This window comes from Peromyscus maniculatus, chromosome 18, assembly GCF_049852395.1.
Source record: "Peromyscus maniculatus bairdii isolate BWxNUB_F1_BW_parent chromosome 18, HU_Pman_BW_mat_3.1, whole genome shotgun sequence".
NCBI classification, from domain to species: domain Eukaryota; kingdom Metazoa; phylum Chordata; class Mammalia; order Rodentia; family Cricetidae; genus Peromyscus; species Peromyscus maniculatus.
Genome location: NC_134869.1, coordinates 5,657,027 through 5,727,896, shown reverse-complemented (window position 1 = coordinate 5,727,896; position 70,870 = coordinate 5,657,027). Strand labels below are relative to the sequence as shown.

The following is a 70,870-nucleotide window of genomic DNA, read 5'->3' as shown; positions in this document are numbered from 1 at the left end:
TACCAAGCTGTTTTTATTTCTATAGCTCTATAGTAGAGTTTGAGGTCAGGGATGGTGATGCCTCCAAAGGTTGCTTTATCGTATAGGATTCTTTTAGCTATCCTAGGTCTTTTGTTTTTCCATATGAAGTTGAGTATTTTTCTTTCCAAGTCTCTGAAGAATTGTGTTGGGATTTTGATGGGGATTGCATTGAATCTGTAGATTGCTTTTGGTAAGATTGCCATTTTTACTATGTTAAACGTACCTATCCATGCGATATCCTTCCATTTTCTGATATCTTCTTCAATTTCTTTCTTTAGAGATTTAAAGTTCTTGTCAAAAAGGTCCTTCACTTGTTTAGTTAGTGTTATCCCCAGGTATTTTATATTATTTGTGGCTATTGTAAAGAGTGATGTTTTTCTGACTTTTTTCTCAGCCCTTTTATCATTTGTGTATAGGAGGGCTACTGACTTTTTTGAGTTGATCTTGTATCCTGCCACTTTACTGAAGGAGTTGATCAGCTGTAGGAGTTCCCTGGTAGAGTTTTTGGGGTCACTTATGTGTACTATCATATCATCTGCAAATAGTGAAAGTTTGATTTCTTCCTTGCCAATTTGTATCCCTTTGATGTCTTTTTGTTGTCTTATTGCTCTAGCTAGAACTTCTAGTACTATATTGAATAAATATGGGGAGAGTGGACAGCCTTGTCTTGTTTCTGAATTTAGTGGTATCGCTTTGAGTTTCTCTCCATTTAATTTGATGTTTGCTGTTGGCTTGCTATAAATTACTTTTATTATGTTTAGAAATGTTCCTTGTATTCCTGATCTTTCTAAGACCTTCATCATGAAGGGGTGTTGGATTTTGTCAAAGGCTTTTTCAGCATCTAAGGAGATGATCATGTGTTTTTTTTTCTTTCAGTTTGTTTATATGGTGTATTACATTGACTGATTTTCATATGTTGAACCATCCTTGCATCCCTGGGATGAATCCTACTTGGTCGTGATGGATAATTGTTTTGATGTATTCTTGGATTCGGTTTGCCAATATTTTGTTGAGTATTTTTGCATCAATATTCATGAGGGAGATTGGTCTGTAGTTCTCTTTCTTTGTTGCATCTGTGTGAGGTTTGGGTATCAGGGTAATTTTAGCCTCATAAAAAGAGTTTGGTAGTGTTCCTTCTGTTTCTATTGTGTGGAACACTTTGAAGAATGTTGGTATTAGTTCTTCTTTGAAAGTCTGGTAGAATTCTGCACTGAAACCATCTGGTCCTGGGCTTTTTTTGGTTGGGAGACTTTTGATAACTGTTTCTATTTTTAAGGGGTTATTGGTCTATTTAAATGGTTTATCTGGTCTTGATTTAATTTTGGTATGTGGTATTTATCCAGAAAATTCTCCATTTCTTCCTGTTTTCCATTTTTGTGGAGTACATGTTTTTGAAGTATGATCTGATGATTCTCTGGATTTCCTCATTGTCTGTTGTTATGTCTCCCTTCATTTCTGATTTTGTTAATTTGGGTGTTCTCTCTTTGCCTTTTGGTTAATTTGGCTAGGGGTTTGTCCATTTTGTTGATTTTTTCAAAGAACCAACTCTTTGTTTCATTGATTTTTGTATTCTCTTGTTTTCTATTTCGTTGATTTCAGCCCTCAATTTGATTGTTTCCTGGCGTCTATTTCCTCTTTAAGGGAAGTTTTTATTTCTTCTTTAAGGGAATGTTTTATTTCTTCTTTAAGGGCCTCTATCATCTTCTTAAAGTCGTTTTTAGGGTTGATTTTTTCTGTTTGTTCTGTCTTGGTATGTTCAGGTCTTTCAGGTGTAGAATCACTAGGTTCTGATGTTGCCATATAAGTCTTTATGTTGTTGCCTGTATTTTTGCACTGGCGTCTACTTATCTCTTCCTCTGCTCGGTGCAGGTGGTGTCTGTGTCTGAGAGTGCCTCCCTTGTTGTAATTTTTAGTCTTGGTTCAGTAGGAGTTCTTGGTTAAATTGGTGCTATTGGGCTGTTTCTTCAGGGGCAGCTGATCTCAGTAGGTGAAGTATATACTTATGATTCTGGTGATCTGGTTTGGTCACTGGGCAGCACCTTCTTCTATGTTCCCAGGTCATGTTTTGTTCATTCGTCAACTCCTCAGCTGCTCTTGTTTCTTCGGACTTCAAACTGTAGGGATGTGAATCCTCTCCTGGATGGATTTCAGCTGAGTGGGGTACTCCAAGTTGTTGGGTTTTGCAGGATCAGCAGCTGAGCCCTGGGTTGTCCTCAGATGGAGTGTTCAGATTTGTTCTGGTTCCATCCCACGGAGATAGCTTCTTCCCCAGGTTTTGGGGTTAGAGGTGTCCCTACCTCTGCTTGTCGATGCTGCTGGGCTCGTCTACCTCTGCAGGCCACCGCTGGGCCTTTATGTCCCTGTTGGCCACCACTGCTGCCACCTGGCCTGTCTACCTCTGTGGGCTGCCACTGGGCCTGTATGTCTCTCCCGGCAGCTGCCAGGCCCATCTGAAAGACACTCTTAATAAAAGCTCACTGTTGTGGGAAGAATTCTTGATGGGAGGAGGGATGCTGTGTGTGTAGTTTGAAGACACTGCTTGTCCAGAGTAATTCATGGGAAAAGGCAAAAGTGAAGTTACTCTGCCATGCAGGTGAGTGAGTTCACTGGAAATAACCAGTGAAAAAGCACCAAGGAAGGTTCCAGGGTGAGTCACTGAAATGACATGTTTCTTCTTGGCATTGTGCCTTTGAGAGTCTGTCCTATGTGCCCCGTGCACTTCTCAGGTCTAAGGCTATTAGTCATTAGTGCTCTGAGACCACTGTGGACAGTTCAGGTTTTAGCATTTAACCAGTTACAGCAATCATCACATACTTATCCCAATATAATATTCTTACAAGGATCAAAATTTCAAAGGCACTTCAGAAGTTAAATAGCCTTTGTGGTTATTGAATGTTTTAGAATACTAATGTCTCAGCCGGGCGGTAGTGGCGTACACCTTTAATCCCAGCACTCTGGAGGCAGAGCCAGGCGGATCTCTGTGAGTTTGAGGCCAGCGTGGACTATCAAGTAAGTTCCAGGAAAGGGGCAATGGTACACAGAGAAACCCTCTCTCAAAAAACAAAACAAAACAAAACAAAAAAAAGGAAAGAAAGAAAATCTTAGACTCACAGACTTCATCTATAGATGTAAGTTGACCTCCTGAGTACCAACTGTGTGGATCACATACATTTCATTTACAACACAAACTATGCTCAATACATGCATGCCAGGATGTGCCACTCACCATATGATCCAAGCTCTCATCTGAGTAACCAATGAATATGGACATAGCATAATATAAATGGCATTATAATGCATATTGTTGTGGCCTGATATAACTTCAAATCTTGACTTGGGCTGATATTTTTAGGAAAAAAAAACAAGTCTCAAAAATAATATAGGAGTAACCCTTCCTACCAAGAAGCTTGGACTAACCCAAAATCTGCTTCAGAAATTCTTTTCTAATTCATTTAACATAAACATGGTCCATAATGTTTGTTTTTCTTACAAGATTTCAGAGAGTTGAATGTAATAGAAAATATTTCATCAAGTGTGGAAATGATTTCTCAAAGAAGGATCCCATTGTATTATATTTTTAATTTCAAGGATGATGTGTAATGCCAATCACTCAAGCATTAACAAATAAAGTCACACATTGTCAGACCTCCTCCTATATTTAATTTTCCTTATTCTGACTTTTCTTGATTAACATTCTAGAATGAACCATCTCATTCTGACCTTTCAACTGCAGGCACTTCTATATTTCATTTCATCAACTTGCTGCATCTCCACTTTACTTAAAAGATTCCAGACTAGTTGTTTAATAGGGTGTCCTTGTGCTGCTGAGCTCAATGCTCTAGATTCTTCACCCAGATCTAGTTCTTTGACCAATATAGAAAAAAGGACAAATGTTCTGGGTCCATTCTCTCTTTGGTGGACTCAGTAACTACTGTACTGTATAGACTGAAAAACTGTATATACTCCTGTCTATGTATGTATGTAGGTACATGTGTATGCATCTATCTATCTATCTATCTATCTATCTATCTATCTATCTATCTATCTATCTCACTCTATCTATCTATCTATCTATCTATCTATCTATCTATCTATCTATCTATCTATCTATCTATCTAACTATCTAACTTTCCATCACCTATCTCTATCTATCAATCCATCCATCTGTCTACCCCTATCCATCCATCCAACCTTGGATCCATCTTCTAGAACTACTACTCTTCCTCTTCTATTTCTCCTTCTTCTTGGTCTTCCCTTATTCATCCAGGATATTATAACCACTTTTGCCTCCCTGAGTTTGTACAGTGCCTTAGTACATATTCATTACATCATAACATATAAAAACTTTTCTCTGTGGGTTTCATTCTCCATATTTCTCCACCCCAAGTCTTTGTAATCCCTGTCTTCCACAACACTTGCTAAAATGTGACGTTCCTTAGATCTCTGATGCTGTGACACTAAAAATCTTGTGTAAAAGAATGTTTGTTTAAAAATGCGAGTTGTGCTTAAAACAAGCACAAAACCAACATCTTAACAACTTTATACTTTAGTAACTTGCAAACACACGATCTAAGTTTGTTTCTTTATGACAAATGCAATTTATATATAATGAATTCAATGAGTTGAGATATTCAATGTATATTAGTTCTCTGCCATGAACTTCACAAAAAGGTTTTGTAACTAAATAAATTTTTGTTAAGAGGTAAAATCCATAGAATTTTCTAAATGGAAGTGGAAAGATGTAAAAAAAAAAGCTAGAAAATAGAGTTAATCATAAGTTAGAATTTTCATGGAAGATAAAAAATCAAGATCATATATGAAACTGCTACATTCATTAAAATTGCTTAGGCCAAAATTCAGTACACTTGTATACAATTAGAGTGTAATTCTCTGTTGGGAATAACGGTGACAGAAGATGCCACTTAGATTCAACCCTTTATACAGACAAAAAGAAAATCCATACTAGAACTTTCTTTTGAGAGCCTTAAAATGGCCTGCAAAAAGAGCTTGTCTTAGGGAGTATTCTTTCTCTCAACTACTTGAATTAGAAAAGACTTTCAAAAGATCAATGAAACCTCCTGTCAAAGCTTGGCTCATGGGATTGTAGGCTATGAGAAAAGACGAGATCAATCTGAGTGCAACAGAAGTGGGAAAGTAGGTGAGGCACTTACTTAAACCTCCTTGAAATACAGACTATGTAATCTAATGAAATCTGAGAGAAATTATATCATGATGGACTGGCTCACAGGAAGCATTGGGGATGCTTGGTTATCACAAGCGGAGGTCTCAAACACACTTGAAGATGATGAAGGAAGGATGGGGCTTTCTTCATAAAATATATGAGAGAAGCAGTGCTTTACGGCCAATTCACTGGGCATGATAGAGCACTGAGGTGTGCTTACAGAAGAGGTCAAACAAAAAATGAACTTCAGGTCTGGTGTTTGCCTTCAGTGCCTTTGCAGAGCTCTAAGGGAGAATGTGAACTTGTAGAAACAACTAACATTTTTAAGGAAAGGGTGAAATGTTGTCTAACAATTTTCCTTTTTATGAAATACTTTTCTATTATTTTTGAGATTATAATTGCATCATTTTCTCTTCTTTTTCATCCTTCCAAGCCCTCACTACACTACTCCTTGGTGTGCTTCTAATTTATGACCTCTATTTTCATTAATGGTTGCTACATGCATATACATATATGTGCATTAAGATATATATATATATATTCCCTAACTGTAAACCAATCATTCTGTATAGCTAGCATGTTTTCAGGACTGACCATTTGATATTGAGTATCCAACTGGTGTGTTCTTCCCTGGGTAGGGCTATTTCTTTAAGTCTCAGAAAATTCTATGGAAAGAGACAGGAGGTTCATAATACTCAGCAATTAAACTATGGATGGAAAAGCTGAAACTTACAGGATTAACAATGTCCTTCCGCTCCCAAGGTTAAATAGGTGGTAACTAAGGAGAACTGAAGAAATGAGACCCTCTGTCTCATTCAGCTGCAAACAAGTCATACAGACACATTCAGAGTTCCAGTCTTCATGAGCCACCTATTCTAATGTAAGCCTTTGTGATGCCACACATAGTTATTCATATTCCCATAAGTAATCCCATACCTATACTCCTGTATTAACCTCAATACACTCATTAATTTGAGGGAAAAGGAATTCCACAGTCTTCCCTGAGAGGCAGATACATAAAGGGGAACTGATAAGTAATACAAATGGCCAACTTCTGTCTTCCTTTTTATTTTCTGTACTGAGACAAAGGCTTAGTAGGCTTTGTCTTGCACCAACAGGCTGCCTCTTCCAGCTATCTGGTTCAGGACAGATAGATATGTTCACAGTCAGTCCTGAACATGGTCACTTGAAGCTGCAGGTGATCACCCAAAGTCAGATATTGGGGCAAAAACTGAAAAATCAGAAATTCAGAGTAGGAAGCCAATAGTTCTACCTTTCTTCCTTCCTCTTTCTCTCTCTCTTTCTTTGTTTCTTTCTTTGTTTCTTTCTTTGTTTCTTTGTTTCTTTCTTTCTCTCTCTCTCCTTCCTTCCTTCCTTCCTTCCTTCCTTCCTTCCTTCCTTCCTTCCTTCCTTCCTTCCTTTCTTCCTTCTTTCCTTCTTTCTTTCTTTTTTTCTTTCTTTTTTTCTTTCTTTCTTTCTTTCTTTCTTTCTTTCTTTCTTTCTTTCTTTCTTTCTTTCTTCTTCTTTTTTCGTTTTTTGAGACAGTGTTTCTGTGTACAGCTTTGTGCCCTTTCTGGAACTCGCTTTGGAGACCAGGCTGTCCTTGAACTCACAGAGATCTGTCTGCCTCTGCCTCCTGGGTTCTGGGATTAAAGACATGCACCATCACCGCCCAGCTCTTTCTTTCTATTTATTTTATGTACATTGGTGTTTTGCCTGTGTGTGTCTGTGCAAAGGCCCCCTGGAACTAGAATTATAGACAGTTGTGAGCTGCCATGTGCGTGCTGGGAATTGAACCTGGGTCCTCTGGAAGAGCAGTCACTGTTCTTCACTCCTGAGTCATCTCTCCAGCCCCAGCCAATACTTCTTAACAATATGAAATACTCCACCAAAAGACAGTAAGTACCTCTCTCACCCCACCTTATCACACTCTCTTTTCGCCCAGCTCTATCACTTCCTTTCTGTCTGTACAGACCTCTATGGTTAACTAATGGCTTGCTCCTCCTTCTGATTTTCAGGCAAGCTTTGTTAGAGCACAATAAAATATCACCACATTTCCCCTTTTTTGTCTAAAGTAAAAAAGTGTTATAACTAATATAAGAAAAACTACATATAATAAGTTCAATAACTATATATAATATATAAGGCAATAAATACACTAAGTACAATAACTATATACAATATATACAGGCAATAAATAATTCATCAATGTCTAGTCCATTTGGATGTGACAAAATCAGATAAAAACTCCATTATCTATCCTATCTTTGTGAATCCAAAGGACTGTGTCTAATTCTTCTTCTATCCTAATTTGTATTACCAACCAAAAACTATCTTTTGATGTCTTTCAAACTTATACACTTTACACCTCTTTAGTGAGTTTCTTTTCTTCAACAAGGAAAACTATAACTATCCAATGTTCAACTCCTTCAGAGACCTGAGAAGGAAATAATATTAACTGAGTAAACAGTAACTATAATTAAGTGACTTCCACAAAATGTGAGAAATAACAGAAACAGCTGGTTGCCTGGATAGTCACTCAAGATTTCTCTGCATCATTGGGACATCCATCTTTGGCCTATAGGCCTAGCATATCTGTCAGACTCATTGCAAAGCAGGATTTTCTGAAGGGCCTTTCTACTTTGTCTTTGCAAGGTGCATCAGTCCTTTTTTTGTGTCCTGCTTGTCCATTTTGGACAGCATACTGTCAGCATTGATGTAAGGTCACTTTCTTACCCAGTGGCTAACATTGCCACAAATAAAGTAAACACTATATTGACTTTCTTCAATGTCCATTGTCTTCTTGAAGAAGATTGATACTGTGAGGAGCAGACATGTCTCTTAGTCATAAAAAAAGAAGAAAAATCTGTTATTATTTTCAATGCCATATTCTGAAGATCTCTGAAGTGCTTTAAGATGACCTGTCTATCTAAAATATATTTCTGCTTGACCTTGAGAACACACCTAATATGACTACAGGTTTGATTGTAATGACTAACTACTAAACTGCATTTCTTTATTATCCTAAATAGTTGGCAATAATTTTCAAGGACTGAAAACTGCATTGCACTGTGAAATGAACTGTATAGGAATGATACATTGCACAAGACTAGAAATATATGTAGAAGTATTTTCTAACAAAATCAATCTCAAATTTGTATCACTATACATAATTTATATACAATATACAAAAATCCAATCCAATATGAAAATTTAAAACTAGTAGTTCCATTCTAAAAGTAGATTCAAAAATCTAACTTTTTATATTACCATATCTATATCCTCTCTTTTTTCTTTTCAGAGTAGATTCAATAATCTACCCTTTGTCCTACCTTTTCTATATCACTTTCAACACATGAAAGTCTGTAAATGGTATTTACCATATATATAACTAAAAGAAAAAATACCCACATGATCATCTCATTAAGTACTGAAAAGTCCTTTGACAAAATTCAACATCCCTTCACGATAAAAGTCTTGGAGTGATCAGAGATACAAGAAACATACCTAATTGAAATAAAGGCAACATACAGCAAGCCTGCAGCCAACATCAAACTAAATGAAGAGAAACTCAAAGGGATTCTACTAAAATCAGAAATAACACAAGGCTGCTCACTCTCTATATATCTATCAACATTGGACTTGAAGTTCTAGCTAGAGCAATAAGACAACAAAAGGTGAACAAGGTGGTACAAATTGGAAAGGAATAAGTCAAACATTCACTGTTTTCAGATGATATGACAGTATACATAAGTGACCCCAAAAATTCCACCCGGGAACTCCTTCAGCTGATAAACACTTTCAGTAATGTGGCAGGATACATGATTAACACACTCAAAAAAATCAGTAGCCCTCCTATATACAAATGATAAAATGGGCTGAGAATGAAATCAGAGAAACATCCACCTTTACAATAGCCAAAGACAACAAAAATTCATTGGGGCAACCTATCTGATAAAAACTTTAAGTTTTTAAAAAAGAAATTGAGGTAGATATTAGAAAATGGAAAGCTCTCATATGCTCTTGGATAGGTAGAATCAACATAGTAAAAATGGCGATCTTACCAAAGGCAATCTTCAGATTCAATTTAATCCCCATCAAAATCCCAACAAAAGTCTTCACAGACCTTCAAAGAACAATTTTCAACTTCATATGGAAAAACAAAACACAGGATAGTCAAAACAATCCTGTACAATGAAGGAATGTCTGGCATCACCATCCCTGACCTCATGGACTCCTATAGAGCTATATTTAAGAACAACTTGGTATTGGCATAAAAATAGACACATAGATCAATGGAATTGAATCAAAGACCCTGACTTTAATCTAAAGACATATGAACACCTGATTTTTGACAAAGAAGCTAAAATTATACAATGAAAAACAGAAAGGGTTTTTGACAAATGGTGCTGGCATTCACACATGCTAGAATGCAAATTGATCCATTATCTGTGCACATGCACAAAACTCAAGTCCAAATGGATCAAAGACCTCAACATAAATCCAGTTACACTGAACCTGATAGAAGAGAAGTAGCACAGACACTGAGAGCAACAACTAATACATGGGACCTCCTGCAACTGAGAAGCTTCTGTAAGGCAAAGGACAGGGTCAACAAGACAAAATGACAGCCTACAAAATGGGAAAAGATCTTCACTAAACCCACATCTGACAGAGGGCTGATCTCCAAAATATGTAAAGAACTCAAGAAACTAGACATCAAAATACCAAAGAATCCAACTTAAAAAGTGGGGTACAGATCTAAACAGAGAATTCACAACAGAAGAATATTAAATGGCCAAAAGACATTTAAGGAATTGCTAAAAATCCTTAGCCAAGAGGGAAATGCAAATCAAATGACACTAAGATACCATCTCACTAACAATCTCATAGTGTGAGTGAGCTCTACTGACACTGGGGGAATATTCATAACTAACAATGTAACTTTTTTTGAGCCTACCAATCTCTAAAATTCTGAGCATCTTCCGTGGGTGAATATTCACTTCAGAGGTCTCATCCCTACTACTCCCCTTTACGCTGACCTCATTTCTAAGCATCCTTTCTTTCTCAAATTATTGATTATTAATCTTAAGGAAGGGAAAAATCCAACCCTGGACAGTGCATGCAAAATGAGCTTTCAACTTCACTGAGATAAAGTTTCTAATGAAGCAGAGGCCTAGATTTCTGGCTTTGGAAGGAGGATCTACCTAAAGGCTTCCATTGTGAATCCAGAGGCTCCTGAAAATGGCACCTTGGTTTCAAGTCACTTTTGGGTGAGGTATGTAACAGGGATAAAATAGCTATACTAGGTGACATCAACACATGGACATTCTACTGTATCCTGGAGGGCCTTGACATGCCATGTGATGTCACCAGTGTTGTGGCAACACCAACTGTCATTGGGGCATTTGTGCAATGTCTTGTGTTTCACCTACAGACATGCTGAATAGACTGAACAGGATTCTTGGAAGACAGGATGGAGAGCACAGGGAGACCAAAGGGAGGCAGAAGGAAGATGGCCTTCAGTCTCCATGTCACACATCAAGAAATAAATGGTCCTGGGGAAAGCGCAGTGAGTCCTGGGAAAGGGATGGGGAGCTTCCTGAAGGAGGAAGGCTTGACCTGCTCCTCTGAGTTCCTCAAGAGCCGAACAAAGTTGAGGATTTTCAAGGTTAGTTTGGCAGAGAAGCCAGGGATGGTAAAGGCTGCAGCTGCTCTGTTGAGGGCCCTCAGCTTTCACTCTGAGTGTGGAGGAAGCACATGGGGACTAAAGAGGTTTCAGTATCAGCCCAGCAACTCACCCACACTGGATGTCTTTTGGTGTGTGTCACTAATAACAGAGAGTAATGTCCCCTGGCCAAAGCTAGAGGCTCTCACATTTTAAATAACAACCACTAGCAGGGCAGGAGCTACCAAGTATTGCTTCATGTCAGTAATCCCTATGGTTTCTGACTTCCTGCCCTCTCACTAGCCAGTCGTCTGCTCTCTACCTTGAGTGCAGGACTGGGACATCACTCTTCCTGTAAGTATCTGTTCTTGGTGTCAGAGGGCTCACCTGTGGATGCCCAGTTCATAGCTATTTTCAGTCACACCTTTCAATGGTTGATAACAACTTTGCTAACATCATGATGGATGGAATGTATTCTCCTGACGCTTTTGGTAAAAGTTTCATCTTTACCTATGGACTTATCATTGCTCTGACAGGACCCACATAATCCTCCACCATCCTCATACATTGTAAATGCCCCATAGATCTTCTCTGATGTGCTTATTCACCTCGAGGAACTGACCTTCCTTCCCCATTACACGGAGCTATTTTCTTAGCATCCTTTATTTCTCATCTTGTTAATTAGAGATCATTAGGATGAGAAGAGCCATTTCTGGGCATAGTTTGGAAAATGAGTCTTGCCCTCCATACATGATGAACTATTGAGTTAGAATGAACTAGATTCTAATGAATCAGAAAGATCTGGATTGGAAGGAGAAGGTGCTGAAGGCCTTCCCCTGTGTTTCAGGGAAGGCTCCTGGAAAGGTCAGCTTGGCTTTTGGTGAATTGGGCAAGAGTTTGTTATCAGATAGGTGAAGGCTTTTGGCAGTGACCCTAACAGTCTCTTCTCTGGAAATTCTATTGTATCCAGGAGAGCCCTTGGCATCTTTTGTGAAATCACCAGTGTTGTTACAATGCCAAATTCCCTTGAGACATTCATTAAGTGCATATAGGGTTCACCAATCAACATTTGGCCAGATTGAGCATACTGACTGGAAGAGGGATCTCTGGTTTTTTAGGGAAGAGTTGAGGCCAGAACTGGACCTTCTAGTAATGGGGTTCAGTCGCCGTAATCATCTGAAGTCATGCGTCTATGCTGCTTCTCTGGGTTCCAAAAGAGCAGATCCAAAGTGGTGGTTTCTAATGGTTAGTTGGCAGAGGGCCAGGAATGGTCAAGGATGCAGTGCTGTGCTAGGACCTTTTTCATTTTATTCTGATTGGCAAAGAATGCCAAAGGAGGCACAGAACCACTAATGAGTTATCAGGGTAGGATGTTGCTGCACTTTATCCTCAGTGGATTTCTGTAGGTTTCATGGATATCTGATATAAATACCAGAGAACAAAACTGTCCATCCATGTACCCATGTCTCAGACATTCACTTGCTTTTAGTCCTGCACACAGGTTATCGGGCGGGGAGGTACAAATCACCAGGGAGTCCAGGACTTTCTTGCATCACATCAGGTATCAGGTGACAATTCCAAACCAACATGGCTGGCCTTGCTTATGCCTTTCAGGGACAGTGGGGCTGCAGTAGGGCCTGAGGCATATATCTATCCTCAGAGATTGGAGACAGACACATTGCTTATGGCCCCCAGTTTAAGGATATCTGCTCTGAATTTTGGGCCTTTGTTGGGTTTCATGCATTTCCTCTTCCTCAGGACTCCTCTTGGGACTCCACATGATCTCTCTTGGACCTATGCCATTCATTAGTACAAATTCACTGTGTTTATGTACCTACAGGCACTACTAGGAAGGCATCATCCACACCCTTCTTCCTCACTGAGCAGGAGCAGCAGCTGAACCAGGTGGATAAACTGACCCTTCAGCTACAGATGATGACCAAAGAGAGGAATGAACTGCTTGAATTCCTCACCCTTTATAACAACAATGAGTTGAACAACAGGTATTCATCATGCCATGTTCTCTGGTGACTGTCTTGACCCTACTGTGTCCTGAGTGCATCTGAGAGGCAGAACTGAAGCTTGTATGAGTAAGATAGGACACAGGCTGTTCTGATTCCTCCAAATGAAAAGGCAGAGCTGTGGCCTGAATCACAATGGGTGTAAGATCACAACATGCATTTCAAGAGGCCTTGACAGACATTGGCTTTTAGGAGATGCTTGGTGCTCTGGATTGAGTGTTTATATTTGACTATATTTTTGCCTTTTGCTCTGGGAACAGCCTGAAAGTCCTTGTGGTCCTACTCGGTCCATCTGTGTGTCTGGAAGGCCTGGAGTTCATCCCTGCTCCTCTCTGGTCTTGTTCCTTATACTATGAGACATTGCCCCCTACATGCATTTCTTTGATATCCTAACTGTTTGTGGATTTATGTGTGTGAAGTGTTCTCTAAGGGGTCAAACGTTGCAAACATGGCAGTGGCAGGTCTTACCTTTTTCACTTGTCTCTCCCTTGATAAACCATTAGATTACAGTCCTAAATTAATCCCCAAAGTTCATTCCATTTTGTGGACACTGACTCATTCTTGAAACTGAACACCAAAGTCCAACAATCAAAATTCATTACTTGGTTACACTGGCTAACCTGTCCCATCAGAGCTCAACAATTTACCCAGCCTGTACAGACCTTTTCTCCTTAAAAACCCACTGTTGAAGGCTGCTGCTTGCAGTCTGCCTTCCCTGATCAAGAGACAAGCTCCCAAACTATGCTTGCCCTGCTGCGTTAATAAATCTCCTTATGCTGAGGGTTGTGTGTTGAGTGTGTTCTGTACTGTCTCTGAGAGGCTCACTTACAGTGTGTGTGCTTGTGCGTGTTGTGTGCTGAGAGTCAGAGATTGATAGTAGGTCTGAATATTCACATGTCTTTAAGATTTCTGGTGATGTAAGTGCTGAGGCCAGGGAGCCCCACATTGATCATCACTGCTCTCAGCCTTTGTGCTCATCCTGGTCCCTCATTGGAATCCCCTTGGGTGTTTATAACACCATCTGAATGTAGTGCCTCCCCTATGTCACTACAGATCATGAGTTCTGGTTATCCTAGTAAGGAGAAAGAATCTCTGTTCTCAAGACAGTGGGAAAAATCATTGCAGATTTCAGATAGACCCCCATCTGTGGCTCAGACTCCTCAGACACTCTTAGCCAGCTAATCTGACCCTAGACGTCTACTGAGGGAGCTCATATAGTCCTGTCTCCTTCTCTATTGACACCCAGCCTTTCCTGGCCCTGGGACAGTAAGGCAAAGTCTAATGCACACCAGGAGGTCCAGTACATAGGATTCAGGGTGTGACATCCAGTGGCCTAGGATAGTACAAAACAGAACCTTAATTCATGTGGTCCCTGCCGCCTGTGTTCATGGGGTTCTTTGCTCCTGGGGTCATGCCCTACCACAGGCTGAAATCTGAGCTGGAGATGCTGAAAACACAGCATAAGAAGATGAAGTCAGATGTAAAGAAATTCCCCAAGGAGAGTACTGAGGCCATGTACAAGTGCAAGGAGCTGAGTGAGAAGACCAACACCTACTGGTGAGTGCCTAATTTAGATGGGACCCCTGAAATTGTTAAGGACTGCTTCTTTTAGTCTGAAGTTTCTCCAGTCCTGCCTGACCCAGCTGTCAGGAGGAATGTGTCCCACCCACTTCGTGCAGCCAAATGGTCCCAAAGACACACACACAGAGGCTTATAGTACTTACAAACTGTATGGCCAATGGCTTAAGTTTCTGGCTAGCTAGCTCTATCATCTTAAATTAACCCATTTATATTAATCTATGTTTGCCACATGACTGCTGTATGGCCAGGCTGCTGGCATGTTTCTCCTTGTGTGGCAGCTGGCATCTCCTCCACCTCTGACTTTCTTCTCTGACTCTCCTGGATTTTTCTGCATGGCTTCATGCTGCCTTGTCATAGGCCAAAGCAGCTTCCTTATTAACCAATGGGAGCAACACATATTCACAGCATACAGAAACACATCCCACAGCAGCTTCTCCCATTTTTCACCTTTGAACAAAGTTGGGCTGTGGTTCTAGCCTGTTTACCTCTTAGCAAGCAGCCTGTCTGATAGCTCTTGGACTTGTGCCTCCTAGACTGAGTTCTCCTAAGAGTGAAAAGTCTGAGAGCCCCTCCCAACATTTTCCTGTCAGCTTCTGGAACTTCTAGACAGAAAACATGGTTTTCACCATGAATGTTTTCTGTGGCTCTGGCAGGAGCTTACAGAGCTGGTTCATGAAATGTATTCCCATTGGGTCTTCTGTCCCCACTCAGAGCATGGTTTTCCTCTACCTGCTCATGTTTTCTCAATACTGTGAACAGGTGAGTACCAGGGTGTGTGGTGGAGAGGTAGGGGATCTAGTTTTCAGAGTTATTCCTTTTGCTGTCAGGGTATTCAGAAGTAGTTTGAATCTTTCTCGAATGTGGCTATTCTCTGGCTTTTGTCTGCACCTCAGTCATGCTGGCATAGCTAATGTGGCTTCATCCCAGGGATCTGGGGTTGGGTAGATGACACCTTGCAGGAATGATGGTATTGGGTGGCAGGAGTGCAGATGGAGGTGGAGCTCATCATTTTTGGTGATATTTCAGCACCCTCTACAGTCAGCTCCTGAGTGAATGGACTCAGCTGAAGGAAAAAGTGAGCATGTTGAAAGAGGACAACAGAAAACTGCAGGGGGAGCAGATTTCACTACAGGAGTCCTGTGAGGAGGCAAGGAGGCTCTGTGAGGAGGCCCATGAGAAGGTCTATGACCTCTGGACAAAGCAGCAGCAGATAGTTCAAAGCAGCAGGGCCAAGCTGCCCACCTGTCTAACCACACACATACATATACACACACCCATGTAACCATCTACTCACTTATCCAACTGACCCATCCCATCCATAGTTCATTATTGTGATCATTCACAAGTCTTTCTGGGGAGTTAGCCTCTTGGAAAGCACTGCATGACTGCCAAGGAAACCCTACTGCTCTGCTAGAAGCTGCAGCCCACCTAGGGAGACGGGTCAATCACTTGTCACTTACTGATATGTTAGTCCAGAAGGAGCGGTGTTATGATGGGAGCCACATAGGGAGTAGCACAGACATCTGAGTGATTGAGTTCAAGAATCAGGATCTCATTTGTTTGGCAGAGGTCATAGGAGATCAGAGGTAGAAACAGTATGGAAGGAGGAACGTCCCCTAAAAAAGCCAAATGACTGGGTCTTGTGGACATCTTTTGGGGTGTCATATGACATTTTATCCTCTTGTTTTCAGACTGCCATGGTGTTCTCTTTACCTGGTTAACCTCTTGGTTTACACTGACAGAAACTAAGTAACAGCTTGTCAATACTGTTTCCTGTGACTGGCATTGGCCAGTTCTACCATCCTGGATCTTATACTCAGAAGCTCACTGGATGACCAGGGATGTGGCAAGGGCTTATGACAGGCGGGAGTCAGGGTGGCAGATTTGAGATTTTAAGAGAACAATTTCTCCAACTACACCAACATAGCCTGCAGAAGCACAGCATGTTTCCCCAGGCATGTTTAGTCTCAAAATGATGGAAAGCAGAACTGTGGGTCTCACTTGAAACAGCTAGTGTAAGGAGTCTAAATTCAACTGGTAATGCCATCCTCATTCAGTTGATGTCCTCCTTATTGCGTTCTGTTCACTTATGATTTGAGGTGTGTGTTGTGTATGTCTGTGTGTGTGTTGTGTATGTCTGTGTGTGTCTGTGTCCGTGTGTTGGGGACCTACTCTGGACAGCGGTGTCTTGAACCTGTGTAACCTTCCACGATTTATCAAGCCTCGTGTAAATAGGAGGCTCTTAGTCTAACCTAGGAATGTACGATTAAATAAACTCTTGGAGCCTGTACTAAATCAGGTAGCTGCAGGGGCCTGGGACCAAAGCGACCTCCTGCTGACCCTCCCTTAGGAATTTTCTTTGTCCTCTCCTCACTCCTCCTGCTCCCCCTCCCTACCTGAAGCCCTCTTTATAAGCTCTAACACCCAGTCAATAAACGAGACCTTGATGCAACTCAGACTGACTCTGTCTTTCTTCACGCGCTTGGTCTCCTTTCCCTCTCACCCCCCATTGATTCCCAGGTGGTCCCTCCTCGAGAACCTCGAATAACCTGGCCTGCTGGACAGGTCATCTGTGTGTTGTCTTTATGTGCATCTTTGTGGGTATGAAAATATGTGTTTGAGCCTCTATGTGTATGTTCACTCACTCACGGAACAATGGAACATCTTTAAGAATGATGGAGACAGACTTCAGTGAGAAAGTACTGTGCCTAACCTGGTTAGTACCACTTTGCATCAGTCAAAGAACAGATGGTGTTGTCCATCATTCTGCATGTCCACATAGTTAACAACAACTAAAGACAGAAAATTGATGCAAGGTAAAAGTTTTGCAGGCATTTGTAGAGGCATAATTATTTATCTGCAAAGAAATCCTTTGGAGAAAAACAAACTAATGGAGTACATGGATGTGAGAAAGAGGCTACTGAGAGGCAGGAAAGGCTGCCTGAGGGTTTGTGTCCTCTATTCTGGGTGAATGGTGGCTGACCACTGATGACTTCCCTGAATCCTCTTTTGTTTTTCTCCTCATTGTCTGCTGCGATTTTCCTTTCACCTTTGCCTATCCTTGGTTAAGCTAAACTTGTCCTTGGAGCTTAGCGTGGATTTTATTCTCTGAGAAATTCTGCACAGCATAGGTGCTTGTGGCTACATCTCAGCCCAGCAGAAGTCCCACAGCTATGCTGAGGTGTGAGAAGAGGCTGTCTCAGTGCACTCCTTAGGCTCATCACACTCTAAAGCACCCACTCCATGCTGTGTCTGCAGCACTCAGAAACTGCTTTTATTCTGAACTTCTTCATACTGAGTTAAAATTCATGCTAATGGGGGGATGGCAGAAATGAAAATTCTGAGATATTGCTAGTAGAGTAAAATCGTTCAGCCCTGTGAGTAGCTATGTACAATTATTCAGAAAGTTGAACTGCAGACTCTAGGTGGACCATTGATTCTAGAATGAAAAGTAGGTGTCCACAGAGAATTGGGGACAACAGGGTTACAACAGGACTCATCACAGCACTCCCAAATAGAAACTATTGAGATCCCCATCATTGATGAGTGAAAACATGCAATGTGGTTCATGGAATATTGTGAACCATGAAATAATACATGCCATCATTTGGATGAGTTCGTCAACCTTCTGTTACTCAAAGAAATCCCTGACACAATCATGTTACTTGGAGGAAAGGTTAATATAAACTCCTGATTTTAGAGGTTTTCAAGTTTTCTGAGCTCACTGCTTTGGGCCTAAGGCAACCTGTGGTTTAGAGAGCTTCTTTAGGAGAAAGTTGCCCTTGAGGACACTGGGAAGCATTGTGTGAGACCAAGGGGCTGGTCCACTGCCATCCAGTGGTCCTGTGCTGGGGAACTAACCCTTCAATGCACAGATGGGGAACTTGCTAGGAGAGCTTGGTTTACTGGTCAAAAAACCCTGGGGTTCTCCTGTCTGTGTACAGGTTTACAAAGTAAGTACTACACTGACTGATCTGCCCACTGAGTTCTTCTCCCAGGTAACCAGGCATGCATGTGTTATACAGACTCACAGGCAGGCAGAACACCCGCACATCTAAAGTAAAATGAAACAAAAAATATCAAAACAGAGTAAAAGTACACAATCTTCTCCACATCCCTGTATTCAGAGCATCCTCTCTTTTCCTGCCTCTGGGATGGACGATGGGTAGAGAGGGTGTGGGTTAATGAAAGGTAACTTTCTTTTCCATGCTATCCCAGGTGATCTCTTCTTACAATAGTGTTATCTGGGAAACTAAACATGGATGCAATGTAGTGTGCTTGTATGTGTGGATCCATTTACATGTGTGTGTTCAAGAGTGTGTACGTGCATGCGTGTGTGTGTGTGTGTGTGTGTGTGTGTGTGTGTCTGTGTGTGTGTCTGTGTGTGCTTCCAAAGGTGTATATTTAAAGGGGTGCACACAATCCTCTCCTAAAAACACGATCTTCTAATGAACAGGAACATCAAAGACTTGAGGAAAATCTTCAGCCCCTGTTGAAGCAGAAGGAGCTGCTCACCCGGCAAAGGGACTTGGCATCACTTCAAAAGCTGCAGCATCACTTCACTGTGTCCCAGATGAGGTAGGAGCCCAGGATTCCAGAAGCAGGTGGATCCAAATGGGTCCGCTGTACCTGGATCTCTGTCCTCCTTGAGTTTCTGTTCATTTGGCAAAGCTCCCCACCACAGCTAGGGAAAGAACATCTCAGAGTGTCTTTACTGGCTCAGTCAACAAGAACTTATGTCCAGGAAGCCATATGGTTTCTCCTTGGTCTTAAGGAGATTGTGTCCTCTTCTTCCCTTCTGAGACCTCCAGTATCCTCTAAGTATCTCATCTCTAACATTAGATCTCCTCACACATATTCACATGGCAGCCAGAAACCTAGAGGGGATCATCAATCATGAAGGAAAGTGAGTCCTCCTGCAACTATATTTTCCATCATGAACGTTATATTTAGAGATAAATGTCTACACTTTGGCAGATTTGCATACAGCAGCCCAGTGCTGATTGCAGGCTCTCTGCACTATTTATCAGTTTCTCATGAAAAGATTTACACTGGTCATAAACAGAGTAGGAGTTGACAAGTTAATCCCATGCAGGGGTCTGGGCTGTAGGAATAATCCGAGCCTTCTTTGCATTGCTGTGTAGGCTCCACTAGAGGGCAGGCATAGAGTTTTCCAGGAGGTTCACATTCACCTGGTATCTAATCAAGGCCAGGTACATCTTCCTTGACCTGTGCCTCAGACCTTCTCATACTGATATTTCTCCAAAATGATGTCTTTGGACTGTTGGAGAAATATGCTGTTTCTTCTAATCCAGCACAGTGTGTATTTTCCAGTTCAACTTCTAGCAGTTTTTAAAAGTTGAGAAAAAAAAATCCTGCCCAGGACCTCTCTGACCCTTTTCCCTTGGGGAAGCAGGGAATGAACTCAGCTGAAAGGTAATGCTTGATTGTCTAGCTGAGTAGATCTGGTGAGGGCTCAAAAGCTGACATGGCAGGTCCCCCTCAGGCTTGTGTCCCAGCTGTCTTCCTCCCCTATGTTTGAAAACCTCCAGCAGGAACTGGAGCAGACCACAGCCAAGGATGAGAGCCTCCTGCAGATGGAGCTGCTGAAGCAGAAACACTATGTCTCAGGCAAGTAAGCCACCATTGAATCCCATCCCCAGCAGTCAGGGATCATGGGGTGTGTTTCCTTCCTTAACTTTTGTTTACTAGGGATGAATAGGCCCTGATTTTTCATGCCAGTGGCAGAGCAAAACTGTTTCTAAATCATATTTTCTTTACTGATTTTCCCTGACAGCACCTGTTAAGAAGCCTGAGAAGGCTGAAAGAAGCCAGAGACACTTTGAAGGCATGACATTCTACACTCCAGGTTCAAGGCCTCCTCAGAAAATGCCACCTCTTTTCAGCTTTGAACTCAACAGTGAGGCAAATATCAACCTACCCTCAGGCGATCCAGCCACGATATCATCCACATCTGTTGGCTCACTATCCCCAGAGAAAAGTTTGTATCAGAAATAAGTCTAAGATACAGAGAACACACAACAAATTACTAAAAATCCTGACTCCATATGTGATGGGAAATCTGACAAGGAAGACTGTGTTTATGTCACACTGCCATCTAGACAGACCACACCAAAAGCACAAGAGTCTCTCTACTGCAGTGCTGAAGCTGACGCCATGTCATGGGCAAGTGTAGCTGAAGATAATTCACTACAGAGAATAAGCCAGTTCCTTACATCATTTGTGCTTCCATAGTGAAATTACAAAGAAAACTGTAATTTCCTTAATATTTTTGTTTTATATCTTGAAATATTTATGCATTGGTTTTTGGTTTTCTTCATTTTCATTTAAGGTTTTGTTAACTTTTGTTATTACTTTTCTTCTTGTCATTGTTTTAATAGTTTGCTAAGGCTATACACTGTATATAATAATACTGTTTTGAAGGCCCCATTGAGTAAAATGAATGTATTTTATGAATAAAATACAATTTCAAACTTTTTATTCTGAGACTCTTCTTTAGTCAGGTGAGGTTTCACACTCTTGTAAACCTAGAACTCACAGGCTTGGATGTATCTCAGTAAGTTCCAGGAAGATCGGATTGCACAAGGATTTTCCATTCATTGGTCTCAGGGCTACACAGGGGGATGGCACCTTGGATGTGGATGGCATAGCCCACTCCATGGATACCAACTACATAAGAAAAAAACTAGACATATTTTATCTTTGAGGTCATATATTTAGCTACCAGTAAAATGTGGTACACTATACACACATGTTCACAAAATCATCATTTAGAGCAAATTAAGGGAAACAAAAATAAATTGCTCCAGGCCTCTCAGGAAATAAGAATGTTCATTAAAATTGTATAAAAGAAATCAGGAAAAAAATAAATCAGGAAATGAAAAGCAATATGCCTTTGGTTTTCTTGAAACATATCATGAGTGATAACAGATCAGTAGAGATAATTTCCTGCAAGACATGTTGGGATATTTTGTGGTGTTTTCTTTATACTTGGGGATATTTTACCACCACATTCATGCAATTCCCACAGAGGCCAGGTGAGGGCAGAATCCACCTGGAATTTAAGTTAAACAGGTTTGTTAGCTGTCCTGTGGGTCTTCTGAGACAGCAATAAATGGTCTTAATGGATGAGCCATCTCCACAGTCCATGCAATTGACCTTTGTCCTCACAGCCCTGGGTGCTGTATTAGGTGGATTGGATCACTCCCAACCAAAGACTGAAGTTTCTTGAAAACTGTAGGGACAGGCATGCTAATTGTCTTAGGCTGCCACACATCCATTCAGGGCTCTCATAGGTTCAGGATCCTGCCCAAGTCTCACTGACTGTGAGAATGGAACAGATTTGCTAGATCTCTTCTAGGTTGACAACACCTATTAAGCCTGTCTGATGAAATGCAGAATTGAGAAGACCCTCCTGGGGGTGGAGGTAGGATGAGGAATCCCTCTTGATGGTCCAAATAAGCAATGATAGGAGGAACCTCATGACTAGAGGGAGTGGATAGAGTTTGTGTCAGGGCCACATGTCTCTGGTGCAGAGTGATTCTGGAAAAAACTAAAAAAGGAGAGAAGTGGTTGAAGCTGCTCTTTTACTACAGCAGATCGCGATTATATCGAGAAAATTCTTCAAGATGACTGATTTACTCTTATGGAGCTACTGTGGGATAGATCTGACTTCTGAGACTGAGAGTGAGGCAGAGATTTAATGTGTAAAGGAAATAATTCCGTGTGCCTCCAGGCTAGAACTATCACTATCAAGAGCAAAAAGTACCTACTGTCTACTGATCTTAATGTATGCGGGTGTGTGTGTGTGTGTGTGTGTGTGTGTGTGTGTGTGTGTGTGTTACCATGTCTTGGCCCATATAAGCTAAGACATCTGGTTTTTAATTCCTCACTTAAGCTCGAATCTCTCCATCTCATATAATTACTTATTTAAGTAGATTACTGTGTGTTCCATTTGAGAAATTTCAGACTTGTGTTATTTTACTTTCTTGCCCAGTGATTCTGTACAATTCATAACTGACATAATGCTGCTGTGAGGACCAAATTACTCTAAAAGTTTTATCCCTGTCTGGTGTATTGGTCAGGGTTCTATGGGGTAATAACTTATAGAATGTATTTCTATATATACAAAAGCCTATTTTTTAGAATGATTTAGAGGCTGTGGTCCAGCTAATTGAACCTTGGCTGGCTATGATGGCAAAGTCTAAGAATCCAGTAGTTGCTCAGTCCAAAATGCTTGATATCTCAGTCCATCAGTAGCATAGTCTGGAATCCCAAAGAGGATGACTCCAATGCCAGTGAAGGAATGGACTTGCTATCAAAGTGAGACCAAGCAGCTAAAGAGCAAAAGCTCCCTTCCTCCATTTCTGTATATGGGCTTCCAGCACAAGGCCTGGCTAAGGTTATAGATGAGGTTTTGGCTCAAAACATCTGAGTTAAAGGTGTTACTTTCCTCATTATCATCCAGATTAATGTCTTCCAACCACAAAGAGCAGGATTCTGTGTGGATCTTCTGTCTTCAAATTAAGCAAATATACCTCACAGGTGTGCCTCTCCATATTGGGGTCTTAGTTAATCCAGATGTAATAAAATTGACAACTAAAAATAGCTATCACAACTTCACCCCATGTCAACTTGACACACAATTATATCTTTTTATAACATGATTAATTTCTAAATGTAAAACAATAACCAGGTTATAATAATGCCTAAACATGATATAATTATTCCAAGTACAAAGCAAAACATTACATATTAGACCAGCTCAAAATTATGCCTAGCATGATTTAACTATCCCTGTACAACTACAAACACAATAAAAAGTTAGGATAAGTGGTAATGTCCTTTGAGGGACATTTTTTAGTATCTCAAATTTAAATATGATATACATCAATATTCTCCCTTCTTTTAGAATGAATGATTTTATTTATTTTTGTTTTTACATCCTAACCAAAATTTCATCTCCATCCTCTCCTCTCAACTCTCCACCCACCTCCACTCTTCCTGATCCACATCCATTCCTCCTCCTCTTTCTTCTCTTCAGAAATGTGCAGGCCTCCTAGCAATTCAGTAGGAGGAATGGGTCCCAAAATCAGGCAATAGAGACAAGCCCTGCTCCTACTGTTAGGAGTCTCACTAGAAGACCAAGTTATACAACTGAAAAATATATGCAGAGTGCCTAGGTCAGTCCCATGATGCTCCCTGGTTGGTGGTTCAGGCTCTGAGTCACTATGAACCTAGTTTAGTTAGTTCTGTGGCATGCTTGTGGGGCTCCTGACCCCACTAGCTCCTACAAAAATTTAATTTTTTATTCACTAACTGAAATGCATTGGTGTTTTGGCTTCATGTATGCCTGTGTGAGGGTGTTAAATCCTTTGGAACTAGAGTTACCAACAGTTGTGAGCTACATTGTTTTTTTTTCATTATTTTAAAAATTATTTCATATGAATAGTGTATGGAAATCTGATCAGAATTTAAAATAATAGCAGCTATCTATTATTTAGAATAAGGGAAACACTTATATACATACATATGATAGAGAGAGAATGAACACACAACACACACCATGCCATTTTGACATTCTGTTCATATGGAGGTCAATGAACAAATTAGGAGGAGTAAGCTCTTTCCTTCCACCCAACTAGGCATCTCAGTGGCCCTTCCCTGGTACTTTTCATGATCAACTCGTGGCTTTCTGCCTTAGAGGATTTTCTTGTGGTTCTGAAACTTAGAGAATATTTTAATATTAATGGGCATTGGAAAAATTTGTGCAGAATTTTGTTTCAAATGAATGATACTCTTAATAAAAGCTCACGCTAGTGGTAAGAATTCTTGATGAGGAACTAGATTCAAGATGGCGGAGACAAGCAGACGCAGGTAGGCCTGTGGCAGCGGCCCGCGGAGGTGGACGGGTCCGGCGGCAGTGGCTGACGGGGACATTTAGGCCCAGTGGCAGCTGGCGGAGACATTCAGGCCTAGCGGTAGCCCACAGAGGTGTACAGGCCCTGTGGCAGAGATAAGCAGACGGAGGTGGCCAGGACCGGCAGCGGCGGCCGACAGAGACATTCAGGCCTGGCGGGCGGCCCACAGAGGTGGACAGGCCACACGGTAGAGACAGGCAGACGCAGGTCGGCGACTTGCGGAGGTGGAAGGGCCCGGTGGCAGCAGCCGACAGGGACGTGCAGGCCCAGCGGCAACCGGCAGAGACATACAGGCCCCGTGGCAGTTCACAGAGGTGGATGGGCCCGGCAGCAGTGACAAGAAGAGGTAGGTAGGCCCGCGGTGGCAGCCGGCAGAGACATACAGGCCCATTGGCCGCCCGCAGAGGTAGACAGACCCAGCAGCAGCTGACAGGGACATACAGGCCCAGCGGTGGAGACAAGTGGACGCAGGTGGACCTGTGGCGGTGGGCCACAGGGGTGGACAGGCCCGGAGACGGAGAGGGGCGGACACAACTTGGAACGGGGACGCCCCTAGCCCCAACACTTGGGGAAGAGGCTATCTCCGTGGGTCAGAACTAGGGCGAGTCTGGACACTCCGTCTGGGGACAACCCAGGGCCCAACTGCTGATCCTGTGAAACCCAACAACTTGGAGGTGTTGGTGAGACTACCCTGCTCAGCTGAAACCCATCTGGGAGAGGATTCAGATGCCTACAGTTTGAAGTCTGAAGAAACAAGATCAGCTGAGGAGTTGACAAATGAACAAAACGTGACCTGGGAACACAGAAGAAGGTGCTACCCAGTCACCAAACCAGATCACAAGAATCATAAGTATATAATTCACCGACTGAAATAAGCTGTCCCTGAAGAAACAGGCCAATAGCACCAATTTAACTAAGAACCCCTACTAAACCAAGACTAAAAATTAGAACAAGAGAGGCACTCTCAGACACAGACACCACCTGCATCGCACAGAGGAAAAGATGAGTAGACGCCAGTGCAAAAATACAGGCAACAACATAAAGACCTATATGGCAACATCAGAACTTAGTGATTCTACACCTGCAAGACCTAAACATACCATGACAGAAGAAACAGAAGAGATCAACCCTAAAAATGACTTTAAGAAGATGATAGAGGCCCTTAAAGAAGAAATAAAATATTCCCTCAATGAGGAAATAAAAACTTTCCTTAAAGAGGAAATGAAAAACTACCTTAAAGAGGAAATAAAAACTTTCCTTAAAGAAGAAATGAAAAACTCTCTTAAAGAGGAAATAAAAACTTCCCTTAAAGAGGAAATGAAAAACTCCATTAGAGAGGAAATTAAAAACTCCCTTAAAGAAATGGAAGAAAAAACGAACAAAAAATGGGAAGAAATCAAATCAAGCCGAGAAAAAGCAATTAAACAGATGAAAGAAACATTCCAAGATCTGAAAAATGAATTTGAGACAATAAAGAAAACACATGCTGAAGGAATGCTGGAAATAGAAATCCTGACAAAACGAACAGGAACTACAGAAACAAGCATAACCAACCGATTGCAAGAGATGGAACAGAGAATCTCTGACACTGAAGACATGATAGAGAAAATAGATTCTTCAGTCAAAGAAAACACTAAAGACAAAAAAGTCATAACACAAAACGTCCAGGAAATTTGGGACACCATGAAAAGACCAAACCTAAGAATAATAGGGATAGAAGAAGGAGAAGAATACCAACTCAAAGGCACAGAAAATATATTCAACAAAATCATAGAAGAAAACTTTCCTAACCTAAAGAAAGAAATACATATGAAGATACAAGAAGCTTACAGAACACCGAATAGGCTGGATCCAAAAAAAAAGTCCCCTCGCCACATAATAATCAAAACACTAAACACACAGAACAAAGAAAAAATATTAAGAGCCGCAAAGGAAAAAGACCAAGTAACATATAAAGGTAAACCCATCAGAATAACACCAGACTACTCAATAGAGACTATGAAAGCTAGAAGATCATGGACAAATCTCATGCAGACACTAAGAGACCACGGATGCCAACCCAGACTATTATACCCAGCAAAACTCTTAATCACCATAGGCGGAGTAAACAAAATATTCCAGGATAAAACCAGATTTAATCAATACCTGTCTACAAACCCAGCCCTACAGAAAGCACTAGAAGGGAAAATTCAACCCAAAGAAGCTAAACACATCCATGAAAAATCAAGCAATAGATAATCCCACACCAACATACACCACAGAAGAAACAAGCTGGTGTAGCTATCCTAATATCTAGAGAAAAAGGATGTTTCAAAAGAGAAGAAGTCGTGTGGCAATGCCTCAGTGGTCCAGGTAACTACCAGAACTCGGAAAAGTTGGTTGAATTTGGGATTGACTGGGAGGCCAAAGATTTAAAAAGCAGAAGATTCTCTCAAGACACAAGTTGTGGGATAATAGTGTGTTTTGTGTGTGTGAATGAGAATTTGTAAATGTTGAATTCTAGGCTTCGACAATCATTGTCAGTGCAGATTAAGCTGCAAGTATTTATGCTTTAAAACTTAAATTATAAAGCTAGTTACGTCTTTCTAACAACTAGTTTTAATGTTTATGAGCATATTTTACCTACATTACCTTTTCAGGATGTTGAGAAAGATGCATCATAAGCAAAGGCTGGAGGCTGGGGCTAGATGGTTTTGAGGAAGAGGTCTTGGTGGACTCTTTCATAGAGCAAAGGGAAGCAATGCCTTCTGGGAAATGAGCTAAGTTTTAATCTAGTCTTTAGGATTAGAAGTCAAAAACAAAAATATTAAGGAAAGAAAAACCTAATTGATCTTTGAAGTATTGTTATATGGAATTGAGTGGGACTTTTGAGGCCTTTCTTCCAGAAAACAAGGACTTGGTTGTCAGGCCTATATTAGGCCTAAACCTTGGTGCCATGTAGTTGTACTTAAATCATTTCAATGGAAAGTGTCTTAGTGATTGGAACTTCTAGTGCAGTTTGGAGTTCTTCCATTTGAAAAATGTGATATTTGCATGGGATTGTTTGAATCTTGTTTTCTAGTCCCTCCCCATCACCATCCTCATAGTCTGAAGGTAGATTTTTCTCTTGATAAAGGAACAAAAAAGGTGAACATCTTGTTTGTAAATAGGTATCTAGTAACTAGTGGTAAACTTGAAATGGTAGAATTCTTTAAAGCCTAATTCTAGATAGCCTTAAGAAAATATATCTTAATTACTTTTAAACCTGTATTCACCTTGTTTTTTTCAAATATCTTAAGTTATATTTTCTTTTTCAGAGCTGCTTCTTATTTGGGGCTACTTTTTTTTTTTTTAATTGAGGCGTAATTCATAAAAGGGTATATTGTTTTGATGAGACTTTTTTACAACTGTGGCTGGATGTCTTTCTTTAGTCTTCCAAGAAGGGCCATTTTACTTTTTTAGTTACTTTTCAAAGTCATGAGGTCAACAACTTGGACTACAATGCACGTAAGTGCTAATGCAAATTAAAGCCCAAGTTGACCTCCAGCAGCAGTTCATTCTATGTTGACAGTGAGAGAACACTTTGCCTGTTAGGATACTGTTACTCGTGGACTGAAATGCTGAAGAAACCCCTCCCCCTATTTTGTTTTTTTGCAAAAATCAAGGTATATTCTAGGGTTTCCTGGTTGACCTCAACAGTTAAACTGAGATGATAGTCTTAGTTCAGAAATGATCTGAATGTAGATTTACAGTCTACGTGTACAGCTGGCTAAGTGAGATCGCTTTCACAGTTCTGCATGTATCCCATCGTCTCCCCATTAGTTACTGAACTCTTAAAACTGGTATTGTAACATTATTACAATGTTTTGCGCCAATTTTATAAACTTTACAGTACAATATGTGTTCCTTTTCTGAGGCAAACCAAAGGTATATTTCTCAAGGTTCTGCTGCTATCAGCAGTGTTGATGGAGGATTTTTTAAACATTTGTAATAGATAGAAATAAACCAGAAAAAAAGAAGAAAAAAAAAGTGGTGGAGGAAAAGGTGAACACTGCAAGAATACTCAAAAGGGCTGAGAGTTGCAAACGCCAAGACTGGCTTTGCATAGTAAATGGAATAGAACAGCTCTGAACTATAGCTTACTTTTCCTGGTTTGGTCTGACAGAATGATTGAATGCTTTTGTACAAAAATCAGAGCCTTAAAAACAAGGATTTGGTGAGATTGTAAAATGGTGTGCCACTTTGGCAAAACAGTCTGGTGGTTGGTCAAAATGCAAAACATTGTTACTCTGTTACTCAACAATCCTACCCTTAGGAATATAACCTCAAAATACTGAAAATGTGCACCTATGAAACATGTACATGAAGGTTTACAGCAGTGTGTTGCTAATAGTAAAAAAGTTAAAACAACTCAAATAGCTATCAAATACTGGAGAGAAATAAAATGTGGCTTATTCATACAATAGAATATTATTAAGACATAAAAATGACTGAGAAACTGACAGATTAAATGACTTTGGTGAACCTTCATAATTTCATTTGTAGATCTTTCCATTTCTAATTTATAAATACATTTGGGGTTATAAATTATAAATGTACTGCCTCCTGTCAACATTGTATACTTCTATTTGATGATTTCTGTGTCAAATATTATATGGAAATGTTTCCAAGTATTTTCTGTATTAACTGTGAATGAATAGAACAAAATAAATTGCCTGTGATGGAAAAATAAATAAATAAATAAATAAATTAAAAAAAAAAAAGAATTCTTGATGAGAAGAGGGTTGCTGTGTGTGTAGCTTGAAGAAACTGCTGGTTCAGAGTAATTCATGGGAAAAGGCAAAAGTGAAGTTACTCTGCCATGCAGGTAAGTGAGTTCACTGGAAATAACCAGTGAAAAAGCACCAAGGAAGGATGCAGTGTGAGTCATTGAAATGCCATGTTCCTTCTTGGAATTGTGCCTTTGAGAGTCTGTCCTATGTGCCCCGTTCACTTCTCAGGTCTAAGGCTATTGGTCATTAGTGCTCTGCAGGCTCCTGTGGACAGTTCAGGTTTTAGCATTGAACCAGTTTCAGCAATCATCACATACTTCTCCCAATATAACATTCCTACAAGGATCAAAATTCCCAAGATACTTCAGAACTTAAATAGACTTTGTGGTTACTACATGTTGTAGAATACTAATGTCTCAAAGACTTAGTGAAAAACATTCCACTTAGATGAAGTGCCTTGAACATTTCAATCTCTAGATACTTTTAAAACAAGAATCACTGAAAAGTTGATGCAAAATGACATGCACAGAACGTGATATACTGAGATGCATCTTTAAATTTATATAAATGTTACACTTCAGGATCAAATATGAGCACAGTCATTAATAATACCCAGACTTTTGCTTTATTTCATACTTGTTGGCATTCAGAATATGCTATCTCAAAACATGGGGCTTGACATAGGTAGGTATTTGAGTGGATGAATGAATGTGAGGAAGGACTCATACCTTCCCCTGAAACTGCTCATAAAACCTCGAAAGGACTTCCTGACAATTTCCTGAAGCAGGTCAGAAGCACTACATGTCTCTCCATGGAGGAAAGGTGCAGCGTCACATCTGAAGACTGATGAAGGCACACAGAGAGGACATGATCCAAAAGCCCTCACTGTTTACCATTCATCTGCTTGACTCCTATTGCTTTCATTTTGACACACGTTTCATTACATTCCACTTTCCATCAACTCTAGAATAAACTCTCAGGTCTACTACATGCTCTAAGAGGCACAGTGCTGGCCCTGAGCAATGGTGCATGTCCACGGTTCTATGTCATGCCGCATGGTTGAAATGACTGTGTCCACCCAGAGTTGAGTATCAGGAAAGGCCTTCAGGGTGAGAAGGGTATGGGTATTGGGAAACATGGGAGATACATAAAGGCATCATTTTGTGGTATGGAAGGAACTCTGGTGAACATGAAGGCTGTAGCCCACTCCAAGGATCAGGACCATAATAAAATCTACAGTAAGGGCCCATAATTTTGGGGCTATGGGCACCTCTGTCCCTACACATTGGAGAATTTGGGGACAGAAACCTAATATGAGACCAGATGAGTGTTTGGAAGACTCCCTTTTTTTGGTAGCCTTGTTCAGGTCTCTAGCTGTCTGCAGGGTCAGTAATTCCTCTTGAGATGATCTCCACAGCAGGACTGATGCCCTTTCACCATCTCCATGTTCTCCATGTGTCACTCTGACCTGTGCCTGGGATGGTACCCCACACTAAACTAAGGAGTATTCTGGGACTGCTGGGTGTCACTTGGGACAGTTTTTGGCAGGAGTTTGTGAAGCTTGTGGTGACTGCCATTTGAATGAGGCATAGGGACTCGGGGATGGATTAATCCTGTTTGCTTGCTCTTCCTGTTGAGATTTTAGGCACAAGGGAGATGTTGGTGTCAAAGGCTTTGTTCTTGTCTTTCACATTTGGAAGCCTGACTAGGGGTGGCATAGATCAGAAAATGAGACCTGTTCAAAGACAGTGCTTTGCTCACTCAATGGTTGGGCATCAATACTATATGCTTTTATATTTAATTAATTTGATAATGATTAAATGAAGTCAAAATGTTGCTATTAATGTACATTTAAAGTACCTGACTATTTCCTTTGAAAATTAGAATATTCACTTAATATTATGTGAAAATATGCACATTTAAAGATTACTTCTTAAGCACAGGATATTCTATGTAATGACAATTATTCTGGATGAAAGCAATCTTGAAAACATTATCTCATGTCTAAGTAATCTTTGGGTTCTTTTTCCTGCCTTAGGAAGATTTGTGCTGTGAAAGTTTGCACTAGGTAAGTGAATATGCTTTTCTCTTGGTAATCTGTGTTTTGTTGTGGAGTCCCTAACAAGGAACCTAAGATGGGTAGAAACAGATGATAAGACTCTCCTCTTTTTAAAAAAAGTACTCTCCTCTCAAAAACATCTTCTATTAGCCCCACCATAATGTGTTTTATTAAGCCTTCTAAGTATATCTTGGAGGTTTGTTAATTTGAAAGTAAGAAGCCCCCATAATCTCATAGGGATTGGCACTATTAGGGGGTGTGGCTTTGTTGGACAGAGTGTGGCCTTGTTGGAGGATTATGTTATAGTGGGGGAGGGTTGAGATCTCTTATGCTCATGCCATGCCTAGTGTCTCAGAGCACTTTTTGCTGCCTGTGGATCAAGATGTAGCTTCATCTCCACATTTTTCTCCTTCTCCAGCACCATGTCTGCCTGCATGCCTCATTGTCCTGCCATGATCACAATGAACTAAACCTCTGAAACTGTAAGCCACCTGATTAAATGTTTTCCTTTGTAATTCTTGATATGGTCATGGTTTCCCTTCACAGCAATGAAACCCTAACTAAGACAGTAGGTATCCAACATAATCACAGAGAACAATGGACTCAGGAAAGAATTCTACTTCTGGACGACCCTTTGAGCATGGACTTTTGTATAAACCAGCTCTGATGCAGAATACCCTGTAAGGGTTTGTACATTTAAGTGTATTTGTTACAAATGCGTTTAGACCTGTATCATCTTTATAGACACCACTGTAGAGCAAGCCAAGGACAATCATTTCATCATGCTAAGTAGAAATCTGGGACAGCCATGTGTCATGCAGTGGGTAAGAGCTGATCTGTTGTTCTACACTGAGTAGCAGTGTGCAGTCAGAAATACCTTTCTCTTGTGTTCTGCCTTTTTGCCTCCAATTACTTCAGACATGACATTTCATCCATTGAACTAGAACTTTCCCAACACATGCAGTCAGCCCACCCAAGTCATCTCCTTCCCATGCAACTCACCCTAGTTACCTCCATGTCTTCAAAGCCTAGTGTAATAAATGTTTCCTAAGTCTACACGGAAACATAAACTAGTCCATGCAGGAATTAACAACTCAACTTCTAGTCAACTAAAAGATGTTTTAGATAGAGACAGTAGTGGCCACTACCATCACGGAGAATGATACCTCAGGACTTATATATATTGAAGACTGCATTATTCAGTGAGAAAAAATTTAAAAAATAAGATTATATTAAAGTAATGAAATGATATACAGTTATAGAAAAAAGTGTTGAAGGAAGTTTTGATATTCATTTCTAGATACTGAAAGCAAAGATTATTTCTCATATTTCTGTTTTTTGAAAGTTACATTTTACATATTTTCTAGTAGGGCAAAACAGTGTCTCTGTTGTGAATTAACAAGTTATGCCTTTCAAACAAACATAACAGGTACTCAGAGTTGAAGTTAGAAAAGAGCTAACACAGCAAAGTGGCCACTCGCAAAGTCCTGCTGCCTCCTTGGCTGGTGTCTTAGAGTTGAGATTTCAGTTTATCTTTATATTTATATACACATGTATATGCAATTAGATATGGTTGTACATATTATGTATACCATATAGATACTTACAAAATATGCACATAACTATACCCATAGTTCTGCATACAACATGCATACCATTCACATGCCTACCAATACCACAAAGGTTGTTTGTTTCTTTTTATTTTTGTTATGACAAATTATTGTACATCTAATTAATTTAATGAATATTTCTATGTGGCTGCATGTGTGTGTGTGTGTGTGTGTGTGTGTGTGTGTGTGTGTGTGCATGCAAAAGTGTAGACAAATACATGTTTCTAAATGTATGAATGTGGGCACATATATGTGAGTATAGTGTGTGAAAAAGCATGTGTGTATTGTGGCACAACAATGATGGTGCCCTGATCCTTTATGATGGGCTAGTGGCACTATTACTTTTGGGTGGGGCATGCTTGATCATGCTGCATTCTGTGTATGGAATTTCCATGCTTCTAGAATACTGATGTTGTCTAAGATGTTGCTAACAATGTGTACATGTTTCAGGATCTCTCTTAGATGGATATCTACAATCTATGTCACATGTTAAGCCCTTCAGATAACATTTGACACCAAGCATAAGTAAGTTTTCAGTTTCTCCTTCCTCTTCTACTGCACTTTCAGATTATAGTAAATCATTACCATCAAATAAAACTAAAAACACTTACTGGCTATCCAGAACTTGGTGAAGACCAGGAAATTGTGGGTTCCCAGGATACAATGATGTCGAATGGAAGACTTCCAGGTGGGGCATTCCTACTGTAACTGTTACCACATGCATCCAGGCTGAGACAGCAAAGAGGCATCCCTGCTGGGCAACCATGTAAGTTCTCTTCTTCCAGATTCTGCTGTTGCAGACAGGAAAAGCATTTCAAGCTCTGTGATTAGATAGCTGGTTTTATTGAGGCCACCCTCCCTAAATCCTGTTTGGCTTTGAGGATAGCATAATGCTTACAGTAACTGCATCTAGAGATAACAGGAAGAAATTCCAAAGAGTTTTTCTTTTATAACTGAGAGTTTATTGATTGAGGACCAGTAGAAAAATATGTTAGTTCAGTTTTGTTTTCTTCCTTTTTGCATGCCACAATTCTTAAGTGTAGGTTTCCCTCCTCATAAGATAGAGGAATTGAACACTGTGATACCTTGACTAACTCTTCAGATCTCTAAGATGCCTCCTTCCCACTACCCTTAAAAATTATATTAGGGCAAGAAAAAAGCATGTATGGTAAAAAATAAATAAATAAATAAATAAATAAATAAATAAATAAATAAATAAATAAATAATAAATAAATAAATAAATAAATAAATAAATAAATAAATAAATAAAAACATGGTCATCTGAAGCTTCAGGTGATAACAGTTCTTGTGAGTGAGCAATGGCTTATGTCATGTCCAAAAGACAGCATATCACAGCAGTTCCCCTCATGCTCAGACAGGACACTCAGGGCCCATTTCCACGATGTTTCCTATGTCTAACAGAAGTTGTTAATCTACAGGTTCCATTTAGCAATGAGCATTCATCGTCACTTCAACATTCTAATGTTATGAGGCTGTGCATTCACTGATGCCTGCTACCGAAAGAAGGACCTCTGACCAAGACTGAGAGCTGAAGAGATTTAGTTGTAGAAACAGAAATATTTACAAAGCAATTGCTACTACACAAAGTAACAATCGTAGCATCATCTTAAGGGTTATGACCTGTCAAGCCACTGACTTTTGACCAGGTACACAGTACTAGGTATTAATTCCTTCCTATAGTGCAGGCCTCATGAGATCAGAAGGAAGTTAATTAAACAGTGACTCCCATGTCACTATTGCACCAGTGATTTTCTCATATTCTGTAGGCCACCACTTAAATTATATTTGCTTATGCTGAAATAAAAAGTTATAATTTCATAAGATCCTATTTGTTGATTTTTTGGTTTCATTTATTATTGGATGAGAGTCCTACTCAGAAATACCTTACCTGTTCTTGGAAGTGGGAGTATTTTCTTTACTGGGACCTTTGACAATTTCATGGTATCAGGTCTCATTTTGAAATCTATGATGCCTTTGGTGCAGAGCTTGGGTATGGTAGAAAATAAAGAGCAGAGTTTCATTTTCTGCATGCTGAAAACAATTTTTCATAATGACCATTGTAGCTTGATTTTTCCGCCTTGCCCACAGTCAGGACAAATCTCTGTCACCCGCCAGTCCCACAGCCGCTCAGACCCAACCAAATAAACACAGAGACTTAATTTGCTTTCAAACTGCATGGCCGTGGCAGGCTTCCTGCTAATTGTCCTTATCTTGCTAACTGTGCTTTTATCTTAAATTGATCCATTTCCATATATCTATACCTTGCCATGTGGCTGGTGGCTTACTGGCATCTTCACATGCTGCTGGTCATGGCAGCGGCTGCAGTGTCTCTGGTCATGGCGGCGGCTGCAGCCTCTCTGGTCATGGTGGTGGCTGCAGCGTCTCCTTCTGCCTTTCTGTCCTTTTATATCTCCTCTCTGTTAGTCCCACCTATCTTTCCTGCCTAGCCACGGCCGATCAGGTTTTATTTATTAACCAATCAGAGCATACAGACCATCCCCCAGCACAGCCAAGTGCAGACCATCTCAAACACCTGCACTCAGGCCCATGGTCCTAATCATCCTCTATACGGACCTGCTGGGTAACGCCACAAAGAACCTGAGAATGGGCTCCCACAGGACCTACAGAACATCCCACAGCACTTCCCCTTTCTTTTTTTTTTTTTTAAAAAGGAAGGTTTTAACTTTTACACATCTCCAAAGCCAGCTTGGTATATTTGGGAATTTGGGCGTAGCTTCTCTTAACTACTTCCTGCTGGAGGGGGGCGCTGTATCTTATGGGGATGCAAAGAAAATTTTAGGATCATGGAGTAGTCCGTGAGACCGTATCGTCTGAGCCAGTTGCCTTGAAACGATTCTGGATGTTGGATCATCTGGGCCATGGTGTCATCGGAGACCTTTCAGGTGGTCTTGGCTGGTCAAACCTGATGTATCTTAATCTGGAACAAATCCATAGCCTCTGGCTTTCTGTAGAGACAAAAGCAGAGTCTCCTTTCCAAAATAACACATCCTTATATCCAAATTTTAAAGTCAAGATATCTTTAATATATACATATTGGTTTAACTCAACATCTTTTACGATCAAATGTTTTTCTGCAGTTAAAAATCCCAAAGACAATATAATCCAAACTCTCTGTGTGATATCCATCTTTACATGGCTTATTTTTTTATATATCCTCTCTCTTCCAAGCCCCAGGAACCCGCCAGTAACTCAAACCGGCGGCTGCCGCTCATTTGAGAGAGAGAATTAGGAACTGTGGGGCATTTACCGACGTCACCGTTCCTGGAGAACTTACCGACGTCACCGCTCCGTGTGTTGAGTTCTGAATCCTCTTTACCACCACGCGAGGATTCTTCTCAGATCACACTTTATTGGAGCACCTCTTGGTTAAGGGACTTTGTCTTTAGTATTTATTTATTTATTTTTTTTCATAACACCGGCCTTTATCCCTGTTCATTTGTCCTTTTTCTTTAGTCCCTTTTTTTTTTCTTCCCCTTTTTTTTCTTTAACCCTTTTTTTCTTTAGCCCCACGTTGGGCGCCAAATGTAGCTTGATTTTTCCGCCTTGCCCACAGTCAGGACAAACCTCTGTCACCCGCCAGTCCCACAGCCGCTCAGACCCAACCAAGTAAACACAGACACTTATATTGCTTTCAAACCGCATGGCCGTGGCAGGCTTCCTGCTAACTGTCCTTATCTTGCTAACTGTGCTTTTATCTTAAATTGATCCATTTCCATACATCTGTACCTTGCCATGTGGCTGGTGGCTTACTGGCGTCTTCACATGCTGCTGGTCATGGCAGCGGCTGCAGCCTCTCTGGTCATGGCAGCGGCTGCAGCCTCTCTGGTCATTGCGGCGGCTGCAGCAGACCATATCTGAGACAGTATCTCAAATGCCAACATATATGTGAGATACAAATATGTGTGCAAACTTATACAAGGTACTCACAAGTGCATTCTGCTTACCAAGTGGACCACTTTGAGAGAATCAGCCATGCAATAATATAAGGTCAAGTTCTGACCACTCAGAGTAAGAAAGGCATGGCAATCACTTGCATTAAAATAAATTTGCAGCAGGACTTATAGCCTGGCTCAAACACTACAGATTATGTGGTCATTTTCTTGGGTCCCCAGACAGTAAAATAAAAACAATGTAAACACAGAAAAGGACAAATGATCCTTTGGTGATGAATAATATTTAGATTGCCCCATAATTCCAGCTCTAAGTGTCTTTTTTTTTTTTTTGGTTTTTCAAGACAAGGTTTCTCTGTGTAGCTTTGTGCCTTTCCTGGGACTCACTTGGTAGCCCAGGCTGGCCTCAGACTCACAGAGATCCGCCTGGCTCTGCCTCCTGAGTGCTGGGATTAAAGGCGTGCACCACCACCACTGGGCAAAGTGTCTTTTTAATGATTACAATTTTCACCAAATCTAATTGTTTAATGCTGCATAGGAAGTGTAAAAAAGAGCATATATGCTATGTTTATTGTAAAAACATCCTGGGTACTGTGGATGCTATAATGATGGTTATGAATGAAAATTTAACATAGACATACCAGCTGTGTCACTCCTGTGTGTGCATACTTCTAAAAGTGAACTCACTATACTGGATCATGTATATGTGTGTATGTGAGTTTGTGTGTAATTTTTATCATTGTGCTACCTACAACACAGATGATTTATGGAATGAACTTAGATGAGCACCAATACACTAATGGATAAAGAAAGCATGATATACACAAATAATGCAAGATAATTCAATAAAGAAAGAAAAACTATAGAAAAAATTAATTATATAATTCTCAAGAAAATTGCTGCAACTATGTATCAACAAAATTAAGAAATAGAAAATTCTCCAAAAAGAAATATCCCATATCTTCTCTCATAAATGGAATCTAGAAAAAATATCAAAGTAGGAGGAAAATTTTCGAGGAACTGTGAGGGCACATATTTTAAATGGAGGGAGTATAACAGGGTAGTGAGGGGTGTATATGAGCAAATTAGTGACTTTGTATAATTAATATGTAGAGAATAATATGATTAATTTCAGAAGTAACAAAACAGAAAAAGCATTACTTATATGCATAAGGGCTTATAGATTTTAATAAAACTAAAAATAATGACTACATTTTTACTATCTTCTAAACTTTTTTTAAAATGTTTGAATGATGGGGCTAGAGTTGGCCTCACAGAAAAACACACACTGTACTCTTTCAAATAAGGAGAGTAATTAATAAATTATTAATTATATGGTCATTCTGGAGCACAGAATCACAAAAGATTAACACCAGTATATAAAATAATTGGACCACATAAGAAATCTGAGTTGTATAAAGTTGATGCAAAATAAATCTGCATAAAATTTAAACATTATAAGGGCTTTCTTAGCATTTCATTAGTTTTAGTCACTGAAAGTTACAGTGTGCCTAAATTCCATCACCAAATTGTCATTCATCATGTATATTTAATTAAGAAGGATTACAAAAGCTTTGAAGTCCACCATAACAAAAGAGAAATTTTGGCATCAATAGTCTGTAAACTATGAACTATTATTTGGTCTGGCTGACACAACACACAATGGATGAGCTCCAGAGGTCTGGTAGCTTCTGTCATAAGTCACCAAGGAAAGAGCTCTGAGTTTAGTAGCCCATGGGCCTTCAGTTCCTGAAAAACAGCTTTTAATTTTTTTAAAAGATGTCTAAATAACAAGCTAGGTGTGGGGATAAATAGAATAAAAACCCAAAAGCAGACACAGAAAGACATGTTGGACAGAACCCGTGAAGTTAAAACTATCAAGATAGAAGACTCAAACTAACCATGTAATTGCATTAAACATACAGGTCTAGATGGGAGAAATTGCCAGACTAGATAAACAACCACAAAGGATTTCACTCTATGATGAATAGAAAACAAATGTATGGGCAGAGTGTCAGAGTAAGGAGGCAGGAAAAGGCAGAGTTCTTTAAAATGTCCTAGTACCCATGTTACCACCAAAGTAAACTGCTGAACAAAAAGTTTTACTAGGGAAAGTATCTATTTTGAATAACACAAATATTATAATATACATGTGTGTGGTGAAAAGGGATCAATTTTCCAGGCAGACAGAACACTCCACTTGAAAAGTATTTAACTACAAATCCTCCAACCTGGATGAGAAAGTGGATGGAAACTGGCAAATCCACAATTAAAGTTGGAGATGGAGGTCGACAGAACAAAAGGAGGGAAAGTCCAACAGCTTCACTTGCAAATGTTCGTTGTGCAATGAGATGTTGGTCAGGTTCAAGGCCCCTGGCTTCAGTACACCATCAATGCTAGACCTGCATGTGACACAACAGCTCCTAACGCCACTAAGATGATGGGGAGATGATGGAGAGTTGGAAAAGATGGGGGTCGGGGGAATGGTGTGCTTTACTTTTTCTTCTTTTTAATTATTGTTTATTTTGTCTCATTTATATTCCCCTTTTCTTTCCTTTGTGTGGGGACTCTAAAAGAGTGAGGGGCAGATATGGAGGGACTGGGAGATGGGTGGGATTGGGGTACATGGTATGAAATTCCCAAAGAATCAATAAAAAAAAGAAAAAATGCATAGGTTAAAAAAAATCAAATTTCACTTTCTACCATATGTTAACATGAACTAAACAATAAGAATTCAAATGAATGAGGTTTTTGATTCTTAAAAAATATGAACATATGGAGTAATTCAGTGCAATTTTGACATAAGAACAAAAGTTCCTATATACAAGGGTTAAAGATGATGCATTTGGAACAGAAAATTCCATTTTACTCTTGATATATCCACAGGATAAGATTGGGTAATAAGAAAATATTAAAAGTATAATTAAGTTCTTGTACTATAAAAAGAGAAAATAAGAAAGAAGCAGACAAGGAGAACACGAACACTGCTGTCATTCAATTTCACCTAACAGACATTTACAGAACACCTCCTCAAACGACAGCTTAAGACAACATTTCCAGAACACACAGGTCACTTTTAAACACACTCCATGTTACAAGATACTAAACAGGTTTAAATAAACATAAAAGACCCGATATAAAGTGATGTGTGCAATGTGACTACAGGGAAATTAAAATATAAGTTAATAGCAGAATAGTATCTTAATAATCCCCAATAAATGAAAATTAAACATTTCATTCTTAAAATAATAAATAGATTAAAAAAGAAAGTCATAGTGAGAGTAAAAGTATCGAAGTGGAAATAAAAGATAACAAAATTTATGGAATAAAGCTACAAAATGATTAGAAAAAAACTAAAACATTAAATGATTTTATATGAATGTGAATATATTTGGATTTTGCATGTATGTTCTACAACAAGATCTCATTCTGTAGCATAGCCCAGTGTAGCCAGAGCTCTGTGTGGAGCCCAGTCTGTTCTCAAACTAATGGAATCCTGTTTCCCAAGGGCTTGGATTATAGGTGTGAAATACTTAATATCTGACTTATGTAATTTGTAATCTATGACATAAATTTTATATAAATACTAAAAAGAAAGTGAGTAAGAAGCCCCTAATCAATTTTTAAAATTCCATAAATTGAAAATAAATATGACAAGAAGAAAAAGATACCTATCTATATAACACTGATAAATCTCTAGGCACACTAGTGATGAAAAATCAAAGAATACTAAAGTTACTCACATAAGGAATGAGAAAAGGGATATTGCAGATCCCACAGGCACTAAGATGAAGTAAAGAAATAGAGAAAACGTTAAGCTTATAATAATTTGGATGAAAGCCTATAATCATTCTTTCAGAACTGCATCCTGCCATCCTGGATCTTCACAGCAGGCATCGCGGCCTCGGGAGAACTGGGCTCTGAGGAGTCTCCAGGCTCTGAGAAGACTGCCCCAGGCCTCACTAGACCTGGCCTAAGAGGAGACTGCTGCCAAAAAGGCCTTTGCCTTCACCTCAGCCTCACCAGAACCGGGGCTGTGAGGAAGTCCAGACTCTGAGGAGATGGCGGTCTCCCACCTATGTAGTCCACCCCTCAGAGACCCTGAGCCTGGCCACGCTGGCCTGGGACGGCCTTCACCAGAATAAACTCCACAGACCTCCTCCACAACGGTTCAGCAGCTCCTCAGCAGTTCCTTCACCTCCTCAAGTCTGAGCATGCTCAATGTACCAGGCCGGAAGAACAAGGTGGAATGGGGGAGGTTTAGATTCTGCCCGGATGTTCATTGGGCCAGAGTGATTCAGGGGCGGGCATAAGTCTCATATGCCATTTATGATTGGATGTGTTGCATGTGGCTCTATTTGGACGCTGGCCTTTTCTGGTGGGATATGGATTTGGTGAGAATGGTCTGCAGTGTCTCAAAAGAGACAAAGGTTGTGGAGCCTCTCAACACTGGGGGTCTGTACATCGCAGGCTTCCATCTCAGCACAGGACAAATGGTTGCTCAGGCCTCCATGGTCTGCTCATAAGTGACAGAGGGAGGCCTGTGGCCAGATCTGCACACCTACCATTCCATAGTTCTTGTTCTGTCTCACCTTGCCTCATCTTATCTGACCTAGCCTCACATCCTCTTGCCTGGAGCAGAAAACCCATTTGGCCATCTGGGAGGCCACCAGATAGCGCTGCTTATGGCAAAGAGGAGAAAATTAAAATGACAACCAGAGAGTCACATTCTCAAAATCACACAGCTGCTTGTATGTGACAGGGACGCTAGTCAAGACAATTCCACAGACAGCTAGATTAGAGTTGACTTCTATTCCGCAGAACTGGCTGTGTTTAGTCCCAGTGAGGACGTACTGTCTAACAATGTTGACATTGTATCAGGTCATCAGCTTGGCTTTCCTGTAACTCAGCATGGACAGGGAGCTTGCATCAGTTGGACTGCGCTCTTATCATTCACCTCTCCAAGTGATTTGGTAAATATTCGGCATGTCAAATGACTTAGTGGCTCATGGCTGAGAAATGACAAAAGCATACGTTTGAGTGATTTCATGATCTTTAAGATAAGAGCTGTCATGCAGAAGGGAAAGGAGGAAAACAGTTTGTGTCCAGGGAAACAGATTTTGTTTTAGTGTCACTGTGGGGCTTCTCAAGTTGTGCCTCCTCTGTCTTCCATCAGGGTCACGTTGGGGAATGCAAGTGTTGTTGAATCAGTTGGCAAGATAGAGAAAAATTTTGAGTCTGGGGATAATGTTGAAAGGAGGCAGAAAGTTCCATCTTCATCAAAGTATCTCATCCAGAGCTTTGTTCTTGCCAACTTTCACTCAATATCATTAGAACCGTATGAAAGACACAATTGCAAGGTTTGAGACAGGAAACTGGAAAATAGAACTATGTTACATTTTGAGCTCTGCAGATGCTTCTAGAGAGAGCAACCTGGTAGTAGCTATATAAACTCCAATTTCATATAACTTATACAAGCAAATACATAGATCTCACCTCCCAGTTTGAGAAATACATTTTATTGGGGAATAGTGGTGCATGTTTCTAAACCTAGCAACTTGGGAAGCTGAGGCAGGAGGATCATGAATCTGAGACTGTCCTAGAGTGAGTGCCCTTCAGCTTTAAAAAATATAAAATTATTATATTCAACATAAATGGTCTTTTTCTATTTGTTAATAAAGTAAGTATGCATACATTAAAGAGACAGTATTGTTTTCTTATTTCTTTTTATAATTTAATCGATTATTGAATGAGATACTATTATCAGTCAAATGTTATGAATCCATATTATCAAAGATAAGTTAGGAGACACTAAAACAATTATTCTCCAAAGAAATTTACTACCCAGTCTATTTCTGAGTTCATAATATTATATTCCAAATTCATTAGAACACCAGGTTTTGAGTTTTTTCTGCTGGATGTCTTTTTAGCTTGGTTTGATTGCCTATTTGCTATGGCATTTATTTTTTTTCAGGATTGGAATTATAATAGACACTATTAACATAATGTGCTGGATGTATGTACACAGTTTCTTTACTGCTGCAAGCCACAAAAATATACAAAGTAGGATTTCAGCTGATTATGACAAAGTTAACACCTGCAAGAAGCCAAGGGCCTTCCAGAGGTCAAGCTAAGGCTCAGGGAGCCTTGGTGGTATTTTGCTTTTGATTATCAGCTGTTTTCTGCTATGAGTTTCTTGTGTGCATTGTAGATTTTTATCATTTGTGGGCACCATTTCCCTTCTACTAAAGGAATATTTAGATAACCTTCTGTGCTGACAGCTATGCACAGCCAGAACCTTAGTTCAAGCCTCCCTGTAATTATCATAATTGGCAGCATCTGGCCAGGTCCATCCCCAGATGGAGGAAAGTAGCTTATCAGAGATACCTCTGTACTCTCTAAAAACAGACTTAAGTGTCCACACTACCTGTTTGAGAAAACCTGGTGGATGTGCCAATTAAGCTTAACTTCCTCCTTTCCCAAATCTTACCTATCTCCCTTTTACAATCACCAGAGGCATCTAGCTGTACACAAGTTGCCTAGCGACCAAGCACACTTTCCCTCACCCTCCAGAAAAAACAGCAGGTAACTTGAATAGATAAGAAGCACAGGAAAAAAGAAGACAGTTTTATTTTCTCCCATTGACCTAGCAACTTATAGAGTCTTAACATTTTCCACCAATCACGTTTAAGACTATAGTGGAGCACATAAACTTTCTCTTCATAGATATTACCTGAATTTAGCCTTTAGTTAATTCATTTCCCCATTAGTCACTTCCCTTTTGGGTTGCAAATGATAATTAAGTATTACTGCCTCTCTATGTGATTCTTATCACCCCTCCATTTGACCCTGGAAGCCTGGCTTTGCTCTGCCAAGGGATTACTGCTTGTAAGTGTATATTTACTGGGACTTCCAGGGCACAGGGGGACGGAGAAGAGAAAAGAGAATGGAAGAACTAGATGGGTAAGAGCTTGAGAGGAACAAACTGAGATGGGGAAGAACTAGACTGAAGGGCTAGAAGAGAGTACTAGAGGAACGAGATGGAAGAGCCAGATGGGAAAGAACAAGATGCGGGAGAAACAGATGAGAGAAGAGGAGATGGGAGAGGAGATGGTATGGGAAAGAACCAGATGGATGAGAACCTAGAAGGGACAGAACTAAGATGAAGGAATTAATATCAAACCTAGAGGGGACCGCAGATAAATGTAGAGAGAAATCAGGCAAGAAAGGAGCTAAAATGAGAGCAGAGTATAAGCTGTGCAGAGAGAGAACTGACCCAGAATAATAAAGTGTATGGACTAAGGAGTTTCATGTACATAGATTCATTTCTTTTCATCAAAGATTAATATCAGCTGGATGTAGATTCTTCCCAAACCCTGGGAGGGGACTATTGAGGGGCTGGACCCCCATAGTTCCCGATACTTTATATGAGACTTTTAAAGGATTTGGATTTGGATTTTTAGGATATTGGAATATAGGACATTTAAAAGAGGATTGTATTGTACTGTGAACTAAATATGAGGCTTGAGGGACAAAAGATTATATTGTATTTACAATTTAATTTGAATATAATTTTCTAAATATTTTTTCTTCCTTTTTTTTGTTTCCTTGCTGTGATGTGTGTATGTTTATGTCTGTATAAGCATATGGATTTTAAGGTGGCCAGTGAGCAATGGTGGAATGTGAAGATTGGTTTTAATGTCAATTTGCCACAAATTAGAATTGCCTCAGTAGGGAACTGAACTAAAAACTTGTCCTGATTGCCTTAATTTATGTGGAAAGAACTACCCCATAAGTGTGGGTGAAACCTATTAGCAGCCTAGATTAAAAAGGGCAGAGTAGGATGCAAGCTGTTAACCTTGTGCCTGCCTGGCCATTCTTCTTGTCCATGAAATGATTTAACCTGTTGCTGCTGCAGAGGATTGCTCTGCTGATACCAGTAACATCTTTGCAGTATCTGTCCATTGACTAGAGACTATCTCCTCTCCAGGAAACTTCTAAAGTTCTAGTACCACATTGAGACTGCTCGGGTAGGCAGATTCATGCTCTGAGCAACCACTGGGTTGTGGGCCTCTCCAATGTGAGACAGCCACTGTGGGACTACTCTGTCTGCTGAGGTGCCCAGCCTCAACTTAGCAGAATCTCAGGCTTTCAGATAACTACTGTTACTATTCTAACATAACCTGATTTGATACATTCTTTAAAGGAGTAAGCTATGCTCCACATTCATATCCAGAATCGAGTGAACATCTAACATTACTGAACCCTTCATGAGACTGCAAACTGGTTTCATAATGAAAACAATCTGAATTTTCAGATGTGAACTGCTGTTTTCAACTTCTTCTTTCCCAGAAACAGTTTGGAGCATGGTACTTCACAGAAAGATAAAGCTGTTGAAACCAATTCCTTCATCAACAAATATTTAGTGATAGCATAGTATATTTTTAAGTTTTGTAATTTTTACATATCTTATGGGTGATGGGAGAGTAGGAAAGTTCAGAAACTATATGGAAGAATAATGATTCTAGGCACAAATATAAATCTAGCACAATAGAAATATTGGTTTTAATTAGGAATTTTTTTCATTTTACATACCAGTCAAAGATCCCCCTCTTCCCTCCTCCTGCCCCTCCCAACCCTAGGAATATTCTTATCTACATGTATGTACTTGTATAAAACACAGTTTGAGTTGACATGACCTACATGAGTGGCACTTTCTCTTTCTTTGTGGATAGAATTCCACAATCTATAAAATGAAAGGGCCAGTGAAAGGCATGGCTTACTTCTTTTGGAGTGTGTGGGCTTCCCACTGAATTGCCCCCATAGGCTTATTTATTTGACTGCTTTTCTCTTAGTAGGTGGGTCTCTTTAGGAAAGAATTAGAAGTTGTGCCTTCATAAAGGACGATGTTCATCTTGGATGAGTTTTGAGCTATGAAGGACTCATTTCAGGCATGAGTAAGCAACACAAATGTAAAGGCATAGAACTTAGGCCTGCTTCAGCATCCTCTGTCTTTAACAGCTAGAGTGCATGTACAGAATGTTGGAACATTCCTCCTGTGTCACAGGGAGTAAAGATGATACCTGAAGAGAAACTTCAGTTTCTACATTAATTCTGATTAAATTTTCACATTCCTCTGTAAATTTCCTCAGAGCTGTTCCTAGTGCTAAAGAGAAGACAGTGAAGTCTAAGTGATGAAGGCAAATGTGACTCTGCTCAGCCAGGGCAAGAAAATCAGCCTCAGCCCCTATAGGAGAGATTGGTAGCAGGTGTCAGCACAACTGAAGGGGAGTGCAGGTTGACAAGGAGGTTAGTAGCTAACAAAGAGAAACGATGGAATAGATTCTTTATATCTAGTCAAAACCAGAAAAGTAAAAAGAACAAAAGACTCTTGTTAGGATAATTTCCCACCACCTTATGACTGACAAATTCCATTTGTATCATAAGTTTGTATCACATTTAAATACTTCATCTTAGTATATGACACAGTATGTCTTTTATAGCAATTCTACTTTAAACATTAATTTTTTCTAGGCATACATTCCTTCCTGTTTCTTTGTGCCTCTTTCTTTGATTTTTATATAATGAGCAATTGATTCCTGGGCAGAAGGGTCATATAACATGTCTCCTTCCTAACTGATTTAAATGACCCAATTACATTCTAAGTAGGAAGTGAGTATCCATGTAATATAAAAAAATACATTATGTATTAATTGAGAGAATTTATCTAGAACATCTAAAATGGTGAGAGAACTATGAAAAGTGGGGAAACACATATAGGTGACATACGTTCAAAAGTGTTTACTTCCACAGCCACTTGAGAAAAAGAAAAAGAAAGTCATGTCAAAACTAAGGGGTAAATTTAACATTCGGGGCTACTGCAAATGAAGCATTTCTGTAACAACAGTCAACACATCTCATCTCCATTTATATATTTTCCTGAGACTATGTCATCTCTCTTTCCCTTATATGTGGATCCTCTCAGGAAACTTTATTTTAAAATTTCATCTTCCTGATAATATTTCAGATTCCCAAACACCAACAACCCCCTATGCTTGCTACCACACACAGAGACTGGATGCCAAGTATCACAAACCACATTCCCTGTTGTATAGCAGAGCCAAGATATAGAGCACTATTGGCTCTCAGAGGCAGAACAAACTGAAGGTTCTCTTCTCATGCATTCAGACCAGCATCATGAAGGACTTTAGTATAGATATGGGAATGTGATTGAATTAACCTGCTACACCCAGCAGAGCCAGCTGGGCATTTCAAATGGAGGTTCAGCACAGGGGTTATTCAGAAGCCTTAAGGACCCTTGAGGACCCTCACATTCTCTTTCTCTTCTCTTTGGTGGTTGACTAAAACAACATAGATGCTTCCATTGAGAATGACAAATTCTGTGCAGTAGATGCAGATGAAAGTATTTCAACAGAGAGAAAAACCTAGGTGTTTGGGGCCAAGAAGCATGACGGAAAGCCATGCCTCTCTAAGGTCTTCAGTGATTTTTTTCCATTGTCTCCCATGACCTAGTTTATTATAATTACTTAAGTAGTATAATTAATATTTTTTTCTTTTAGTTTTTAAAGACAGGATTTTTCTGTGTGATCAACTTGGCTATCCTGGAACTCACTGTATACAATAGAGTATTCTCAAACTGACAGAGAGTGTACCACAAGGTCTTAGCTGAAAATTGCAGAAAAGACACTATGGAATTAGATTGCTTTGGAGCCTATGATATCTGTTAATCTTGATGTTTGAACTTAAAGTTATCTGTATCTGTGAAACCTCAGTAAAACCCCCCCACTCTATGCCCTACAGACAAAGAAAAGCTTAAACGAGGATTCCTAAGTATAGATAAGAACTTAGATCCCTTTCAAGTTCCCAGGTGTTGAGATCAGCTACAGGGACTTAAAAACACAGAGTCAGGATATTCGGCCAACTGGTAGGGGCTAATTGGACATAAATTTCCCAAACTTTTCAAATCCCGGAGACAGCTCAGAAAACTCCTAACTCGGTTGCTGAACAAATGAAAGATAAAGATAACATGAAAGACTGAAAAAAGGAAACTGATACTAACCAAGGAGAGGGAGGTGGATTGTGGGGGATGAATTACGTGGTCTGTGCCTTTAAGAACTAGCCTCACAAAGAAAGGGCAAGCTCCTCCAGGCCTCACTGCTATGAGTGAGTGCATTGGAAGGAGCTTCCCTGCCACAGCTGGTAAACTTAAACAGAATAAACCTTGCTTTTGCATTCTGGTATGCTTGTCCTCGGTGGTCTCTCTGGGGGTCACGATCTGGGCACAACACACCAATGTAATAATTCTCACAGATAGAAAAGATAGAGAACACAAATACAGAAAACTTCAAGAAAAAGTCACCTATCAGCACTGTGGTCACTGCTCTTAATTGGATGGCTCTGCTGAGCTATTTTCAGCTCAGAACAAGGCTGCTTTGCCTTGTGGAAGCTGGCTCTGAAGAAGACCATGACTCCTTCCATTCAGGACAAAAAGGAGTTCATTCTAACTATCTCTGTCTGCTGTCTGTCTCGGGCCTTTGAAACCACTGAAGAGAAATTTATTTTTATTTTTTCTGTTTTTAACTTTTTTTTTCAAGATAAGGTTTCTCTGTGTAGCTTTGTGCCTCTCTGGGAACTCACTCTGTAGCCCAGGCTGGCCTCAAACTCACAGAGATCTGCCTGGCTCTGCTTCCTGAGTGCTGGGAGGCACCACCACCTGGCTTTAACTGGTTTTTAATTTTAGCTATGTGAGAGCTTTGCCTACATGTGTCTGTGAACAGTATCTACAGAATCCAGGAAAAAAAACAGGAGATGCCCAGGATTGGAGTTACAGAAATGGTTAGCTACCATGTGGGTTCTGGGAATAGAACTTTGGTCTTCTGTAACAACCCCCAATACTACTAATTGCTGAACCATCTCTCTAGCCCCACTTTTTATTTAAAATATATTGCTATACATTTTATTTAAAAGATATTACACCACTTTTCCCTCTTTTCTCTTGATTCCATCACTTTCCTTTCCACTCCATTCTTCCTTGTAAACTAAGTATGAATTTCCATTCTAACTTCATCCTTGTAAACTAAGTATGAATCAGTATGCTGATATATATGAAGACAATCTACTAAGTCCACTTTTTGGAGATTTTATGTACATGGTTACAGGGATGAAAGCATTAAGGAATTATACATTAGTGACACAGATAAAGACTCAAACTTGTGTCTCATAGATCACGATTAAAAATGTATTTCAAGTTAAAGGTCTGGTAGATCCATGAATTGTCAATCTGGGTTCTTTTCATTTTGAGCAGCAAACAGGGTTGTGGAATAGTCTCTTTTCTATTAAGTGGATAAAATAACCTGACCCAAAGTAACTTTTGGGGGAAATATTCATTTGACTCATAATTTTATAATACATCCCTATCAAACAAAAGGTTTTCATCCATGTTCCCCAGAGTCTCATATTAATCACAACATAAACACTTTCAAATTCTTAAATCCCATAGCCTTTAAAAATTCCAACATTTAAAAAGTCTACAGTCTCTTAAATGTATATTCTGTGAAAAAATAAATAACATCCCACTGTTTTCAAAAAGGGAAGAACAGGAGCATTACGAATAATCAATCACATTTAAGGAAAGCAAATCAGGAAGCAATACTTCTGTTCTTTCCTTTTTGAACAGCTTCCTGTATCACATTGTGCAAATTCTGAGCCTGTTAATGATATTCTGGGATCTCATGTACTAGGGAAGCTCCGTGTTTTAGACTTTGCCATCCCTAGTACACACAACTTTCCTACAGTGCCAATACTATTCCACAATGGCAACTCTCCTTATTTATCCTATGGTTCTAGAATCTACCACAGGTTCGGGTGTCTGCTGTAAGCAGTGTCATCTCAGACCCTTTCTGCAGGTGTTTTGAATCTCTGACATGGTCATCAGCTCTCCATGAGCCCTTCAATTTTGGATTGGCAGTCAAGACACCAAGGCAGAAAAATCTCAGCAAACTCCTAAATATCTGGCCTCTAGCCAGATAGCAAACAAGGGTAATTTCTATTCCTTCAATCTATTGTATGTTAATTCTCCTATTAATCTGATCACCTTGTATCCATAGTCAGGAGTCAGAGAATGGTAAATGTTGGTTCTTATTACATAATCCAGTAACAAGACAATGGGATGAAATGGTGCTATCACTCCTGGAAGGGACAAAAGTTTTCTCATCTCAATAAACTTCATATACAAGATAATCTCTCATAACCACACCCCAGAGAAAACATGATCTAGATAAGTCCTCAAATGTGGGCCTGGAGTAGTCTTCCTTGGCTGATTTTAGATCACACAAAATTAATAAATTTTGCTGTGTAGATAGAAAATTTTCCTTTTTAAGTGATATCTCAAATACAAATAAGCCATATTTAGAGCCAAAGTATGTAAAACCTTTGAATAAGGACTTACTCCTTTCCCAGATGTGAGCAGCAATTGTCTGAGGATTGCAGGGCAGAAATATGATCCTCATGCAGAGTAAGGCACAGTGCAGAACTCTTCTGACCCATGCTTTTACCTCATTAAAACAGAATCACACCCAAGCATCCTCAGGAAAAGAACTATGATCTTGTTTCCAAAGAGAAGGAGACAGAAAGACACCGAGAAGAGATACACACAGAGAGAAACTCCCTAAGAACCCATTGAAATGGATCTTAGAAAGGTACACACTGTCACATGGCTTTCTATCAATTAAGTGTGGCTCTCCCTCACAAGACTACACTTTCCCAAACTTATTTCTACTAATATCTGTGCTAAATACATAAAAAAAATTTCTTTTTACTCAGGTATCATCACATGAGGCAGAGGCAGGTGGACCTCTTCAAGTTCCAGGCCTAGCCCATCTACTACATAGTGAGTTCCAGGCCAGACAAGGTTAGAATGTGAGACTCTGTCTCAAAACAGACTCACTCCAAAATTCTCTGTTTCATAAACTTTAGAGCTGTGAATATGTTTCAACACATGAAGTGCTCACTTTGCAACCATCCCTTTACTTGTGCATTACAAATACAGTTTCAAGAGTGCATGCCTATAATCCAGTGTTTTTAAGGCAAGAGAAAAGGCAGACAAGAGAAATCCTGGAAGCCTATTTACATGTGATAGCAAACTAGAGACCCCATCTCAAACATGCTGAGGGGAAAGGACCAGCACTCCAAATTGCTCTCTGACTTTAACACCCAAACCATAATGCATATGCACACTTTTCCACAAATAAATGAGCACATACATACAAACAATAATAAGTAAATAGATAATAAAATTAAAATTGGACAATGTGGCAAATAACTTTTATTCCAATACCTGTACAGCAAAGGCAGACAGAGTTCTTCGAGTCTGGGGCCAATCTTGCCTACATTCTGAATTCAGTAACAGCTAGAGATACATAGAGAAACTCTGTCTCAAAATAAAATTCCAACTCTTATTTGTATTGACTCACCCTGAAAACATTTTCCAATATGCACTCAAGGGTCCCAGCTTAAACACCGCAGAGGTCCTTAGGTTAAGGACAATATCTCAAATTCATTTTAGGTGTGAGCCATTGATCCCTGAAAAATCATTTTCATAAATGAATATATTTGAGTATGTTAGCAGAGTCAGGTAGATCTCTTTGAATATGGCCTACATAGTGCTCACGTGCGCACGAGCACACACACACACACACACACACACACACACACACACACACACACACACACACAAATATAGTTGAATATAATCTTACTTTGTTGTTTGAGACAAGGTCCCGTTAGAAAATTCCAGCTAGTCTAAAACGCACACTGTATAGTTTAATGAATAATACATATTGAAAATATGGAATATATAAAACAAATATAAAATAATATATATTGAACATTAGACAAATTTGCCAAGTGGTGATGGTACATGTCTTTAATCCAGGCACTCAGGAGGTAGAGGCAGGCAGATCTCTGTGAGTTCAAGGCCAGCCTGGTCTACAGAGTGAGTTCCAGGATATTGAGGACTGTTTCACAGAGAAACCCTCTCAAAAAAACAAACAAAAAATTCCAATAAACATTTTATTCTATATCATTGACTCATTCAAAACATGACAGTTTCCCATATAAGAGGGAGCTTCCAAACAATTGTCTAACCCTGACTTGTTTAACCACAACCTATAGGAAGAGCAGCAATTTATAATATCAGCAAGCTCCATAATTTTGATAATAGCAAATATAACTAGATTTTTAAATACAAAATTAATAATGCTTCAAAATATAGTTATGAGTTTGTTTAGCTTATAACATTTCCAGTTTTACCAAGGAGCTTACCTATGAATATCACCCATGTTGTCTCTGGAACATTCCAAGACTCTTGCAGTACCTGAAGTCTCAGAAGGGATTGGGGCCACCCTGGAAAGCTCTGTAAAGCAGCTGGGCACCAGGAAGTATTTGGAAGGCTTTTGGACTCAAAGAAGGGTCTGTAGAGTGCTTTGGGACTAAAGAATCAGAAGGTAACCTGGTGGCAGGAACGTCCTGAATAAGACTAGTTGGATGCCTGCCTCACTTTTCCTTCATCAGGTTCTCACCTATATGACCATGACCAGCTGTTCCTGTGATGTTTTCAGCTTCTTGCTATCCCTAACAGATACAGCAGCAGCACTATGACCTCCACCTATCTGGGTTTCAACAGAAGCTTTGGTTGGACTCCTTTTTCAGCTAGATCCAGTTTCTGGGAGTTTCCAGGGAATAGTTCGAGGGCTGCAAATGATCAGGGCAGGTGACACTCCATGAACACCCCATTCAGCTTCATAGATATTTGAGATAGGCAAGGCAAGAACTGGGTTGGTGCACAGGGCCTGTGAGCTTGTGGATCCCTGCCTCCCTGCCTCCCTTCCTCCCTGGGCCAAGCCTGCCAATCACTTGGGAAAAACATCCTCTCCCTGAGGCAAACCCAACAGCAATCATCAGATGCACCTCCAGGCAAGTCCTTCACAGACACACCCATAAAACATGCTCACAAATTTTCACTATTTCTGGAAATGCCCTTCCAGACATTATTTTTAGCCTGACTTGGAGAACCTGGGAATCCTTTGGTGACGTCAGATTTGAGGAAAGAGGTCGAGTGTGAAGTGATTGGAAGCTAAACTGGAGAGCTGCTTTAAGATCAAGGTCTGAGGAGACAGCATGGCAGCCCATCCACTACAACCACAGGGCGCTGGAAGAGGAGACCTGAACCTCCAGAACTGCATTCATACAGGAGCTGGGAAGCCAACGCCAAAACTGACAAAGCAGACAGACCCTGAACCATGCAAGAAGATCTCATGTGGAAGAGAAAACACGGCCAGTACACATACTAACACAGAAGGTGTGAGGGGATCTAATGAGACCCTCTCCCTAGACCAAGCACTACAGGAAACTAATGACTATTGAGGAGGAGAATTTTTTTCCCAAGGGATGAATCCCCTAGTTGGTTATTCAAAACAAAGTGGTCTGCCCTATAATCATATAAATAGAAGAAATAGCAAATGGACTCAGAGCTCATATTTATTTATGTGCAAAGACATATAAATATATATGCCATAGTAGTAGCAAAAGATAACAACCAGTTTCAGATGGAGTAAGTGTGGGCATGTAGCAAGCTTTCTTTTGAGCCACCAACCAGCTCCCAAATTATGACACAGAGACTTCTTATAAGTTATAAATGCTTCCTATCACATGGATTATGGCACAAGATGTGGATTCTGCCCTATGCATCTACCTAACACCATGCACTCCTGAGAAATCTCTGCAGATAAGAAACTCCCTTTGTCCCTCAGAACTAAATCACATCATTGTGGCTGAAGGCAGCAGAAAGCTAGAAGCATTCTAATCATGTATTGCTGAAATTGAAATTCTACCAGTTTCTAAATTATTTGTAAAATTTATAAGACAAACCTGAAAATGGAATGCAATGTTTAGAACTTCTGGAAATCAGACATTCAGTTTTCCAAACTGTCTTCTAACTGCACACCAAAAGCGTGTCCATGTGTGCACATTGAACAATGATAATACAAGCATTGTGTCTTTCCATGCCAGGGTTGCAGAGTCTCCACATACCCAGGAAATCCATACACAGGGAGGCTCAAAGAACAAGGACTACTGGCCAGGTCACCACATGGACCAACAAAACCACACTCTGGCTAATGGTCCATCCATTTCCCAGCATAAATGACAGCTCAGCAGACCTGCTCTAAGCACTCACCATTCACCAAGACATAGCTTGTGGACTTCCTCACAACTCACTACAGCAGAAGCAGAGGAGAATCCTGGAAAGAAACTGTAAGCTACCTCCTGCTGGTGCTCCTGATTGCTAAGCCTTCCCAGAGCCCTTATCAGCTGGAACACTCAGCTAGGCTTCAGGACATTAGCAGTTACCCTACTGGGTGTGCAGACATCAAAAGACTCAGAGAGAAAAAACTCTCCCAGGTGGGTCCTTCCACACTAGACACAAATCTAGACAATTTGTAGTTTATTAAAATCCTCCAATCTCAGCACTTCCTGTTCCTCTTTCAAGGCACAGGATCCTATGGTTGCACAGTTCATAACACACTCAATGTTCAGTGCAGCCAACCCTTTGCTTCATAGTTGGGAGGTCCTGCAACCCAACACAGGTCACATTCAAGCAGTAACTGTTGTTAAACCAAAAGAGGTCATGGATGAGTACACAATGAAGGGTCTATTGGAGGTCATGGAGGCAGGGAAGAGATAGTGATAATAATGTAAATATAATCTGTGGGAGCCCGTTCTCGTGTTCCTCGTGGCTTTACCCAGCAGGTCCGAATAGAGGATGATTAGGACCACGGGCCTGAGTGCAGGTGTCTGAGATGGTCTGCACTTGGCTATGCTGGGGGAGGAGGTCTTTTGCTCCACCCCTTGGCCTCTCTATAAAAACCCTGGGCCAGAGACAGTCGCGGCCCATTGGAATAGGTTCTAGGCCCTCTGGAGGCTATCCTTTATTTTCTATCTGTTTATCTCCACGATATTCTCCGCAATAAATCCTTCTATCTAATATTTCCTGCTGATTGCACTCAAGAAAACTCTGGGGAACTGTGGGGGTGGTAGTTAAACGCCCCACAATAATCCCAAATAATTCTGATAAAAAGTTGAAATAGACTTTATGGACATGTGCTCCAGAGACTAGTGATTTGTATTATATCACAACAAGTAATACTCACATCATTTCTCTTGGGGTACATATCTTAAACCGGGAAAACACAGTCATTTTAGGCAGGGCCTCACCATTCTATCCAGTCCCACTGCTTAGGTTCAACTGGTGTAACTACTATAATTTGATTTCATGAAAATTCAGTTCTTATCCAGATACTTGATTGCCTGGTATGTGGCCCGAAGAAATGACCAGTCAGAACATTTATTGATCCTGTAACACTGACTACCTCACTACTCATTGCTAAGGTCAACTACTATCACAGCAGGAAAGCTTTCTTGCTCATGCCTCTCTCTGCTGTGACTATACCTGCTTTACAGTTGGTCAGTGAACTCAATTCTTACACAAGTTCTACTTTATTTCTAAATTCACAATAAAATCTAGAGAAGTTGGAGGACATTCATTCACTGCTCTATTTTTCCTTCCCACAGACCAGTCAAGGCCCAGCCTGGAAGGAGTTGCAGGACTGTCTTTCCAGCACTGGGAGGCAGAGGCAGGATTAGGTGTTTAAAGCAATTCTCAATTATATTGTGTGAGTCAAGCCTGAGCTACAGGACACGTTGACCTGAATCAACGGTTCACAACCTTCCTAATGCTATGACTTTTTTTTTTTTTTTTTTTTTTTTTGGTTTTTCGAGACAGGGTTTCTCTATGTAGCTTTGCGCCTTTCCTGGAGCTCACTTGGTAGCCCAGGCTGGCCTCGAACTCACAGAGATCCGCCTGGCTCTGCCTCCCGAGTGCTGGGATTAAAGGCGTGCGCCACCAACGCCCGGCTTGTGCTATGACTTTTTAATACAGTTTCTCATAATGTTGTGACACCCCAACTGTAAAATTGTTTTCACATTTACTTCTTAACTATATTTTTGTTTCCGTTATGAATTATAATATACATATCTGCACCTACTTAGGCCAGTCCTGTGATAGGGTCATTTGATCCCCCAAAGGTAGCCATGTCCTCCAAAATTGAAAAGCACTGCTATAAACTTATATAAATAAATACATAAACAAACAGCAGTTAAGAAAAAAAGGAATAAACTTCCTAAACTGGGAAACATAGAAAAATAGAAAAATAGAAAAAGCTTTCAATAATGCATTAAAAGAACCTGAATGTTAATAAAACATACCAATATTTGATGTTTTAAAATGATAAAAATAATTGAAATTATATGTAGCTATACTGAATTTGAGATGGAGATGGCACCTCCATGGTAGAGTGAATACCATTAATAAAAGACTGTATGACTTTGTCCCATGTAAAATATTAGCCAGTATAAGCTAACACATGGAGCTACAGCCAGTGGCCTGTATCTCAAACCTCTCAGCTGACTTCTCTATATCAACCAGGATTGCACATATCTGCACAGGAGAGTTTGCTAATTAGAAACTGAATACTTAGTACTTCAAGCTATTCTTCCTGAACTGTACACCAGCCAATAGTGTCTGTCTTCATTAACATAGAAGGAATTAATACATGCAGAGAAATTATAGAGAAAGTCACTCACCATGCCCCATCAGTCCTTCTTTCTAATGGAGACCCATACAGCTCATTGCCTTTAACTGCAGTCTGTGATCAAGATATTGCCTGGTCTAATGCCCCCTGCAGTGTACACAGTGGCCCTGCCCCCTGTCTACAGGATCTGCCCCCATCTTCAGGCCCCTCTCCCTGGCTGCAGGCCCTTTCCTCTGTCTGCAGGCCCAACCCTACCAGGCTGAGGAGATAGAAGGAAGGACAGAGGTGGCCCCACCCCTTCCTGTAGGCCCTGTTCTCCCAGGTAGAAGGGAAAGATGGAAGGTCACAGGTGACCTCACCCCCTGTCTATTGGCCTCGCCCCTGCCTGCAGGCCAAGGGCACTCTTCCTCCTCCTTTGGTCTGCAGGAAGAAGCCATGCTCCACACACAAATCCTTTCCCTGTTGTGTAGTAGACAGTCCACTATGTGACTCAAACTGGTAATTTTAGAACTCTGTGATGGTACAGATATGTAATCCAAACATTTAGGGTGATTAGTCAGGGATAATAAAGGCAATGCTCTCCAGGGCTACAGACAGGGTTCAAGTCCACCTCAACATACAAGTCCTTTACTCAAAACTGCTTTTCCAAAAGACTGGAGACACCCCTGTTCTAGAATTAATATACCTCCATGGCATACCAAGACATAAAGTTGGTTGTGAACCTGTAATGGTCTCTTGAGCAGCATAGTAGAGGCCAGTTTTTTAATGGAAGGATGGGCCTTTCTACTGGTTTGTAAATCAGGGTAGTCTCTCATGTTATGGAATGTAGCTGGTTGTAGCTGGAGTTTTCCTGGTCCTGCCTGGCCTAAGGTCAGGACAAACAAGTAAACACACAGAGACTTGAATTGCTTACAAAATGTATGACTGTAGTAGACTTCTTGTTATTTACTTCTTCTATCTTAAATTAACCGATTTCTATTAGTTTATACTTTGCCACGTGGCTTGTGGCTTACCAGTACCTTACATCTCACTTCTTATGGTGGCAGCTGGCAGCATCTCTCTGCCTTTGCCTTCCACTTCCCAGAATTCTTTTCTCTGCTTGTCCTGCCTATACTTCCTGCTTGGCTACTGTCCAATCAGCATTTTATTCATACAGAGTGATATCCATAGCACTTCCCGTTTTCTTTTTTCTTTTTTAAAGGAAGGTTTTAACTTTCACAGAGTAAAATTGCAGATAACAAAACAATTATCAAGCAAGAATTACAGTTACAATATCTAGTCTGTTTATAATAACTAGTCTATTTGTATTTGGCAAAATTTAGAAGATATCCTATCTATCTTATATTTGTGAGTTCAAGGATTTATATCTAACTTATCTCTTATCATAACTAAGTAAAATTATAACTATCTAGTCTTCAACTCCATCAATGACCTCAGAAGGATATAAAATTACCTGAGAAATGAGAGAAGGATGTAGGCAACTTTCAAGAGTCTTACAGGGTAGACAGAGATAGCTGGCAGCCTGGACAGTCACCCAAAGTTCCCCTGTAAAGTTGAGGCATATGTCTTCAGCCCACAGGCCTAGAGTCTCTCAGCCAATTCTCTCTGTGTCCTGTAAAATGTCTGGCAGTTTCCTCTGTGAAGCAGGAACCTGAAGGACTATTTTCCAAGCAAACTTCAGTGGTCACCTTCCTATGGGTCCTGAATGTCCAGTCAATCAAGCAGTCCAGGTACAACAGTTCCTTTCTCAAATGGCAATTTTTGCCAAGGTGAAGATAAACTCCATATAGAGTGTCTTTGATGCACATCCTCCTCTCTGAAGTAAAACATTGCTGCCAGGAGCTGACATGTCACATTGTCCAGAAAGTCTAAATTTTTAAAAACATTTTAAATGCCATATTCTGCAGGTCTTTGAAGTATTTGAAGACTATCTATCTATCTGAAATATATCTGTGTATACCTAGAAAACTTAACATGACTATAAGTTTGACTAACATAGAAGATTAATTATTAATCTATTTCTTAATTATCCATTACAATTTTAAATGAGCTGTACAAACATACCTTAAACAAGAGTAAAAATTTACACACAGTATAACAAAATTAACTTTAAATTTGTATCAATAAACTAAAATCCATAGCAATGTAAAATATTTTTAAACAAGTTGTTGCTCTTTAAAAGGAGGGTCAACAATATAACCTTTTATCCTATCATATCTATATCCTATATATCTGTATCAGCTGGTTAATCCTGGGGAACAAACATTTATATCTTATCATACTAATTTCTAACCGGCATTGTTAGCATATGACTTATCTTTCAGGTATTTTTGATGCAGCCCTCTCTTACCTAAATTCTACTTTGTGAATTAATGTCTCCTAAGGACTGTAAAGACCTTGTACCATCAATTCTGTTACCATTGATTCTACTCTTCTACATCACAGTTTAACATTGGAGTGCAACTCTACAAAGAAAATACTGTATACAAGCTGCTAGGAGTAATTCCAGTTGGATCCTAAACTTTAATGTTAAAGGTTCAAAGTGTAGAACTTCTGGAAGATAAGGGAGGGACCAGGCCTCTTTGAATTTGGCAAATCTGTGTTCCATAGAAACAACACAAGCATGCTGCCAGTACTTCACAGTGATGTCAACAAGGACATTTCAAAGCATAGTCCCACTCCCAATGCTCTGTATGAGCAGACTGAAGTTATTCAGAAGCTGCCAGCCAGCCCCAAGAATTGCAAAGACTATGCAGGACCATGCAGGACCACAAAGATCCATACTGGAGCATGCAGGATGAGCGGGATCATGCTGGACAATGCAGAATCATGCAGGAACATGTGTAACTCTGCATCTGACCACTTGCTTGCTTCCACCCAGCAAGGGGAGGACCCACCCCACTGTCTCCCATGACTCAACAGCATGCCCCTCACTCACCATATCTTACTTTTCCAGCTCAGCCATGTTCTCTGCTCAGCTCACTGCAGCAACACTTCCAAGGACAGCAAACAAAACTACTGGTGACAGAGTCTCTCAAAGACAATTCTGAAGCTGACAGCTGGAAGAACCCTGCACACCTTCTGACTAGCAGGGCACCTGGAGGGCCTGATTGGCTAGTGAGACCTGAGTGACAAGAGCACCCCCCTATGGTTAAACTGTTCTTAAAGACATAGTACAATGATTCCTGATCCTGCTTTCCATTGCAGACACAGAACTTTTCTGAACCAGCCAGAGATTTGCATTTCAATAGCATGTGCCCCTGGTTCTAATAATAGACCATGTGATCTTCCTGATCTCCATAGGCACTTCCTCTTCATCCTCCTGGACACAATGTGGCTAGCATGTACAGCCCACTATACTATGTGGGACTGAGTGAGTCCCTGTCACACAGGTAGAAGGGTGCCCAGTATATTAACAACTAAAGAGAGATTTAAAGACACACAAGGAGAGTATTTGTTAAGTGACTTAACACTGACATCAGGTGAACTGAAGGTACTTTTCACCTGGTTGTCACAGGGACTTAAGACAACCAACTAAGAAAAGTAGGAGATACATCACTACCAAGATAATAGATTCATTGCTTTAGGAGTATTATTCCTAAAATTCAGAGCAAACTGTTGGCAATGAAAAATAATAAAGAGTAGTCTTCATGGATAGCTGAATATTTAGAGAATAATGGAGCTAGGGAGAATGTGTTTATGAACACTATTGTTAGTCAGCACATATTCCTCAGTGGGCAGGTGAAAAAACTGCATTATTCAAGGTTCTTTACATTATCAGAACTGGTAGAATGAATCTCTCCCTGTAGGAAGAAAGTGGAAGTATTAGAATGTTGTACAAGCTGTGTCCATCTTTAATCTGGAGTGCTCTTAACTAGTAAGGTGTTTTTCTACCCTAAGTTTTCTATTCTTGATCATGTTTCCTGTCCAAGGCAGCCTAGTCAGGGTTATAAACCTGGTGCTGATTAAAAAGTAGAATTTTCTTCTATTTGAGAGAATAAGGCAGAGATGAGCTCCCTAATTGTTTGTCCAATACAACATGATCAGCCAACTATCCATATAGGTACAACCAACAATCCTGGATGCAGCAGGTTGTGTTCATGTATTTCAGCATACTTATTCACCCATAATTAAAAAGGAAGAATTTAGATGGGACTTGGGAAGGGATGGAATGAAGAGATAAAAGGGAAAAGGAATGTAATATCCTTTAATTAACAATTTAGGAAAATAAACTTTAAATAAAAATAGGGGCTGGAGAGATGGCTCAGCAATTAAGAGCACTGGGTGTTGTTATAGAGGACCTATGTTCCATTTCTAGAACCCACATGGTAGCTAACCGTTTTCTGTAACTTCAGTTCCAGGCATTTCCTGCCTTCTTCTGACCTCTGTAAGCACTGTGCACTGATGCATGCATGCAAAACACTCACATAATTCATTTTTTTTGTGATAAAATGGTAAGAATGAAATTTTCTACAGTGATGTCACAGCCTTGAGACAGACAGCAGCCAGGGCTAGTTAAAAGGATATCCCTATGTTCTTGCATGGAAGGAGCTTTTCACTTCCCCCGAGTCATCCTGTTAAGAGGCAAAAGCTGCTTCATTATGAGGTTAATATAGTTCATCATAACCACTCATCTAAGAGCACAGTGTACAGTGATATAAAATGTCTTTTCCTTGAGGTCCTGTGTATTTTTGTTCTCTATCATTTCCATTTGTGGCAATGGCATTGATATAGTTATCCTTTAGACTGAACATCAAGATTGACAGTTTGCATAGTTTCCAAAGCAATATTTTTTTCCAATGTGTCATTTATTGATTTTCAGCTAAGACCTTGTGGTACAAGATGAACGTGCCAAGGGATTTCTTTCCATCATTTTTAGAATTTACATAAGTTACTGCATGATATTGCAGTAAGAATACCCCTAAATAGCTCTGCTTTTACATTCTGATTATGATCAGATGTGGTTTTATTTACCTGCCTGTTTAGGAATAGGAGGAATTCTACATGAATATGTTCAGACTTCCTAAGTAATATCCACATACTTCCTTTGTTTAGGAAAAGCATGATTTCCCTGCCTCCTGCAGGTAAGAAATTTTTCTCAATTCTTCTTTGTTGGCTATTGTGATGGCTATTTTGGGTAGTCAAACTGACTACTTCTGGAATTAACTAAAACCCAAAGAGTTGATATACCTGTGAGAGATTTTTTTTAATGTTTTGAAATCAAAGACCCATCTTTAATTTGGATCATTTGAGGCAAATTCCAAAATTAGCTGCTTGGAGGCTGTGTACACCTTTAACTCAAACACTCAGGAGGCAGAAACAGTTGGACTTTCCTGAATTTGAGGCTCTCCTGGTCTACAGACTAAGTTCCAGGGCCACACATATAAATCCTGTCTTAAAAACATACACAGAAAAAAAATCAAAGTTTAAGATCTACCTTTAATATGGATTGTACCTCTGCAGGCAGCCTACATATATAAAGTATATTGAAGGAGGAAGCTCTGTCTCTCTCTTTGCCTCCTTGCTCTAGCACCAAGTTCAGTCCTTTACTAGCATTAGAGCCTACTTCCTTGGTATTTTGGTGTATAGTTAAGACCAGGTAAAATATTTAGCTTCATGAACTGAACAAGTACTGTACTCTTCAAATTTCCATTGGTAGGCAGCCATTGTTAGACTACCTGGAGCACAGCTTGTAAGACATTCTATGAAATCAACTTTCTACATACATGAATAGATTCATTCTACCAGTCCTGATCATGTAGAGAACCTTGAATAATACAGTTGCATTTTTTTCCACCTGCCCACTGTGTAAGATGTTTTGGTTAACAATGGTGCTCACAACCACATTCTTCCTAGCTCCATTATTCTCTCAGTATTCAACTTTACATGAAGACTATTATTATTATTTCATTTTCTTACAGTTTGCTCTGAATTTCAGAAATTAAACTCCTGAAGCAATAGAGTCCCCGTTCAGTTTTCTGATGGGAGAAAGAGCTGTTATCACGTTTGTGGTCTAGTTCCTGCCTTTCTTTCCTGGTTGTCTGAAGTATCTGTGAAAAGCAGGTAAAAAGTCCATTCAGTTCACCTGACCTCAGTGTGTAGCCACCTAACAAAATCTCCTTTTGTGTGCTTAAATATCTCTTTAGTTGTTAATATTCTGGGCATTCTTCTACCTGTGTCACATGGAATCTCTCCACCCCACATAGTTATAGTGGGCTGTACAAGGTAGCTAGCCACATTGTGTCCAGGAAGAGGAAGGGGAAGTGCCTATGGAGGACAAGAGCTAGCAGAATCTGCTATTAGAGCCAGGGACAGGTGCTATTGAAATATAAATCTCTCCCAGTTCCGAAATTGTCTTGGTCTGAGGTGGAACGCAGAGTCAGGAACCATTGTGCTGTGTCTTTAAGCACACTGTAACCCTATAGGAGGTGCTCTTTTTACTCATGCCTCACTAACCAATCAGGCCCTCCAGGCAACCAGTCAGTCAGAAGAGGTGCAGGGCCCTTCCTGTCACAAGCTTCAGGCTTGGCTTTGAAGAGGAGCTGTGGCCAGTGGTTTTGTGTGCTGTGCTGTGTGTGCTGCTGCAGGAAGCTGAGCAGAGAGGTTGGGCAATCTGGAAAACCACAACATGGTGAGTGAAGGGCTGCTGTCCACAGAATGGGAGGAGTGGTCTTTTCAGTCATGCGAGCCAGTTTGGTGTCTGGATGTAGAGTTCCACATGTTCTTGCATGGTACTTCATGGTCCAGCATGGTTCTGCTCGTCCTCCCTGCTCCAGTGTGTTTCTGTGTGGTCCTGCGCTGTCTTTGCAATTCCTGGGCTGGCTGGCAGCCTGTGTCACTTCACTCTCTAGGCTGCTTGTGTGCAGATCATTGGCAGTGGGACTGAGATTTGGAAGAACCTTGTTGACATCACTGTGTAATGCCGTCACCCTTAGTGCATAAGCATTTTCACTATGGAACACAAATTTGCTGAACTCAGAGAGACCTGGCCCTGTATCTAATATATCTGCCAGAAGTACTGCACTTTGAACTTTTCACATTTAGGCTTGGGGTCCATCTGGAGTTATTTGTGTGGACCTTGTAAACAATATCTCCTGTGCAAAATAGCACTCCTCTGCTATACTGTGGTGGAGAAAAGTAGAATTAACGGTAGTAAAATTCATGGTATAAGGGCTTACCAATACTTAAGAGACATTAATTTACAAAGTAGAATTTAGGAAAGGAAGTGCTGGGTCACAAATATCCCAAAGATAAGTATATGCTAACCATGCCAGTTAGAGATTAGTATGATAAGATGTAAATATTTGTTTTGCAAGATTAACCAGCTACATTCCCATAACAAAGGAGAAAACTCTGATTTACAACAAGCAGAAAAGCCCATCCTTCCATTAAAAAGCCAGCCTCTAAATGATGCTCAAGGAACCATTACAGGGTCAGAACCAATATTAAGTAATGGTGTGCCATGAAGTTATACTAATTCTAGAATAGGGACATCTCGAGTCTTTTTGAAATTTGTTTTTGAGTCAAGAACTTCTATGTTGATTGAGGCAGACTTAAAACTTGTCTGTAGTCCCACAGGACAGTGCCCTTGTTACCCTCCTGATTAGCCACCCTAAATTCCTGGATGACACATCTGTAGCATCACAGAGTTCTAAAATTACCTGTTTGAGTCACATAGTGGACTGTGCATTGCAGAACAGGGAAAGGATTTGTGAGTGGAGCATGGCTTCTCCCTTCAGACCAAAGGAGGAGGAACAGTATACTGTGTACACTGCAGGGGGAAACATACAAGCTATGTCATGATTGATATAGAGTGTTCAGACAAGGACTGTTTCTGTCATTTTTTATGGAATTTAGATGAAATGTGAGCCAGACTATGGTTCTGTTGATCCATATGCTGACTGTGGGAGTTGTCCTTGTCCTCTGAGCTTCTCTGTGGATGGATTTCCTTGGGAGGGGAAAACTCTGCAGCCCTGACATTGGAGAATATGATGCTTGTGGCATCATTGTTCAGTGTGCACACACAGGCAAGCGTTTGGTGTGCAGTGAGAAGACAGATTGGAAAACCGAAGGTCTGGTTTCTAGAAGTTCTGAACATTGCACTCCTCTTTCACATTTATCTTATAAATGCTGTAAATAATTTAGAAACTGGTAGAGTGATGGTGGTGTGAATCATCTTTCAGCAATACATGATTAGAATCTCCTAACTATCTGCTACCACCAGCTGCAATGGTGTTTTCTAGTAAAATTTCATCCCAGGACACAAGAGGTTTATCAGGTGTGCATGGTGTTGGGTGGGTGGATAGGGCAGAATCAATATCTTGTGCCATAATCCATGTGACAGGAAGCATTCAATATGGCTAAGACATCTTTGTTTCATGATTTGAGAGCTGATTGGTGGCTCAAAAGAAAACCTGCTACATGTCCTCAAATACTCTGTCTCAAAATGGTTGTTTCACTTTTCTTATTTATGTGTCTATGCCCAGAAATAAATAGGAGCTGCTGAGTCCATGGTATTTCTTCTATTTATATGATTTCAGTGCAGGCCATTTCATTTCGGATAACCCATGATTTTCCCTCTCAATAGTCCCTAGTTTCCTATAGCACTTTTCCTAAGGAGAGGGTCTCATTAGATCCTTTTCCTGAACCTTGTAAGTTAGTATGTGTACTGGCCATATTTTCTCCTTCACCTGAGTTCTTCTTGCAGGGTTCAGGGTCATTCTACCTTGCCAGACATGACTCTGGGTTCCTAACTCCTTTATGATTCCAGCTCTGGAGGTCCAGTTTTTCTTTCCAGGGCCCTGTGGGTACAGTGGATGGGTTGCCTTGTTGTCTTCACTGTCCCTGATCTTAAAGCAGCTCTCAAATGTAGCTGCCAAGCACTCCCCATTCTGACACTTTCTCCCAAACTGAGGTCCTCACAGAATTCCAAGGTCCTCTTAGTCAGGCTGAAAATGTCTGGAAGGGTATTTCCAAGGAGGGAGAATGTCTGTGATCTTGTTGTGTGGGTGTGTCTGTGAGGTTCTTGCCTGGGGGTGCATCTGGAGAGTGCTGTGCTTGTGAGGAGAGGACTGGAGGAATTTCTGTTGAGTTTGCCTCAGGGAGAGGGTGTGTGTGGTGGTAATCTAATTGTACTGAATTATTATTTTGATTGTATGTTAATAAATAAAGTTGTCTGGGAGTCAGAGCTATTAGAGCCATAGCAAGAGTGTGGCGGTGGTGGCACACGCCTTTAATCCCATAGATATCTGTGTGTTCAGGGTCAGAGCTATTAGAGCCATAGCAAGAGTGTGGCGGTGGTGGCACACACCTTTAATCCCATAAGATCTCTGTGTGTTCAGGGATACAGCCAGCATTGGAGACATATGCCTTTAAGACCTAGGGGGCTGTACATTCAGACAGTGACGAGGCAGTCATGTGTTTGGGTTTACAACCAATGAGAAGGCAGAACAACATACTTTAAAAAAACGAACCGACAGGAAGTAGGTCTCTTTTCGCGAAGCTGGGACAGCAGGAGGAAGGGTGAGATTTTAGCTCTGAGCTCTGACTTCTCGGCTTTCTCTTTTACATTGTTTCTGTGTTTCTTATTTAATAAGACGGTTGGTTACATCTACATCTGGCGCCCAACGTGACAAGAATCCATTAAAAACCGCTTGGCTTGACGGCAGGTCCGCTTTCCCGCAAGGGCGGCAGGCGGTGGCAGGCGGCAGAGGAAGCGGCAGGAAGCGGCCGGCATCTTAGTCCGAGCTGCCGGCTTCCTAGTCTGAGCTACCGGCTTCCTAGTCCGGGTAGCAACTTCTAGCCCGGGCCTAGGTCTGTGAGCAGCTTGCCTAAAGCCGGTGCTACAAACAACTCAGACCTGCCCTGCTGAACAGGGCCCTGCCTGTAAAGCCAACGCACGTGGTCGGAGCTTAAGGAAGCCAGACCCAAGCCTTGACTCGGCACAAGAGGGAACACGTGGCTGCATTTAAGCTTTAGCCGGCTACGCTTTCTTGTGCGTTCTCTCTTTCCTCTCTCTCTCTCTCTCTCTCTCTCTCTCTCTCTCTCTCTCTCTCTCTGGATTTACACCTGGGACACTAGGTGGCTGCTTTGAAAATCCCCTCGGATTTCTACTGTTCTACGCAGATTTGGTAAGTCATAATATATCAGATATTTTAAAGGAAACTATCTAAAAGAGAATTTTTTCCACATTAAAAAACAAATGGGTTTTATGTGTACATTGGAAGAAAATTGGTTTTTGTTCGAAATTTTAGGCAGTCTGGCAATGGAACAACTATATAATATTAGTATTGGTGGAATTATGCACCTTATCACTATAATAATCCACATTTTAATATTTAAAAAGATAGTCAATTTAAGTGCCAGGATAACAGCTTTAGAAGAACTTGTTAAACCTGTAAAAATTCAGACAGAAGAAATTAACAGTGAAGTTGTTTCAAGTCGGGATCATAAGGTTGCAGAAAGAAAGCCTGTTTTCACACAGTCACCCTTAATTTATCCTGTAACTGTACAGCAGATGCCTGATCAAATGGCTACACAAAATACTTGGGCTCCAATTGAAATGTTGGATTTAAAAAGGTTTAAGGAGGCAATAGTATCTTATGGCATGCATTCCCCATATGTAAAGCAAATGTTAAACACTTGGTCAACATATAATAGGATAGTACCACAGGACTGGCGGGACCTTGCACAAGGTGTTCTGGAACCCAGCCAGAGACTTCAATTTCTGACTTGGTTTAAGGAGGAGGCTAAAAACATAGAAAAACAATGGAGGGATAAAGGAGTACAAGTTTACCAGGATCAGCTTATGGGCGAAGGCCAATATGCTTCAGCACAAGCACAATGTTTATATGATGTCCAAACCCTAATTTTATGTCGAACGGCAGCCTTCAATGCATGGGACAAAGTTGAGGAACCAGGAAAAAAATCTGAGTCATTTACAAAGGTGAAGCAAGGCCCAAAAGAGTCTTTTACAGATTTTTTACAAAGACTGGCTTCAGCAGTAAAGAGAATGGTCTCGGATTCAGAAGCTGGTAAGGCAATAATTGAATCTTTGGCCTTTGAGAATGCGAATGCAGCATGCAAAAGAATAATCAGGCCATTAAGGGCAAGATCAGCACCTATGGAAGATTGGATTAGAGAAACAATTATTGTTGAAGCTGATGAGCATGATGATACATGGGTAGGAGAAGTAATTTCAAAAGGTTTGAGGAGTGTTAGATGTTTTGGATGTGGAAAGCAAGGACATTTGAAAAGGGACTGTAGACAGGTCATTTCCAGAAACAATGTTTCTTCAAGGAACAATGGCAACAGAATGCCCCTTCCTTCTGGAGTATGCAGAAGGTGTGGTAAGGGAAAACACTGGACCAACGAATGTAGATCAACAAAGGACAGACAGGGTAATCCTTTGCCTCAGTCTTCGGGAAACTCCCAGAGGGGCCTCAGGCAGGCCCCCAGTGCAAATCCAGTTCAAACCTTTCTGGCAGCCATAGAGGAAATGCCTGCTCTGGAGAGCGATTAAATAACCAAATGCCTATTGGAATAAATCATGCTGGTCAGAATGATGAAACAGAGAGAATAGAAAATTCAGGAGAAAACATAAAGAAAATTTTTTGGCAAACTTCTATTAATGAACAAAGACCAAAATTAACGATAAAAATAAATGGTGTTTTGTTGTCTGGTCTGGTAGACACAGGTGCGGACGTTACCATAATAGCACCAGAATTTTGGCATCCAACTTGGCCTCTTCAGGAGGTAAACGTTCAACTGTTAGGAATTGGGACATTATCTCAGGTGAAACAGAGTGCAAGATGGCTCGAATGTATAGGTCCAGAAGGACAGAGAGGAAAATTAAAACGATATGTGGCTAACATAACTATGAACCTGTGGGGTCGAGACTTGTTGCAACAATGGAATACTCAGATTAACATCCCTCCAATCTCAGAAACAAATCATAAACTAGCACATGTTACTGAGAGAAATATTAGAAGATATTGTTCTAATGAGTGGTCACCAGCCATCCATATTATACAAGAACAGGGCACAATAACTGATGATCTTCCAAAGACACCAAGAGCTCTACCTTTAAAATGGTTAACAGACAAGCCTGTATGGGTCCAGCAATGGCCTTTAACAACAGAGAAACTCCAGGCTTTAGAAGAGCTGGTAGAAGAACAGTTAAATGCTCAGCATATTGAAGAATCAACCAGCCCTTGGAATTCTCCTGTATTTGTTATTAAAAAGAAATCTGGTAAATGGAGAATGGTAACAGACCTTAGAGCAATTAACAAAGTAATTCAGCCAATGGGCTCTCTACAATCTGGGATGCCTTTGCCTACTCTGTTACCAAAAGGATGGCCTCTCATAGTTATTGATTTAAAAGACTGTTTCTTTTCAATACCCTTACAAGAAAAAGACAAAGAAAGATTTGCTTTTACAGTGCCTACTTATAATAATTCTCAACCGGTTAAAAGATTTCAATGGAGGGTCCTCCCACAGGGAATGTTGAATAGCCCAACTCTGTGCCAATATTTTGTACAACAGCCATTGGAAGTGATACGTAAAAAATTTCCTAAATCTATAATTTATCATTATATGGACGATATTTTACTAGCTGACTCAAATGCAGATACTTTAGAAATAATGTTTGAAGAAGTAAAGAAAATTTTGCCTCGCTGGGGATTACAAATTGCTCCTGAAAAGATACAAAGAGGAGATTCTATTAATTATTTAGGATATAAAATAGAGCTACAAAAAATTAGACCCCAAAAGGTGCAAATTCGGAGAGATAGACTACAGACTCTTAATGACTTTCAAAGATTATTTGGAGATATTTCTCATCTACGAACTATTGTTGGGGTAAAAAATGATGAACTGACTAATTTGTTCAAAACCTTAGAAGGTGACAAGGACTTAAATAGTCCAAGAGAATTATCACCTGAAGCTGAGAAAGAATTAGCCTTGGTAGAAAAGAAAGTGCATGAAGGACACGTGAATCGTATTGATCCAAAGCTGGATTGCATTTTGGTTATCTTACCTTCTAGGCGTTCTCCTACTGGAATATTAATGCAGAGGGAAGATATTATATTGGAATGGATATTTTTACCAAATAAACCAAATAAAAAATTAAAAACTTATGTGGAAAAAATCTCTGACTTGATTTACAAAGGAAAAATGAGACTTCGTCAATTAGCAGGCATAGACCCAGCAGAAATTGTCGTACCATTAACTAAGGAGGACATTGAAAAATTATGGACAGAAAGTGAACCTTGGCAAAGAGCTTGCAGTAATTTTTTGGGAGAAATTAACAGCAAATATCCCAAAAGCAATAGAATTGATCTTATAAAGAGAGCTGATTGGATCTTGCCTCGAATTGTACGGCAAAAACCCATATCTGGAGTTCGTACATTTTATACAGATGCCAACAAAGAAGGAAAGGCAGGTTACAAATCAGAAAATTTAAGTAAAGTGGTTCAAAGTCCGTATAATTCAGTTCAAAAATCAGAATTGTATGCTATTCTGTTGGTATTAATGGATTTTTCAGAACCTCTCAACATAGTAACTGACTCTCAGTATGCTGAAAGAGTGGTGTTACATGTTGAGACTGCAGAATTTATCCCTGATGCTTCAGAATTAACTTCACTATTTATTCAATTACAAGATACAATCAGGAAAAGGAATCATCCTTTATATATAACTCACATTCGATCCCATACTGGTCTGCCAGGCCCTCTAGAACAAGGCAATGATGAAATTGATAAATTATTGATAGGAAATATGCTGGAGGCCTCAGAATTTCATAAAAAACATCACGTTAATAGTAAAGGTTTAAAAAAGGATTTTTCCATAACCTGGCAACAAGCCAAAGAAATAGTAAAGAAATGTCCTACTTGTTCCTTCTACAATCAGACGCCATTACCAGCAGGATGTAACCCAAAGGGTACTCAGAGAAATGAAATCTGGCAGATGGACGTGTTTCACTTTGCAGAATTTGGAAAATTGAAATATGTACACCACACTATCGATACTTATTCAGGATTTCAATGGGCAACTGCTTTGAGTTTTGAAAAAGCTGATTCTGTAATCACTCATTTGCTAGAAGTTATGGCCATCATGGGTATACCTGCACAAATCAAAACTGACAATGCTCCATCATATGTCTCTGTTAAAATGAAACAGTTTTTTGCTTATTACAATATAAAGCATATTACAGGCATACCACATAATCCTACAAGTCAAGCAGTTATAGAAAGATCAAACAGAACTCTAAAGGATATGCTAAATAAACAGAAATGGGTAACAAAACCCCCCAGAAATAGACTGCATAATGCTCTTCTAACTTTGAATTTTCTGAATGCCAATGAGAAAGGAACAACAGCTGCAGAGAGAAATGGATAATAGAAAAAACTACAGAATTAAATCAGCCTATATACTTTA

General features: G+C 40.2%; 1 protein-coding gene and 1 long non-coding RNA gene across 3 annotated transcripts; one reads left to right on the top strand and one right to left on the bottom strand.

The window, feature by feature from the left end:
- The first annotated feature begins 10,610 nt into the window (after positions 1-10,610).
- Positions 10,611-20,104, top strand: LOC143269371 (disks large homolog 5-like). 2 transcript variants are annotated; one of them, XM_076554474.1, is made up of 4 exons: positions 10,611-10,775; positions 12,712-12,874; positions 14,318-14,449; positions 18,930-20,104. In XM_076554474.1, the coding sequence occupies exons 1-4, from the start codon at positions 10,619-10,621 to the stop codon at positions 18,967-18,969; spliced, it is 492 nt and encodes a 163-aa protein (XP_076410589.1). In that variant the 5' UTR covers positions 10,611-10,618; the 3' UTR covers positions 18,970-20,104. The 2 variants fall into 2 exon arrangements, with proteins under 2 accessions (XP_076410589.1, XP_076410588.1); XM_076554473.1 differs by lacking the exon at positions 18,930-20,104 and adding an exon at positions 15,500-15,901.
- Positions 20,105-31,085: 10,981 nt separating this feature from the next.
- LOC143269372 (uncharacterized) lies at positions 31,086-40,646 on the bottom strand. The gene is made up of 3 exons (XR_013045782.1): positions 40,511-40,646; positions 34,745-34,841; positions 31,086-33,625 (listed from the first exon to the last, which is right to left on the bottom strand). It is a non-coding gene; the product is annotated as an uncharacterized LOC143269372 (long non-coding RNA).
- Positions 40,647-70,870: the final 30,224 nt, after the last annotated feature.

Coding starts and splice junctions, on each gene's coding strand:
- LOC143269371 (XM_076554473.1), top strand. CDS start 10,619: ATGTCTTGTGTTTCACCTACAGACATGCTGAATAGACTGAACAGGATT. Junction 12,875..14,317: donor AACAATGAGTTGAACAACAG/GTATTCATCATG, acceptor GCCCTACCACAG/GCTGAAATCTGAGCTGGAGA. Junction 14,450..15,499: donor GAGAAGACCAACACCTACTG/GTGAGTGCCTAA, acceptor GTGATATTTCAG/CACCCTCTACAGTCAGCTCC.